We start from the raw sequence: 72,089 nt of genomic DNA, 5'->3' as shown, positions 1-72,089 counted from the left end.
GATTCCCCTAGTGAATGGATCTTGATCCTTGCGAGAGTTGTCCTCAGGGGTGGTCCGGGTAGCCTTTGCTTTGAGATCGGCTTCAAGTTGTAGGAGTTTATCTTCCAATTCTCGACGTCGCCTTACCTCTCTTTGTAGATCCTTGCCAACTTCTTGCTGGTACTGGCTTTCTTTTTCGAGTTGCTTTAGGCGATCTTGAAGTGCTTCTATTACTCCCGGATGTGATGAGTTTTTGTCTCTGTTAGATTCTGGAGTATCCTTTGGTGTGGCATCCGTATTTTTGTGCGGCATTCTGTCCTCTAGGTCTGAGTTGTGGTCGTTGTCATGGTCGTCCGCCATGGTGATGGGATGACTTCCAGGTCCCCGGCAACGGCGCCAATGTTCCGAGGGTTACCTGAAATTGTAGGCCGATCTCGGATGATATCTTCTGTACTGGTCGGAGATGACGTGTCCGGCTGGTTGGTGGCGGCCGGAGCTGTTGTGTCCGACTTGTTGGACTGGCTTCACTTCTGATCCTTGGTCACCAGAGGGTGGGGGGTACCTGCAAGAGACTTCGATGCTTAAGTTAGCACGGGTATTAAGCAGGTTTATTGTAGAATCAGAGCATGAGTTATACCTGGGTACTCCAGTGTATTTATAATGGTTGTAGAGTGACCTTTCTAGATAAGATAAGTTAGTTATCTTATCCTATCATATCTTATCTTTGGGTGAGGTCAGCTTATCTTCAACGGAACCGCCCTTCTCTCTGTAGGCTTGGGCTGCCTTTGGATTGGGCTGTGTTCCTTTGTTTGGGCCTTCTTAGGCCTTCTTGTCGATTTGGCCGACCTCTTTTGCAAAGAGGTCGGATAGTCTGACCTGAAGAGGTCGGTCGCTTTGTCTCCAATCATCCCAGGTCGGATAGCTCGAACCAGGGTATGAACAACCTCTTTTCAAAAATAACGGTTTACAGTAAAAGAGAAATTCTGAAATCCTTTTCGGAAAGAGAAAACTGTTCATTTAAAACAATATTTCGAAAGCCTTTCAAAAGGTTCATCTATGCTAAACCAAAAATAGCCTTTCATACTATTCCAAATCAGAAATACAAAACCAAAACCAACCATCGGTCCATCTCATTTCAACCACGGCCCTAGGCCCAAACAATCCAACAACAACCAATCACCACAATCCAACAGAGTCCCAGTTGCAAACACAGATAGGAGGTTCAAGCACAAACAAACAGTTACAGCAAGTAAAGCAAGTAGCAGATAATCTCAAATAGTCACAAAGGCAAACCAAGTACAATATGCACACCCAAACAATGTCACATAAATGCATATGATGCATGCCTGTTCCTAGTGGCTGATGATATTATGTGTCGGTAATAGAGCCAACCCGACAAGTCCTGGTAGCTAACCATTGGACAGTCCCTCTGTCGTGTCTCCCCAACTCGAGTTATACTCAATATAAACTTGATCATAATCATGATCCATATCCATCACCCTCACTGGTGAATATTTATGGGGGTGAGCTCATCCGGGGCTTTCACAGTGCCCGGCCACCCTGACGACATAGGGTCAAAAGAGCTTCGAGTCTCAACCTGGAGCACATGGTGGCTAGCCACTGCTTTCTCCCAGGGAAACTCTTATCTCCGATAGTGGAAGTGCAACATTCACATTTATCAATGATTCAGCATATACATGCATTCAATCTCATCCATGGATCAACATCCATCTCAGTCATCCGGCTCACGGTTCAGTCAAGAACCAGCCAATATTCATATCATACACAGCCATTCCGGCTCACGGTTCAATCCAGAACCAACCAATATTTATAATCATACACAGCCATTCCGGCTCACAACAAAACAGCACTTCCACATTCAACATCATCAATTCATAAAATCGGCATTTAAGCCATAAATCACTTTTTCCCAAATCATTTCACTTTGAAATCAAGTATCAACTCTTTTCAGCCTTGGCTTTAAAGATCTCATTTCTCAAATTATCTCAGGCTCATAAGCCACTTTTACTCAAGGTAAATTCCCCTTTTAAAACCATGCCACTATCGGCATCCTTTTTTCAAAACTTCCATAACCATGGAAAGTTAAAGATTCATTTTGAAACATTCAAAATCATCCATCCAACAATGGGATTTTATAACAAAGTTTCTCGGCAAGGTCCCAAGTCCTTAGGGGAGAATAGCATAATTCATTTCGCCAAATTCATTTAAAATCATTAAAACCTTGGCTTTCCGATTTGAGTAATAAAATAGGATCTAAGCCAAACCGAGTCACGTAATCATTTAATTCTTTCAAGCCGTTTCCTTTACTTAGGCAAAACCAACTTCAACCCCCATGATAAATTCTAGAACGTTTCAACTGTTCAAAATTGTTTTAGTCTTGCAAGAATTCAGAGTTCAAAGAGTACTTAAAACCTTTCCCAAAACATTTCAAAATGAAACTTGTCAATAGACATTTAGGTTCTTTCAACATCATTGAAACTCCTCTAATTGAAACCCTCAAGTCAATTTCAAAGGCATTGCCCTTGTCACATTTAAAACAGCTTTAAAACATAAGTTTCATCTAAATAACTTTCTCCTGAAAAAGATACAATGCCTTTCTTAAGAAGCAAGACTAAATCACAATTCCCTCTTCAATAATTCATTTCAAAAGCATGAATCATCATTTTCTTGATATTTCAACTAAAATAGTAGAAGCCTTCAGCTCATCATTTTTTCCCAGACAACATTTCAATAAAGACTCAGATTTTATAGAAATTTTGGCAGCATCTCTCCTAAAACTTGGACTTTGCCACCCGGTCTGGGTCCCAACAAAACCATTCTACAATTTTTTCCAACAGCCCAGAATCCAAAATCAATTCAAAGGCAAGCCAAAATCCAACAGTTAATCTCAATACCATATTTCAAGAAAACCGTTTCAAAAATCAAATCATTATCAGCCGAATAAACTCATTTCTAAAGTTTCAAAGAAACGGTTCAGTAACAATCATTCATCAAAAACCAGATCATTTAAAGCAAGCCAGGCTGAATTCAAGAGTGGATTCTATTTTTCACATTCTCAATAAAATTAACTCAATTCAATTCTCAACGGATTAAACTCGATCTCAAAGCTTTAAAAGAATCAACTTGAAAAGCATTTCGTTTCACAAAACCACACAACAATTCAACCAACAGACGTTCATAATCAACCAAGGCAAATCAAGCCATACATAAGGCCGATACAATCACCAAATACACATTCTCTCACATCAGTATCCATATGTAATAATTCCAATATATAAGAATATGGTTTTTGGAAAGCGCCCCTACCTCAAAACGCAAATTTCATAATCCAAACGTCTCAGAGTCCTTTCCGCCTCAACTCGAATTGACGGCAACCAAAACCTCAGCTCCCAACTGCTTTCGCAATAACCATAGCAACACTAGTTGCAACATATATTAATCAGGACTCGACCCCCACGTTACCCAAAACTCATTTATTAACCAAACACAAACGAATACTAACGCGAGGCTTTTTGAAACAATTTCTTACCGAATAACACAATGGGGCAGCTGCGATTTCGAACCGGCCCGGCAACAGCTTCGGCAGCGGCCAGAAGCTTCGATGGATCAACTATAAAAACCGCGCAGCATTAAAACCTTCTCGAAATCTAAAAAGGCAGAAACCTCAATTAAAACCCTTACCGGCAAACTTTTCCAGCGATAACAGCAGGGTCTCAAGTGGCAGAAGCTCAGCCCGGAGCTTCGGCGGTGATTCCGAAAGTCACAGAACCACTCCCGGCAGCCAGAATCACAGAGATGCAGCTCCCTTCTCCGACAGCGACACCTGCGGTGGTGGCTGGTGCAATCAGCAACGGCGGCCTGAACCTCTTCCTTTCCTTCAGACCAGATCGGGCGGATCTCCAGCAGTGGCAGCACAGGGACGGCAGCGGCAGTTTGAGGCAACGGCGACAGCACACGGTGGCCAGCTCCGCGTGGTGGGTCACGCTCCTCCTCGCACGATTCCGACAGCAGCTCGTGGCTAGGCCGAACGGCGGCGAGTTGAACGCGGATTATGGGCCGCGCAGCAGCTTCTCTGGCACTTCTCCTGGACGACCGTGGTGGCGCGATCCTCTCCCTCTTGTTTCTGTTTGCTCGCTCACTCGCCCTCCCTGATGCAACACGAAGGCACGGCGGCAGTGACGCCTGCCGGCGCCGCGCTTCCTCACCTCCCCTCTCCTCCGCTCGGCCAATAATGTTTCATGGGTGTGGGTCGTGTTGTCGATCCCCCCTTCTCTGCCTCTTCTCTCTCAAATTCTGTTTCCTTCATTCTTCATATGGCTGAGTGTTTATGTTTAGGGTAGAGAGGGGCAGCAGCTGCGGCTGCTTGGGTTTGAGGGAGCTAGGGTTTCATTTTGAAACTTAGGGTTAAGGGCATTTTGGTAATTTCCGATAAAATTGTGGACAATATAGTAATTGAAACCCAAATTAAATCCAACACTATTTATATATAGAAAATACTATTTGCTCATCAATTTCACAAATTATTTTCAATAAATTGTCCAAATCAAATAATTAGAAATAATATAATTAAATCCTTTATTTTCTCAAAACAGTAGTATCAATATTCTAAAATATTAATTATTTAGTCCAAAATCATATAAAAATCCTTATTATTTCACAACCACCAACTTTGTGGTTTAAATATAGAAAATAATTCAATAATTATAAAATTGGATAATAATCATAACTTATCTCAAATTAAATAAATCAAAACTTGCCTTAATTATCTTTAATAAAATAATTTCTGAAATTAAGACTATAAATAATTATATGATTTGAGACTTGATCATAAAAAGACTTTTCAAAGGTTATGGGTCTTACACCATCCCCAACCTGTCCCTTTCCCCTTCTCCTTCCACTTCCCTTTCTGCTTCTCCAACCTGACGCCCTTCCCCTTTTCCTTCCCCTTCCCCTTCTCCTTCCCCAACCCGACACTCTCTCCATCCTCAACCATACTCTTACACTCACAACGCTAAACACACGGAGCTCTCCTCAACTCTCGCTGTCGCCGCCTCTCGCCAGCATCTGTTTCAGTGCCACGCTGCTCATCCCCCTCCGCAACCTAGTCTCTCACATTCAAATAGAGGCAGAGGCAGAGCACAAAGTCTCAACTGTAAAATCCAGTTAATTAGGAAATAATTAACCAATAAATTAAAATATATTATAGAAAGTGAGAAATGAGGTTTTTATGGTTTAATGTGGTAGAGAAAATTAAAACGAGAATTTCGACACCAAATTTAAAGAAATCGGCCCAAGATTGCACCGAATGGGCCAAACCGGGCTAACCGAACCCAAGTTGGGCCCTTGGCCCAGCCAAGCTTCATTTAATTGATGAAGCTCAGCTCTCTCCCTCCCTCAAGAACACATTCACGCTGAGCTTGAGAGGGGAAAGGGGGAGGAAAACACAAACCCTTGCTCCAACTTCAATTGATCATATCTTTTAATCCGGAGTTCCGATTGACGCACCATTTGTGGCCACGTGACCGCGGCGTCGAGCTCTCCAAAACACACACAAGCAATCTTGAGGACGTTGAGGTAAGTTATAGTTTCACCTTCGAATTCTCAGCCCTTAATTTTGAGTTTATTGGGCAAAAGTGTTGAAATTTGTGAGCTCCTTGTGTTATAGGATCAAATTAGCTTGAGGGGAAGGCTTGTTCTTGCCCCCTTGATCCTTGGGCTGGTAAGTACCTCAAACCCTAGTGGAAAATTCTGAAATTTATGGTATTGGGTTTGAGTTATTGTGTTTTGGTGTGATATTGTGGCTTAGGCATTATATATGTGTATATTGGAGCTTGATTGGTGATTTTGGAAAGCTTTGGGGTGGAGCACCAAGCTTGGAAATCGGATTGGTGGAGTTGGAAACCTTGGAAGTTGAATTTAAGTGTGTTCCGGGTGGAACGGGAATCAGCCAAGGTATGGTTTCAGTTTTCTGTATCTAAAATGTAATGTGGTGTGAAAACGTAGGCTAGTGACCCTAGGATAGAGTTTTAGAATTGTTGATGTGGTTATTGGTTTATTTGGATTGAATTGAAAATGTATGAATGATAGTGGAAATTATTGTGAGTGGTTGTATGGATTGATAAAGCTTGTACTATTGTATGTTATATGGATTTAATATGTTGGATTGATGATAAAGTTAGGTCTTTGATGATGAGCATGATTTGAAGTTTGATGATGATATGTGTGTATATATATATATATATATATATATATATATATATATATATATATGGTGATTGATGAATTGAATATTTGTTGGGAGATTGAGATATGAAATGTTGATTGTGATATGAGATTTGTTAAATTGAGATTTGGCTAAATATGGTGGAATTGGTGGATTGATGATTGTATGAGTCATTGGCAATGATTGATGTTGGAAGGATGAGTTTTGGTGGGTTTTTGAATGAGTTGGTAAGTGTATGTTTTGAAATTGGGAGTTTATGAGTTTTTGGTAAAAATGAAAATTTGATGAACTTCCACGGATCATATTTTGAGCTATTGTTTTGGAAACTTAATGATTTTTATATCAAATGAAAGATAAATTCATAAGCTTTAAAATGGTTCAAATTTGGTGGAAATCTAAATTTTGTGGAAGGAGATATGATCGTTGGAAGTTTGGGTTAAAAATCTGAATTCTGCAACTTCTGCAGAATTTGTGATTTCTGGTTTGTGTGTGCGCGCACAGCCCTGTGCGCGTGCACACCTTTGTGCGCACGCACACTCCGCGAGAATGTGTCCTGTGCACACACACAGCCCTGTGCGTACGCACACGCGGAGGCAGGGCTACTGGTGGCAGCGCTAGCACGCCCTGTGCGCACACACAACCAACGAAGGATTTTAAGTTGTGCGTACGCACAGGCCTATGCGCACGCACACGTTGGGATGGGCACACTGGTGGTGGCGCTAGCACACATTGTGCACGTGCCCCACCCTGAGGATTTTGTGTTCTTTGCATACGCACAGACCTGTGCGTACGCACACGTTTAAAAATACTTCTGGGCGTGCGCACACACACCGCTGTGTGTACGCACGCGACCCAGTTCTTTTCTAAAGCTTTTGTTTTCAACCTCTTCACATTCCCAACAAGCTCGTAACCTTTCGAGATGTTATTTCACGCTTATAAATCCCCAATTTCATCCTTTAAATCTAGAATTGATATAGAATGCCTAGCGAGCGAGCGTAAGCTAGGGGAGAGGGTAACTTGCGGGTGAAGGAAGCGATGTGGTGATGAATTCTGATGAAAAATGATGATATGAGTTGAGGAGGAGGATGGTGGAGAGCTGTATATGATGATAGCTGAATGGCTGAGTGTGATATGGGCTGAATGGCTGTATGTGATGATGATTAAATCTGATTATGAATTATGAGTTGAAAGCCGGATGGCTGAGATAAATATTACTGTATGGATGTGATTAAATGCATATATGCTTAATTGAATCGTTGATATTATGATTATTTGCACTCCACCTATCTGAGATACGAGTTTCCCTGGGTGAAAGCAGTAGCTAGCCACCACGTGCTCCAGGTGGAGACTCGATACTCTGCTGACCCTATATCGTAAGTGTGGCCGGGCACTGTGAAAGTCCCGAATGAGCTCGTCCCCATAAATATACACCAGTAAGGGTGTTGGATATATATGAAATGATGACTTATGCTGAGTATAACTCGAGTTGGGATGCAGACAGAGGGACAGTTCAATGGTTAGCTACTAGAACTTGTCGGGTTGGCTTTATAACTGACATATGAGACTCATCAGCCACTAGGACAGGCATGCATCATATGCATTCTATGTGATTTGTCTGGATTGCCTAATTGACTGCATCATTAATTGCTACTTACTTAATTGTCGTATCTGCTTCCTACTTGTGCATTTCTTTGCCTGATATACTTGTGCTTGCATTTATATTACTGTTGGCAGTTGGGAGGTTTGCAGGATTTAGAAGGGGAGATTTAGTTAGAATTGAAGATCCTTAAGTTAGTTGCCTACTTTTACATTTCTCATGGTTTAGCGGTATTTATATGCTTTGATTATAATATGGAAGTTCTAGGATTGCCTTCAGCTTTCCCAGGACATTACATGTTAGATATTTGGGCACTGTTACCATGCTGAGAATCGGACCCATGCGGATTTTGTGGTTTTCAGATGCAGGACGAGAGGCTCATCGCTGAGGCATGTTGGAGACTTCCTCTTGGCGGAGATCCTTAGCTTTTGGGGGATTTTATTTTGGTTATTATATACCTGCTTAGATACTATATTCTCCACTGTATATGTATTTTGTATTTACTCCTCTTAGAGGTTATTTTGGAGAAACAAGCTTTGTATTTTGTTTGTTGGGTTCTTTTGGGGCTTCCTTATTATATATGTATGTATATTGTTATGCTGGACTGGTTATCTTCGCAAACCGAGTCTCGGGCCTTGATATATGTATTTTGGAACTCTTTGTATATTTCTTCGCTTTAACTTACTCCTTGTCTATTCGTTAACGTTATCGATCGGAGTGTTGCACTTTTTGATTTAACGATTTTGATTTACCCACTTTTCTTCAAAAGCTCCTAGTTATAAACATTTTTGCAATACTATACGTACTAAATTTTATTTTTAGAGGTTGTAATACCTCACCTCTGTTTTATGACTTAAGCATAAGACTCTGTGTGGTAGGGTGTTATATTATAGTATCAGAGTAATTCGTTCCTGTAGAGCCTAAGGGACGGATTGACTATGCTTCTGTGCATTTTCTGTGTTTGTATTTATGTGCTATTAGGATATCTGATTGATATAACTGGCATAAATGTTCATGAGCATGCATTTGGGACTTTGAGCACTAAACTTCCGATATTGGGACTGATCAACTTGATATCGATTGTTTGGTGTGTATAGGAACCAGATGGCACCTCGTGGACGCGGTTGAGGCCGTGGGAGAGGACGTGCCGGTACTCGAGGGCCGAAAACCAATCAAAATGACCCTGTAAACTTTATGGCTGCATTGCAGAACATGGCTGCTGCTATGCAGGCCACCGTTGAGGCACTCGGGCAGCAGATGAACAACAATAATCATAATGGGGGAAATGGCGGAAACGGGACTCAAGGTCAAATGACATTGGCGACCTTCCTAAAGGTTAATCCACCAAAGTTCAAGGGAACTACCAATCTAACGGAAGCCGACACTTGGTTTCAAGCTATGGAGCGAGCACTGCAAGCGCAGTTGGTACCCGAGGAACAATGCGTCGAGTTTGCTACTTATCTGCTCACCGGGAAAGCGTCACATTGGTGGCAGGAAACCCGACGTCTCATACAGCAGGGCGATGATCCTATCACCTGGGATACCTTCCAGGAGGAATTCTACAAGAAGTACTTCCTGAACTCCGCTAGAACGGCCAAGGAACTTGAACTACTGCAACTGAAGCTGGGAACTATGTCTGTATCCGAGTATACGGATAAGTTTGAGGAGTTGTTCAGATTCTCCCGCATGTGTCAAGGAGCTCCGGGAGACTTCGAGGAGTGGAAATGCATGAAATACGAAGGAGGGCTCCGAAGCGAAATCTACAGCTCAGTAGGGCCTATGGAGATCAGGACCTTCTCTGTGTTGGTAAACAAGAGCAGAGTTGCCGAAGAGTGTGTGAAGAAGGCAGCTGCAAAAAGAAGAAGCCAGAGGGGATCATTCCCACTAAACCGAGGGAAGAGTTTCACTCCTAGAGGTCCACCCTTCAAGCGGGGAGGTTTTGCACCACAGAGGACTCAGGGTCAGAATAACTTTAGAAGGCCCAACAACAACAACAACAACAATGCTTCGGGGAGAAGATTTGGGAAGTAGCCTTAGAATGAGCAGGCGTGTGCTAGATGTGGGAGTTACCATCCCGGTGTTCCGTGCAAGGCTAGTTGGGGTTTATGCTACTCATACGGGAAGCCGGGGCATTGTTCATACCCCAGGTCGAGCTATGCGACCCGGGCTGACTTCAGACAGGAACATCCAACCTCTTAAGGTTGGATCGCCACCGACCTCTCCTTAAAGAGCTCGGCCAAATCACTATAAAGGCCCAAGTAGGCCCAAACAGAGGGACACAGCCCATTTCAAAGGCGGTTGGCCTAAAAGATAAGATGATTTCGCTCAAAGATAAGATAAGATAACTAACTTATCTTATCTAGAAAGGTCAGCCCACAACACTATAAATACACTGGAGCACCTAGGTATAACTCATACTCTGATTCTACACAAAATACCTACTCAAAGCCCATGCTAACTTAAGCATCGGAGTCTCTTGCAGGTACCACCACCCTCCGATGATCAAGGATCAGCAGCACCACCAAAGTCAAACAAGTCGGACACGACAGCTCCGGCCACCATAGCAGATCTCATCCGAGATCGACCTTCAGTTTCAGGTAACCCTCAGAACATTGGTGCCATTGCTGGGGAACCTAGAAGTCATCCTATCATCATGGCGGACAACCTTGACAACGATCACAACTCCAGTTTGAAAGAAAGAATCCCGCTTAAAAATACGGATGCCACATTAAAGGATATGCCTCAAACCAAGGGGGACAAGCAATCTCCAAACATCGAAATTTTAGATGCCCTCCGTGAACATCAGAATCGCCACAAACAGCTAGAACAGGAGGCCAAACATCAGCGGAAAGCCGAAAGAGACCTCCGGAGGGAAACAAGAAGACGCCGAGAGCTAGAGGACAAACTTGCAAAGCTCGAGGCCGATCTCAAAACCAAAACTGCTCATTCCAACCATGAAGATAACTCCCGCAAAGATCAAGATCCATTCACTAAAGAGATCATGAAAACTAAAGTCCCAAAGGACTTCAAAGCTTTTGAGATGACCCCATATGATGGTACCTCTGATCCAAGCCATCATCTCAGCAATTTCAGAAGCAGGATGTACCTCACAGACGCCTTCGATGCAATTCGATGCAAAGCTTTCCCGACTACCCTAACAAAAACAGCAATAAAGTGGTTCGACAGTTTGCTTCCAAGATCAATCACAAGTTTTGACGACCTAGCCAAAAAGTTCCTCGCCAGGTTCTCCATCCAAAAGGACAAGACCAGGCACGCTCCGAGTTTACTGGGAGTTAAACAAGGGGATTGGGAAAGCCTTCGCAGTTACATGAAAAAGTTCAACAAAGCATGTCTCGACATACAAAGTCTCCCGACAGAAGCAGCCATCATGGGGCTCATCAACGGCCTGAGAGGGGACCTTTTAACCACTCAATATCCAAAAAATATCCAACATCTCTGAACGAGATACAAGAACGGGCAGAAAAGTATATCAATATGGAGGAAAATTTTCGATTAAGAGAAACCTCAAAATCTGGATTCTCCTACCCACTTCGAGATTAGGATAAAGAGTCTAGGAAAAAGGAGGATTAGCTTGCTGAGAAAACTCGAAAGTACCACAACTACACTTCGGTCAGAGTGTCACTTGTGGATGTATACAGAAAGATATACAACACTGAAAAGATCCCGCTCCCTCGAACAATCAAACATAAAAGAGGAGGAGGAAATCGGACGGAGTATTGCTAATATCACCGAATCTATGGATATTCTACCAATGTCTGCTTTGATCTAAAGAATGTCATTGAAAAACTTACAAGAGAAGGGAGACTAGATCGGTTTCTAGTTAATAAAACAGATGAGCCAAGAAAAATAAGAAGGGATGAAGAGGTCGGACGAGTCGAACGCCCACCTCACACTCCGAAAAGACATGTTCATATGATAAATGGGGATTCGCAGAAGGTGGGATCTCTAAGTCGTCACGCAAGAGACACCTCAAAGAGGTATACCATGTTGGAGGAGGAGACAGGTCGGTCAACCTCCCCAATATCACCTTCACCCAAGAAGACGATGTGGGCATCATCCCAGGGCATGATGACCCCATGGTCATTACCATAATACTGGCCAACGCCAACCTCCACAGAACACTAATCGACCAGGTAAGTTCCGCAGACATTTTGTTCAAATCTGCCTTTGACAAGCTCGGCCTACAAGAAAAAGAGCTCAGAGCGTATCTGAATAACTTGTTCGGACTGGGAGACACCCCGATTCAACCACTAGGATACATCTCCCTGCATACAACCTTTGGTAAAGGAACTCGGTCTAGGACATTGAGTATAGACTATATTGTAGTCGACGTGAGTTCGGCTTACAATGCATTAATAGGTCGGACAACGTTAAACCAGCTCGCCACTGTGGTCTCCACTCCACACCTATGCATGAAGTTTCCCACTCCGGAAGGGATTGCTACCATAAAGGGAGACCAAAAACTCGCGCGACGTTATTACAACGAAAGTCTGAACCTCAAAGGAGACCCCAGAGGAAAAGAAACCAACACTATAGAACTTGGGAGAATCTGAGCTCGTGAAGAACTCCGCCCTCAGCCAGAAGGTGAGACTCAAAAAGTTCAAATTGGAGACGATTCATGCAAAAAACTAATATTGGAGCAAATCTGAGAGAAGACTTAAAGGAATTGCTAATAAAACTCATACGAGATAATTCTGACCTCTTTGCATGGAAGGCCGTTGACATGTCAGGTATTGATCCCGGACTAATGTGTCAAAAGTTAGCCGCATACCCAGGATCTCGGCCAGTACAGCAAAAGCGTAGGAAACTCGGCCCAGAAAGGTCGCAGGCTGTGGAGGAGCAGGTACAGGCCTTACTAAAGGCAAGGTTCATAAGGGAAGTGAAATACCCACTATGGCTAGCCAATGTGGTATTGGTCAAAAAGTCAAACGGGAAGTGGCGGATGTGCACCGATTACACCGACCTCAACAAAGCCTGCCTAAAAGATCCCTACCTACTTTTGAACATCGACACACTAGTCGACGCTTCGTCAGGCTATCAATACCTCTCCTTCATGGACGCTTACTCAAGATACAACCAAATCCCAATGTATCAACCCGACCAAGAGAAGCCATTGTTCCTAACCGTAAAGCAAACTATTGCTATATAGTTATGCCTTTCGGACTCAAGAACGCAGGGGCTACCTACCAAAGACTTATGAACAAAGTCTTCACCGACCACATCGGAAAGCAAATGGAGATTTATATAGATGACATGCTGGTAAAAACACAAAGGGAGGAATCGTTGTTGTCTGACCTCACTAAAGTGTTCGACACCATCAGAAAGCATGGTATGCGACTTAACCTCACAAAGTGCACCTTCGCGGTAGAAGCTGGCAAATTCCTGGGCTTCATGCTCACCCAAAGAGGAATCGAAGCAAACCCAAATAAGTGTCAGGCCATACTTCACATGAAGAATCCGACCTGTGTAAAAGAGGTCTAGCAGCTCAATGGAAGACTAGCGGCTCTGTCTAGGTTCCTAGCTAGATCAGCCTTAAGATTTCTCCCTTTCTATGCAACATTAAGGAAGGGAAAGAGGTTTGAGTGGACCCCAGAATGCGAACAAGCCTTCCAAGATTTCAAGAAATTTCTGGGCAACCACCTGTCCTTACTCGACCTCGGGAAGGTGAAGAGCTCATACTATACCTCACCGTAGGAAGTTGGGCAATAGCATCAGCATTAGCCAGCACCAAACCAGGGGGCAACAATAGAAGTCTCATCCAAGAAACACTTCGAAGTCCATCAACCTTGGAGGAAGAAAAAATCCTAGCCATATCAGGACAGGATCAAGGATGGATGACTCCCATAATCAACTACCTCAAGTCAGAAACACTTCCCGCAGACAAAAAAGAGGCAAAAAGGCTAATATGAGAAGCACAGTACTACACCATAATACAAGACGTCCTATATAAGAGAGGAATCTCTACACCACTCCTAAAATGCATCCCGACCTCCGCTACAAGGGAAGTTCTTGAAGAGATCCACAGTGGCATGTGCGACAATCACCTTGGGGCACGAGCCCTTGCCAAAAAGGTACTCCGAGCTGGGTTTTACTGGCCGACCTTGCAAAGGGAAGCAACAGAGTTTGTCAAGACATGCCCACCATGCTAGAAGCACGCCAACTTCCACACAGCTCCACCTGAGGAGCTCATCTGTGTTTCTTCACCCTGGCCATTCGCAAAGTGGGGGCTCGACCTCCTTGGACCCTTCCCCCAGGGATCCGTACAAGTCAAGTTTCTCATGGTAGGTGTAGACTACTTCACAAAGGGGATTGAAGCAGAGCCATTAGCTAATGCCACTGCACAAAGAAGTCGAAAATTTCTATAAAGAAACATTGTCACAAGGTTTGGGGTCCCATGCTCCATCACCACAGATAATGATAGCTGATTTAAAAATCAAGCACCAGTTCACCTCTGTAGAGCACCCACAAGCCAATGGACAGGCAGAAGCCACCAACAAAGTCATACTAGCCGGGTTAAAACGAAGATTACAGGATGCCAAGGGAGCTTGGGCTGAAGAGCTCCCGCAAGTCCTATGGGCATATCAGACAACACCACACTCAACTACTAGGGAATCGCCATTCCGACTTGCTTACGGAATGGAGACAATGATCCCCGTAGAAATAGAAGAAGGATCTCCTAGAATGATCGTCTATAATGAAGATACCAACTCCCAGGCTCAAAGGGAAGAGCTCGACCTACTTCCAGAAGTCCGAGAAAGAGTCCGGATTAAAGAGGAAGCCCTAAAGCGTTGAATGGCTCTGAGATATAATCGGAAGGTAGTCCAGTGAAGCTTCACCACCAATGATCTCATCTTAATCTGAAATGATATTGGAGCCGGTCGGTCAGGAGAAGGGAAGCTAGCAGCTGACTGGAAAGGACCATACCGAGTAACAGAAGTATTGGGAAAAGATTACTACAAGGTGTCTGACCTCGAGGGACGAAAGCTACCCAGGTCATGGCATGCCTATAATCTAAAAAGGTACTATAGTTAGAAAAAAATAAAAGATCTTGGGTTAAGGTGCACTCTTTTTCCTGAAAAGGTTTTTTAATGAGGCGCCAGGCCGAGATCTAGAAGGGTAAGCACTCATATGTATACACTCTTGTTCATATTTGTATCTTTTATTATCATTTGAATAAAGTTTTCAGATTCCCTAAAAAGTTTCCTCCCAAGACGCATTAATCTAAGCTCATAAAACGCAAAAATTCATCGTCCGATTACGAAGAGGTCGGCAAGGTGAAAACCAAATTCATAGTCCGATTACGAAGAGGTCGGCAAGGTGAAAACCAAATTCATCGTCCGATTACAAAGAGGTCAGCAAGGTGAAAACCAAATTCATCGTCCGATTACAAAGGGGTCGGCAAGGTGAAAACAAATTCATCGACCAATTACAAAGAAGTCGGCAAGGTGAAAGCGATAGAAGCAGATTAATGCAAGAAGTTATAAAAAGTAACCCATAAAAAGCGACCTGACGAGGTCTGACTAAAAATGGATTACTAAAAATAACTTAATAAGACTCGACAGAGAAGTCAGACCAAAGAAATGATCACTAAAAAGGGACAAAGACACCTCCAAAAGGTCCGAGCTGCTTCGCTATAAAGGTACAAGTCTTGCAAAAAAGACACTACATAGAAAGCAAAAGCACAAATCGAGACGGCGCTAAAAAGTCATCCAAACAAACTATAAAGAAAAGGTTCCTAATCAGAACACTACCTAAAAAGTTGTTGGAATGTGACTAAAAAGCCCGGACAACGAAGTCCTATAGGCCAAACGTCAGCCAAGAAAAGGCGCAAAGCACGATCTCAAAGAACAAGCTAAAAGGTTGAGAAACAACTTAAGGCTCAAAAGGGAAACAGCTCCGCTCAAATAAAGGAATAGGGCTACAAGGAAGTCGATGACTAAAAAGGTTCTATAAAGAACACTAAAAAGTCATCAGACAAGTCAGCCCGGACACCAAAGGACGACCTCGCTCAAGCAGAAAGCAAGGCATAATCCAAAGGGGATAAAAACCCCATAGCAAAAGAGATCGGACAGGAAGAAATCCACAAAAGTTACAAACCTGTGACTAACAAACTAGCAAAAGCATATCTATAATAAAGCATTTAAAGACTCAAAAGGCTACTACTGAAGAGCAGCCTCAGAGTTTAAAGTATTCTGTTTTGCAAAATAAGGTTGCTAAGAAAAGCAACCAAAAGTGTCGGAGAAAGTCAACCAAAGACTTACACAAAAAAGTTCAAAATTCCACAAATCAGACTATAATACAAACACAAGAAAATTATAAAGGATCTAAATTCTCCCTAGTAGTGGCATCCTTGGCTGGAGGAATGGTCGCGATCGAAACGGCATCAACAGTTCCATCCGACCTGTTCAAGAACTGCACGTCAGGATCAGACTCTGGCTGGTCGGCTTCAGAAGGGACGGAAGAGGCTGAGGTAGTTGCGACCTTTTCGGGTGGCACAAGAGGAGGCCCTTCATCCTCATCATCAGGGGCAGGCACTATGTTGCCGTCCTCCACCACATTGTCCAAACTAAAAAGAGTCAGGTCGAGCTCAGGAGCAAGAACTCGGACTTGGGCTTTCAAGTTCTCATATGCATCAGTCACACTACCCACCAGATGACCTTGGAGTTCGGTATAATCAGCCTGGGCAGACTCAAGCTTTTCCTTAAATTCCAGCAGCTCGCCATAAGTGCGAGTATAACTCTCCTTATATTTTTTTGCCGCCTCCTCAGCCAGGTTTGCAGCAGCCTCGGCAGCAGTAGCTCGGGATTTTTCCCTTTCCATATCCATCTCCAGCTTAGTTACCTTAGCATCAAGCTCATCCTTCAAGCCCTTAATCCTGTCAAACTCAGCCTTGGCTTCCTCCATAAAAGCCTTAGTGGCACGAACAGGGGACTCCTTGATAACCCGGGAAAGGGCTGCCCCAACATTAGCCACTCGGATACTACTACTCGCAATAAAATCAAGATGATGAAGAATTGACACATCATCCAAAAGAATACTACCGTAGGGAGCAATCAGTTCTGTAGCAAAACCTACACCATCAAAGTCCTTGGCATTTAGATCATAAGAAACAGCAGTTTTTTGGCATTTTGGGGGAGGACCAGCTACAGTGGGAGCACCAGAAGATGGCCGAACTGGGTCAGAAGGAATCGTCTGGACTTGAGGAGTCGTAATGATCTTCCTCGACCCGAAAGCATTAGAAGTCGGCTGCTGCACCTGAGAAGACCCTTCCCCCGAAGCCTTTGCCGACAAGTTCTGTACAGTCGTCGCCTTCTTAGCCCTACGAAAGGCCTTCATGGAATCTGTGGACTTCACCATTTCTGAAAAAAGGAACCAGGGAAACAGCGTCACAAACCCATAAGAGATAAGTCGACAAATAAACAGAAAAAAGCCATTATACAATGAAGTCGAACACTATCCAGTTCGACACGGAGGAGGGAAGGATCTCCTAGAAACCTCTTCATTTCCAGATGGGGAGGTTCCCCCCCCCCCCCCGCGTTCTCCTCTAAAACACCAACAACAGCTTGTTCTAACTCACTCAAGCTCTCCCAAGAGTACTTAACTACTACTGGATCCTTTGGCCACGATAAAGGGAAGGTGGGTTCATTATTTTCATCTAAAAAGAATGGCCGAGCTCCCTCAACAGCTCAGACCTTAAAGTAATAGTTCTTGAAGTCGCGAAAGGACTCATCATACATAGAAAAAACTTTCTTCCCTTGAGTAGCTCGGAAAGAAATCCAAGAGGCTTTCTTCTTAGTTACCCCAGGCTTTGTCAACACAAAAAGATAAAGAAAGAGAGTTTGGGTAGGTGGACACCCAATTCCTGACACAACAGTTGAAAATTTTTTATGAAACCCCATGAGTTCGGATGGAGCTGAGAAGGGGCTACATTGCCAGACCACAACAGGTCGGTCTCAAAAGTGGTAAAAGAGATGGTGATATTCAACTGATTAAAAAAGTAGTCATAAACATAGAAAAAGGACCGTTCCCCCTAAGCCAAGGAAGGAAAACTAACCCTCTCCTTAGGGTCAGATGACACCAACTCATAATTCTTCTCCTCGTCCCTATCACTACAAATCCTATGGAACCTCTTAAGTCTTACACAGTACTCAGAGTCAGCCACGGTAACACACATTAAGACTATGGAGTCCAGCCAGTCAGACATGCCGTCAAGTATCTTAGTAAACATCTCAACAATATTTTTTTTGGGAAGACATAGGCCAACTATCCCTACAGTAAGAAAAAGAAGAAATGGATTACTACCAAACAACTTGGACAAATAAGGAAACAACTCGGATAATAAAAAATAATAATCAGCAAGTGTCAGATATGGCAGTAAAAGAAAAATCCCAGGACTCACACTAAAGTCCAGGTGCACCCTTTGGAAGCAACAACAAGGCAAGAATTCAGAAAAAGGGAAGTCGACAGTCTATACCCTAACACCTCTCAATAGAAAATACAAAGAGATCAATTCTTCTCTGGTAACGTCACTCCATACAAACAACAAGAAAGCCATCATCATCAACAGACCATGCAAAAATCATCAAAAGCTACAACCTTTTTTTTCTACCAACAGTTCAAACAAAAGCTCTGTACAAGAAGAGGTCATGCAAGGATGAAAAGAGACAGGAACAGTGGCAACCAAAAACCCTATGGAAAGATTACCGGAAGGCACACATTTTTCTCAAACAGGAGTGACGGGGAAAAAGTCACAACAACAATCAGACGCAAAGATACAATCTTTTTGTAGAAAGAATCAGAAGCTTCTCAGAGCAAAACTTAAATACAAAATCAAAACTTTACAATGAAAGCATGCAGAAAAGACGATTATCGAAAGTAAGAAGAAAGACCAACCTGCAGAAGAGAAGACGATAACTGCTCGAAGCCAAGAGAACGACGAAATCCACAACCAAACAATCGCTTTCAGGGAAAGAAAATGGAAGGCTTGGGGCGTGAAAGCGAGGGAACGAAGCACCACAGCAAATAACAAACAAAGAGCGAAGAGAAAGGAGAGAAGAAACGAAAAAATGATTCTTTAAAATTCAAAATGAAATGCAAAAGAGGGAAGAGATAAAACGGCTAAGGAAAATTAATGAGATTTAAACCCTCGCACGTTCCCAAGAAAGTGCAAATGCGCGTGATAAACCCCAATTTGGTGGTTTATCTTGTGCTTAATTTGGAGAATTTTATCACCTTTTCCCGTATTTATTCAATGAAATAGCATGGTTTTGTAATTCTCCCTAAATTTGTGCTTAAGTGTGAAAATATGCTTTTTAGGCCTTAAAATAGCTAAATTTTTAACTCACTTTAATTCCATTCGATGCCTTGATATATTTGTTGAGTGATTTCAGTTCATAAGGCAAGTATTGGATGGAAGAAGTGAGGAGAAAAGCATGCAAAGTGGGAGAACTCATGAAGAAATGAAGGAACCGTAAAGCTGTCAAGCCTGACCTCTTCGCACTCAATTGACCATAACTTGAGCTACAGAGGTCCAAATGATGCAGTTCTAGTTGCATTGGAAATCTAACATCTGGGGCTTCAAAATGATATAAAATTTGCCATAGTTGCTTGACGTCTAGGGATGTGCACGCGCACTGTACGTGTGCGCGCCGATGGAGCAACGTGGGTCCACTTTGGGCAACTCGTTATGGGCGATTTGTAGCTCATTTTGGGCCCAATCCAACTCATTTATGATGCTATTGAACCCAAGGATTGAAGGGAGAATGAACCAAGTAGTCATAGTTGAGTTTTCATCATGTTTTAGGGTAGAATTCTAGAGAGAGAGGCTCTCTCCTCTCTCTAGAATTAGGATAGAAATTACGGTTAAGTTAGGTTAATCACTCTCAAATTTCTCTCTCAATTATTATTTTGATTTCAATTCTCTTTACATTTTAGTGTTCTATTGTCTTAATCTTCTTAGTTTCTCTTGTTAGTTTCTTATTTTACTCTCTTTTATGTTGATGAACAATTGTTGGATCTTGATTTCCTTTAATGCAAATTTATGTTTCCATGTCTCTTCTATGTTTATCTTCATTATTTTTGTTGATTTCTTGCTTATGATAGTTATGGGTTTTGTTAATTCTTGCAATTTGTGATGCTTATTTTCCTTGCACATTAGGTGTTTGATAAAATATTTTCTCTAGTTTTTGAGTAGTTTCCTTTACTCTTGGCCTAGGCTAAGGAAATTGAGTGACCTTGAGTCATTGGGTCTCAATGATTTGGTGATTTGAGAACCCTTGGTGATCAATTTGATACTCATTGACACTAACCCACTACTAATCTAATTAGTAGATAGGTTGGGACTTATGGGTTGATGTGATCAAGCCTATTTGACGTACTTCAAGCTTAGGAGTAGACATTACGTACTTAAAGCTTTTGGAGGTAGACTTAATAGGTTGGCCTCTCATGATTGTTAATATATGGTTTGTAGACAAGGATGGTGATCTCAATTTACCTATGTCTTAGCCAAGAGTTCTTTTATTTCTTTTATTAGTTCTTGTTGTTTACTTTCTTGCTTTTACATTTCCTTGCTAATTACCAAATCAAAACCCCTTAACCCCTTTATAGCCAATAATTAAACACTTCATTGAAATTCCTTGTGAGATGACCCAGAGTCTAAATACTTCGGTTAATTCTTATTGGGGTTTGTACTTGTGACAACCAAATTTTTTATTGGGAGGATTGTTTGTTGGTGTAGAACTATACTTGGAACGAGAATTCATTCATTTGAGGAAATTTTATACCATCGAGCAAAATCTTTCCTATCAGCTCACTACAATTAAAAAGGAAAAGGAAGAAAAATGCTTCGCATTCAAGGAGTCCCAGCAGGAGTTATACAGGAAATCGACTAAACATGCTCGAGCTCGACTTCCTCAAAGGGTCGAAGTCTAAAGACACGACCTTAAGGGTAAGATCGAGCCCAAGTAGGGGCACTGTTCATACCCCGGGTCGAGCTATGCGACCCGGGCTGACTTCAGACAGGAACATCCGACCTCTTAAGGTTGGATCGCTACCGACCTCTCTTTAAAGAGCTCGGCCAAATCACTATAAAGGACCAAGTAGGCCCAAACAGAGGGACACAGCCCACTCCAAAGGCGGTTGGCCTAAAAGATAAGATGACTTCACTCAAAGATAAGATAAGATAACTAACTTATCTTATCTAGAAAGGTCAGCCCACAACATTATAAATACACTGGAGCACCCAGCTATAACTCATACTCTGATTCTACACAAAATACCTGCTCAAAGCCCATGCTAACTTAAGCATCGGAGTCTCTTGCAGGTACCACCACTCTTCGGTGATCAAGGATCAGCAGCACCACTAAAGTCAAATAAGTCGGACACAACAGCTCCGGCCACCAAAGCAGATCTCATCCAAGATCGACCTTCAGTTTCAGGTAACCCTCGGAATATCGGTGCCATTGTTGGGTGATGAGCGGATAATTTATACGCTTTTTGGCATTGTTTTTAGTATGTTTTTAGTAGGATCTAGTTACTTTTAGGGATGTTTTCATTAGTTTTTATGTTAAATTCACATTTCTGGACTTTACTATGAGTTTGTGTGTTTTTCTGTGATTTCAGGTATTTTCTGGCTGAAATTGAGGGACTTGAGCAGAAATCAGATTCAGAGGCTGAAAAAGGACTGCTGATGCTGTTGGATTCTGACCTCCCTGCACTCAAAGTGGATTTTCTGGAGCTACAGAACTCGAAATGGCGCGCTTTCAATTGCGTTGGAAAGTAGACATCCAGGGCTTTCCAGCAATATATAATAGTCCATACTTTGGCCAAGAATAGACGACGTAAACTGGCGTTCAACGCCAGCCTTCTGCCCAAATCTGGCGTCCAGCGCCAGAAAAGGATCCAAAACCAGAGCTGAACGCCCAAACTGGCACAGAAACTGGCGTTCAACTCCACAAATGGCCTCTGCACGTGCAACACTCAGGCTCAGCCCAAACATACACCAAGTGGGCCCAGGAAGTGGATTTATGCATCAATTACTTACTCATGTAAACCCTAGTGACTAGTTTATTATAAATAGGACCTTTTACTAGTCTTTTTAGGGATCTTGGAACGCATTGTTCTTAGACCATAGGGGCTGGCCACACGGCCATGCCTGGACCTTCACTTATGTATTTTCATACGGTAGAGTTTCTACACTCCATAGATTAAGGTGTGGAGCTCTGCTGTTCCTCAAAGATTAATGCAAAGTACTACTGTTTTCTATTCAATTCATCTTATTTCGCTTCTAAGATATCCATTCGCACCCAAGAACGTGATGAAGGTGATGATTATGTGTGACGCTCATCATCCTTCTCCCTTATGAACGCGTGCCTGACAAACACTTCTGTTCTACATGAAATAAGCTAGAATGAATATCTCTTAGATCTCCTAACCGAAATCTTCGTGGCGTAAGCTAGAATGATGGCGGCATTCAAGAGAATCCGGAAAGTCTAAACCTTGTCTGTGGTATTCCGAGTAGGATTCAATGATTGAATGACTGTGACGAGCTTCAAACTCACGAGTGCTGGGCGTTAGTGACAGACGCAAAAGGAGGGTGAATCCTATTCCAGCATGATCGGGAACCGACAGATGAATAGCCGTGCCGTGACAGGGTGCGTGAGCATATTATTCACTGAGAGGAGGGGATGTAGCCACTGACAACGGTGATGCCCTTGCATAAAGCCAGCCATGGAAAGGAGTAAGACTGATTGGATGAAGATAGCAGGAAAGCAGAGGTTCAGAGGAACGAAAAGTATCTCCATTCGCTTATCTGAAATTCCTACCAATGATTTACATAAGTATCTCTATCCCTATTTTATTATATAATATTCGAAAACACCATTATCACTTTATATCTGCCTGACTGAGATTTGCAAGGTGACCATAGCTTGCTTCATACCAACAATCTCCGTGGGATTCGACCCTTACTCACGTAAGGTATTACTTGGACGACCCAGTGCACTTGCTGGTTAGTTGTATCGAAGTTGTGACAATTATGAATTAAGATCAAAGCACCAAGCTTTGGAGCCATTACCAGGATTTGTTCGAGCCTGGAGATCACAATTTCGTGCACCAAGTTTTTGGCGCCGTTGCCGGGGATTGTTTGAGTTTGGACAACTGACGGTTCATCCTGTTGCTCAGATTAGGTAATTTTCTTTTTGTTTTCTTTTCAAAAATATTTCAAAAAAAAATTTCTCTTTTGTTTTCGAAAAAAAAAATAAAAATTTTTCAAAAATTTTATTCAAGATTTTTAAGAATGAATTCTAGTGTTTCATGAAGCATGTGAAGCCTGGCTGGCTGTAAAGCCATGTCTAAATCCTTTTAGACTGAGGCTTCCAAACCATCAGAGGTAAGTTACATACTTGATAAATGATAAGCAACAATTTGTTATCAAGATCAATATACTCTGGTGTTAAATGCTAAAGCTTGGCTGGCCATTGGCCATGTCTAGTGTTTTGGACTGGAGCTTTCTTTGAAAGCTTGGCTGGCTAGTGAGCCATGTCTAATTCCTGGACTGAAGCTTTAGACTAAGAATGCAAGATTCCTGGAATTCATATTAAAAATTTTGGAATCCTTATTTTTCTTTTTCAAGACTATTTTCGAAAAATATAAAATAAAAATCCAAAAAAAATTAGAAAATCATAAAAATCAAAAATATTTTCTGTTTCTTGTTTGAGTCTTGAGTCATATCATAAGTTTGGTGTCACTTGCATATGCATCTAGCATTTTTCGAAAATATCATGCATTCATAGTGTTCTTCATGATCTTCAAGTTGTTCTTGGTAAGTCTTCTTGTATGATCTTGATGATTTTTCGTTTTGTGTCTTTTCATGTTTATCATATGCATTCTTGAATTCTTAGTGCCTAAGCATTAAAGAATTCTAAGTTTGGTGTCTTGCATGTTTTCTTTGTATTAAAAATTTTTCAAAAATATGTTCTTGATGTTCATCATGACATTCAAAGTGTTCTTGGTGTTCATCTTGACATTCATAGCATTCTTGCATGCATCACATGTTTTGATCTAAAAATTTCATGCATTGCATTTTTTTGTGTTTTTCTCTCTCATCATAAAAATTCAAAAATCAAAAAAATATCTTTCCCTTTTTCTCTCATCAAATTCGAAAATTTGGATTGACTTTTTCAAAAAATTTTAAAATCAAATTGTTTCTCATGAGTCAAATCAAATTTTCAATTTGAAAATCTTATCTTTTTCAAAATCTTTTTCAAAAATCAAATCTTTTTCAAAATTCTTAGTTATTTTCGAAAATTCCAAAAATGTTTTTCAAAAATCTTTTTCTTATTTTTATACCAAATTTTCGAAAATAACATAATCAATTAATGTTTTGATTCAAAAATTTGAAGTTTGTTACTTACTTGTTAAGAAAGATTCAAACTTTAAGTTCTAGAATCATATCTTGTGATTTCTTATGAATCAAGTCATTAATTGAGATTTTAAAAAAAATTCAAATCTTTTTCAAAATTAGTTTCTAAAATATCTTCTTATCTTATCTTTTTCAAAAATATCTTTTCAAAAATATCTTTTCTATCTTCCTAACCTCTTATCTTTTCAAATTTGTTTCAACTAACTAACTAACTTTTTGGTTGTTTCTTAACTTTTTCAAAACTACCTAACTAACTCTCTCTCTCTCTAATTTTCGAAAATATCTTCCCTCTTTTTCAAAAATTTCTTTTTTATTAACTAATTATTTTTATTTTTTAAATTTTAAAAATTTTTCGAAAATTTCTAACATTTTTCAAAAACCATTTTTCAAAAATCACTAACTCTTTTTCAAAATAATTTTCGAAAATTATACCTCCCCCATCCTATTCTATTTATTCATTCATATCCTAACATCTCATCTCACATCTCTTCCATCCGTACAGTTGTGTTTCTTCCTTTACATCACATTTTTTGTCTCCCCCTCTTTTCTTCCACTCACAAAGGGATCCCTATACTGTGGTATAAAGGATCTCTATTATTATTATTATTTTTCTGTGCCTTCTTCTTTGTCATATGAGCAGGAGCAAGGATAAGAACATTCTTGTGGAAGCAGATCCAGAACCTGAAAGGACTCTGAAGAGAAAATTAAGAGAAGCTAAAATACAACAATCCAGAGATAACCTTTCAGAAATTTTCGAACAGGAAGAGGAGATGGCAGCCGAAAATAATAATAATGTAAGGAGAATGCTTGGTGACTTCACTGCACCTAATTCCAATTTACATGGAAGAAGCATCTTCATTCCTGCCATTGGAGCAAACAACTTTGAGCTGAAACCTCAATTAGTTTCTCTGATGCAGCAGAACTGCAAGTTTCATGGACTTTCATCTGAAGATCCTTTTCAGTTCTTGACTGAATTCTTGCAGATATGTGATACTGTTAGGACTAATGGAGTAGATCCTGAAGTCTACAGGCTCATGCTTTTCCCTTTTGCTGTAAGAGACAGAGCTAGATTATGGTTGGATTCTCAACCTAAAGACAGCCTGAACTCTTGGGATAAGCTGGTCACGGCTTTCTTAGCCAAGTACTTTCCTCCTCAAAAGCTGAGCAAGCTTAGAGCTGATGTTCAAACCTTCAGACAGAAAGAAGGTGAATCCCTCTATGAAGCTTGGGAAAGATACAAACAGTTGACCAAAAAGTGTCCTTCTGACATGCTTTCAGAATGGACCATCCTGGATATATTCTATGATGGTTTATCTGAGCTATCTAAGATGTCACTGGACACTTCTGCAGGTGGATCCATTCACCTAAAGAAAACGCCTGCAGAAGCTCAAGAACTCATTGACATGGTTGCTAATAACCAGTTCATGTACACTTCTGAAAGGAATCCTGTGAGTAATGGGACGCCTATGAAGAAGGGAGTTCTTGAAGTTGATACTCTGAATGCCATATTGGCTCAGAATAAAATATTGACTCAGCAAGTCAATATGATCTCTCAGAGTCTGCATGGAATGCAAGCTGCATCCAACAGTACTCAAGAGGCTTCTCCTGAAGAAGCTTATGATCCTGAGAACCCTGCAATAGCAGAGGTAAATTACATAGGTGAACCTTATGGAAACACCTATAACTCAACATGGAGAAATCATCCAAATCTCTCATGGAAGGATCAAAAGCCCCAACAAGGCTTTAATAATGGTGGAAGAAACAGGTTTAGCAATAGCAAGCCTTTTCCATCATCCACTCAGCAACAGACAGAGAACTCTGAACAAAATGCTTTTAATTTAGCAAATCTAGTCTCTGATCTATCTAAGGCCACTGTAAGTTTCATGAATGAAACAAGGTCTTCCATTAGAAATTTGGAAGCACAAGTGGGCCAGCTGAGTAAAAGGATCACTAAAATCCCTCCTAGTACTCTCCCAAGCAATACAGAAGAGAACCCAAAAGGAGAGTGCAAGGCCATTGACATAAGCATCATGGCCGAACATGAGAGGAGAGGAGAGGACGTGAATCCCAAGGAGGAAGACCTCCTGGGACGTCCAGTGACCAATAAGGAGCTTCCCTCTGAGGAACCAAAGGACTCTGAGGCTCATCTAGAGACCATAGAGATTCCATTGAACCTCCTTATGCCCTTCATGAGCTCTGATGAGTATTCCTCTTCTGAAGAGAATGAGGATGTCACTGAAGAGCAAACTGCCAAGTTTCTTGGTGCAATCATGAAGCTGAATGCCAAATTGTTTGGCATTGATGCTTGGGAAGTTGAACCTCCCTTGTTCATCAATGAACTAAGTGATCTAGATCAACTGACATTGCCTCAGAAGAGACAGGATCCTGGAAAGTTCATAATACCCTGTACCATAGGCACCATGATCTTTAAAGCTCTGTGTGACCTTGGTTCAGGAATAAACCTCATGCCCCTCTGTGTAATAGAGAAACTGGGAATCTATGGGGTGCAAGCTGCTAAAATCTCACTAGAGATGGTAGACAGCTCAAGAAAACAGGCTTATGGACAAGTAGAAGATGTATTAGTAAAGGTTGAGGGCCTTTACATACCTACTGATTTCATAGTCCTGGATACTGGAAAGGAAGAGGATGAATCCATCATCCTAGGAAGACCTTTCCTGGCCACAGCAAGAGCTGTGATTGATGTTGACAGATGTGAAATAGTCCTTCAATGGAATGAGAACTCCCTTGTATTCAAAACTCAAGGATCTCCCTCTGCAACCATGGAGAGGAAGCTTGAAAAGCTTCTCTCAAAGCAGAGTCAACCAGAGCCCCCACAGTCAAACTCTAAGTTTGGTGTTGGGAGGCCACAACCAAACTCTAAGTTTGGTGTTGGAGAGTTTCAACAAAGCTCTGCACATCTGTGAGGCTCCATGAGAGCCCACTGTCAAGCTATTGACATTAAAGAAGCGCTTGTTGGGAGGCAACCCAATGTTTATCTAATTCTTATTTTTATTGTTTTTCGTGTTTTCTTAGGTTCATGATCATGTGGAGTCACAAAATAAATAGAAAAATTGAAAACGGAATCAAAAACAGCAGAAGAAAAATCACACCCTGGAGGAGCATCTGTCTGGCGTTCAGCGCCAGAACAGAGCATGGTTCTGGCGCTGAACGCCCAAAATGGGCAGCTTCTGGGTGCTGAACGCCAGAACAGGCATGGTTCTGGCGTTCAAACGCCAGAAATGGCACACAAATGGGCGTTGAACGCCCAAAATGGCCACCAATCTGGCGCTGAACGCCCAGAGTTGGATACAAAGGCATTTTTACATGCCTAAGGGGTGCAGGGATGTAAATCCTTGAAAACCTCAGGATCTGTGGACCCTACAGGATCCACTCAGGATCTGTGGACCCCACAGGATCCCCACCTACCTCCACTCACTTCTTCTCACCACTCTCTTTCACACAACCCCATAAACACTCTTCCCTAAAAGCCCTTCACCAATCACCTCAATCTCTCTTCCCCATTAAACCTTCACCACTCACATCCACCCACTCTTCCCCATAAACCTACCTCATAAACTCCACCTACCTTCAAAATTCAAAACCAATTTCCCACCCAAACCCACCCATATGGCCGAAACCTTCCCCCCCCTTCCCTTCCCTATATAAAGCCCTCCACTCTTCTTCAAATTCACACAACACAACCCCTCTATACCCTTCTTGGCCGAACCACATCACCCTCTCCCTCTCCTCCATTTCTTCTTCTTCTTCATCTATTCTTTTGTTTATTGCTCGAGAGCGAGCAATATTCTAAGTTTGGTGTGGTAAAAGCATAGCTTTTTTGTTTTTCCATTACCATTGATGGCACCTAAGACCGGAGAATCCTCTAGAAGAGGGAAAGGGAAGATAAAAGCTTCCACATCCGAGTCATGGGAGATGGAAAGGTTCATCTCCAAAGCCCATCAAGACCACTTCTATGATGTTGTGGCCAAGAAGAAGGTGATCCCTGAGGTCCCTTTTAAACTCAAAAGAAATGAGTATCCGGAGATCCGACATGAAATTCAAAGAAGAGGTTGGGAAGTTCTAACAATACCCATCCAACAAGTCGGCATCCTAATGGTTCAAGAGTTCTATGCCAATGCATGGATCACCAAGAACCATGATCAAAGTAAGAACCCGGATCCAAAGAACTATGTTACAATGGTTCGGGGGAAATACTTAGATTTTAGTCCGGAGAATGTGAGGTTGGCGTTCAACTTACCATACATGGAAGAAAACGCACGCCCCTACACAAGGAGAGTCAACTTTGATCAAAGGTTGGACCAAGTCCTTATGGACATATGTGTAGAAGGAGCTCAATGGAAGATTGACTCCAAAAGCAAGCCGGTTCAACTAAGAAGATTGGACCTCAAGCCTATAGCTAGAGGATGGTTGGAGTTTATTCAATGCTCAATCATTTCCACTAGCAACCGGTCTGAAGTTACTATAGACCGGGCCATCATGATCCATAGCATCATGATTGGAGAAGAGGTGAAAGTTCATGAGATTATACCTCAAGAACTCTACAAGGTGGCTGACAAGTCCTCCACTATGGCAAGGTTAGCCTTTCCTCACCTCATTTGCCACCTATGCAATTCAGCTGGGATTGACATAGAGGGAGATATCCTCATTAAAGAGGAAAATCCCATCACTAAGAAAAAGATGGAGCAAGCAAGAGAGCCCAGTCATGGAGCTCAAGAGGCGCAAGAAGCTCATCACCATGAGATTCCGGAAATGCCTCAAATGCACTTTCCTCCACAAAACTATTGGGAGCACATCAACACCTCCCTAGAAGAATTGAGTTCCAATATGGGACAACTAAGGGTGGAACATCAAGAGCACTCCATCATGCTCCATGAAATAAGAGAAGATCAGAAAGCAATGAGGGAGGAGCAACAAAGACAAGGAAGAGACATAGAAGAGCTCAAGGACATCATTGGTTCCTCAAGAAGGAAACGCCACCATCACTAAGGTGGATTCATTCCTTGTTTTTGCTTTCTCTGTTTTTCGTTTTCTATGTTATGTGCCTATCTATGTTTGTGTCCTCATTACATGATCATTAGTAGTTAGTAACTTTGTCTTAAAGATATGAATGTCCTATGAATCCATCACCTCTCTTAAATGAAAAATGTTTTAATTCAAAAGAACAAGAAGTACATGAGTTTCGAATTTATCCTTGAACTTAGTTTAATTATATTGATGTGGTGACAATGCTTCTTGTTTTCTGAATGTATGCTTGAACAGTGCATATGTCTTTTGAAGTTGTTGTTTAAGAATGTTAAATATGTTGGCTCTTGAAAGAATGATGACTAGGAGACATGTTATTTGATAATCTGAAAAATCATAAAAATGATTCTTGAAGCAAGAAAAAGCAGCAAAGAACAAAGCTTGCAGAAAAAAAAAAAAAAAAGAAGAAGAAAAAAAGAAAAAAATAGGCGAAAAAAAATAGAAAGAAAAAGAAAAAGCAAGCAGAAAAAGCCAATAACCCTTAAAACCAAAAGGCAAGGGCAAATAAAAAGGATCCCAAGGCTTTGAGCATCAGTGGATAGGAGGGCCTAAAGGAATAAAATCCTGGTCTAAGCGGCTAAACCAAGCTGTCCCTAACCATGTGCTTGTGGCGTGTAGGTGTCAAGTGAAAACTTGAGACTGAGCGGTTAAAGTCAAGGTCCAAAGCAAAAACAAAGAGTGTGCTTAAGAACCCTGGACACCTCTAATTGGGGACTTTAGCAAAGCTGAGTCACAATCTGAAAAGGTTCACCCAATTATGTGTCTGTGGCATTTATGTATCCGGTGGTATTACTGGAAAACAAAGTGCTTAGGGCCACGGCCAAGACTCATAAAGAAGCTGTGTTCAAGAATCACCATACAGAACTAGGAGAGTCAATAACACTATTCAAAATCTGAAGTTCCTATAGATACCAATCATTCTGAACCTCAATGGATAGAGTGAGATGCCAAAACTATTCAAGAGGCAAAAAGCTATAAGTCCCGCTCATATGATTGAAGCTCTGTTTCATTGATAGTTTGGAATTTATAGTATATTCTCTTCTTTTTATCCTATTTGATTTTCAGTTGCTTGGGGACAAGCAACAATTTAAGTTTGGTGTTGTGATGAGCGGATAATTTATACGCTTTTTGGCATTGTTTTTAGTATGTTTTTAGTAGGATCTAGTTACTTTTAGGGATGTTTTCATTAGTTTTTATGTTAAATTCACATTTCTGAACTTTACTATGAGTTTGTGTGTTTTTCTGTGATTTCAGGTATTTTCTGGCTGAAATTGAGGGACTTGAGCAGAAATCAGATTCAGAGGCTGAAAAAGGACTGCTGATGCTGTTGGATTCTGACCTCCCTGCACTCAAAGTGGATTTTCTGGAGCTACAGAACTCGAAATGGCGCGCTTTTAATTGCGTTGGAAAGTAGACATCCAGGGCTTTCCAGAAATATATAATAGTTCATACTTTGGCCAAGAATAGACGACGTAAACCGGCATTCAACGCCAGCCTTCTGCCCAAATCTGGCGTCCAGCGCCAGAAAAGGATCCAAAACCAGAGCTGAACGCCCAAACTGGCACAGAAACTGGCGTTCAACTCCACAAATGGCCTCTGCACGTGCAACACTCAGGCTCAGCCCAAACATACACCAAGTGGACCCAGGAAGTGGATTTATGCATCAATTACTTACTCATGTAAACCCTAGTGACTAGTTTATTATAAATAGGACCTTTTACTAGTCTTTTTAGGGATCTTGGAACGCATTGTTCTTAGACCATAGGGGCTGGCCACACGGCCATGCCTGGACCTTCACTTATGTATTTTCATACGGTAGAGTTTCTACACTCCATAGATTAAGGTGTGGAGCTCTGCTGTTCCTCAAAGATTAATGCAAAGTACTACTGTTTTCTATTCAATTCATCTTATTTCGCTTCTAAGATATCCATTCGCACCCAAGAACGTGATGAAGGTGATGATTATGTGTGACGCTCATCATCCTTCTCCCTTATGAACGCGTGCCTGACAAACACTTCTGTTCTACATGAAATAAGCTAGAATGAATATCTCTTAGATCTCCTAACCGAAATCTTCGTGGCGTAAGCTAGAATGATGGCGGCATTCAAGAGAATCCGGAAAGTCTAAACCTTGTCTGTGGTATTCCGAGTAGGATTCAATGATTGAATGACTGTGACGAGCTTCAAACTCGCGAGTGCTGGGCGTTAGTGACAGACGCAAAAGGAGGGTGAATCCTATTCCAGCATGATTGAGAACCGACAGATGAATAGCCGTGCCATGACAGGGTGCGTGAGCATATTATTCACTGAGAGGAGGGGATGTAGCCACTGACAACGGTGATGCCCTTGCATAAAGCCAGCCATGGAAAGGAGTAAGACTGATTGGATGAAGATAGCAGGAAAGCAGAGGTTCAGAGGAACAAAAAGTATCTCCATTCGCTTATCTGAAATTCCTACCAATGATTTACATAAGTATCTCTATCCCTATTTTATTATATAATATTCGAAAACACCATTATCACTTTATATCTGCCTGACTGAGATTTGCAAGGTGACCATAGCTTGCTTCATACCAACAATCTCCGTGGGATTCGACCCTTACTCACGTAAGGTATTACTTGGACGACCCAGTGCACTTGCTGGTTAGTTGTATCGAAGTTGTGACAATTATGAATTAAGATCAGAGCACCAAGCTTTGGAGCCATTACCAGGATTTGTTCGAGCCTGGAGATCACAATTTCGTGCACCATTGGGGAACCTGGAAGTACAGTAGGGTGGTCGGGTATTCACTACCTCCACTGTGGGTGCCGAAGGGTCCGAGACACTTATCCGAGGTAACTGTGAAATGACCGGTCAAATTTTAAATGCCCTGTTTGATTCTGGAGCATCGCATTCATTCATTGCATTTGAGAAGGCTAGTGAGTTAGGACTGAAGATTGTGGTGTTAGGTTACGATCTGAAGGTGTATAATGCCACCCACGAAGCCATGATAACTAAGTTAGGGTGTCCACAAGTTTCTTTTAAGGTTAAACAACGCGATGTTGTTCATGACTTGATCTGTTTGCCGATGACTGGCCTCGATCTTATCTTGGGATTGGACTGGTTGCCTAAGAATTGTGTTTTGTTGAACTGTTTTGAGAAATCATTGCATTTTATGCCTGAAGGGTCAGAAGGGCCGGTTGTGGTGAATGGTTGTTCCTTGAACTATGTGGTAGTAAACTGTTCAGGGCAGGAGTGTCAAGGTGTTATGCTTCTAGCCGCGAGTGTGTCAGGCGAGGAACAAAGCTTAGAGCAAATCCCAATTGTTTGTGAATTTCCTGAGGTGTTTCCTGATGACATTGAGGAATTTCCTCCTAGGTGAGAGGTTGGATTTACAATTGAGTTGGTGCCAGGAACAGGGCCAATCTCAATTGCCCCTTACAGAATGTCGCCTTTGGAAATGGCTGAACTCAAGACTCAGTTGGAAGACTTAATGAGCAAGCACTTTATTCGCCCTAGTGTTTCTCCGTGGGGAGCGCCGGTGTTATTGGTGAAGAAGAAGGACGGGAGTATGCGGCTTTGTGTGGATTACAGACAACTGAAAAAGGTCATGATAAAGAATAAGTACCCACTGCCGAGGATTGACGATCTCATGGATCAATTATAAGGAGCCGGAGTGTTCTCCAATATTGATTTGCGATCTAGATATCACCAGATAAGGGTGAGAGATGAGGACATCCCTAAGACCACTTTCAGGACTCGTTATGGTCACTACGAGTATACTGTAATGTCTTTTGGGTTAACAAATCCTCTTGTAGTGTTTATGGACTATATGAACAGAATCTTCCACCCATTCTTGAATAAGTTTGTTGTCGTCTTCATTGATGACATACTTATTTATTCTAAGACCGAAGAAGAGCATGTCGAGCACTTGTGAACCGTGTTACAAATTCTGAAGGAGAGAAAATTGTACGCCAAGTTACCTAAATGCGAGTTCTGGAAAAGTGAGGTAAAGTTTTTGGGTCACGTGGTGAGTATACAGGGGATAGCAGTAGATCCTGCCAAGGTGGAAGCAATGATGGAGTAGAATCGACCGGCCTCAGTTACGGAGATAAGAAGTTTTCTGGGCTTAGCTAGATACTATAGGAGGTTCATCAAAGGTTTCTCGCAGATAGCTTTGCAATTGAGCAAATTAACCCGTAAGGATGCACCGTTTGTTTGGACTCCTGAGTGTGAAGAGAGCTTCCAAGTGTTAAAGCAAAAGCTGACTACCACACCAGTGTTTGTGTTACCGAGCTGACTGAACCATTTGAAGTGTATTGTGATGCCTCACTAAAGGGTCTGGGGTGCGTGCTGATGCAGCACCAGAATGTGGTGGCGTATGCCTCACGGCAGTTGAGACCTCACGAAGTTAATTATCCGACGCACGATTTGGAGCTCGCTGCGGTTGTGTTTGCACTGAAGGTGTGGAGGCATTACCTCTATGGAGTTAAGTTCCGAGTTTTCTCTGATCACAAGAACTTGAAATACCTCTTTGATCAGAAAGAGTTCAATATGCAACAGAGGAGGTGGATGGAGTTACTGAAGGACAACGACTTTGAGTTGAATTACCATCCGGGAAAAGCGAATGTTGTAGCGGATGCTCTAAGTCGGAAGTTGTTGTATGCTTCTTGGATGATGCTCCGAGAAGAGGAGTTGCTTAGAGCATTCGAGAGTCTGAAGGTTGGTGTTCAGGAAGTGTCTGGAACTCTATGTTTGAGTCGGTTACAAATCTCAAGTGATTTCAAATCCAAACTCTTAAAGGCTCATCAGAACGATGATGTGTTGCCGAAGGTATTACCTGCTATTGAGAAAGGGAAGCAATGGAGAGTGTCATGGGATCTGGATGGATTGTAGAGATTCAAGGGTAGGATCATTGTGCCGGATGTTGGAACCCTGCGGCAGGATATATTAAAGGAAGCGCATAAGAGCAGATTTTCTATTCACCCTGGGAGTACTAAGATGTACCATGACCTAAAGGCTATGTTCTGGTGGCCTAGTATGAAGAATGATGTGGCGGAGTATGTCTCAAAGTGCTTAACTTGTCAAAAGGTGAAGATTGAACATCAAAGACCTTCCGGGATATTACAACCCTTGGAGATTCCACAATGGAAGTGGGAGAACATTGCGATGGATTTCGTGTTAGGATTGCCGAGGACTAGAATTAGTTTTGATGCTGTCTGGGTAATTATGGACTGGCTGACAAAGTTGGCTCACTTTCTACCCATTCCTGAACTATACTCTTGAGGAGTTGGCGCGCTTGTACATAAAGGAGATTGTGAAACTTCATGGTGTGCCTACGACTATAATTTTCGACAGAGATCCCCGCTTCACTTCAAGGTTCTGGAGTGCATTTCAGAAAGCTTTTGGAACCTATTTGAGCTTGAGTACAGCTTACCATCCTCAAACAGATGGTCAATCTGAGAGGACAATCCAAACCCTAGAAGATACGCTGAGGGCTTGTGTTTTAGATCAGCCGGTGAGCTGGGATCGGTATATACCGCTAGTGGAGTTTGCGTACAATAATAGCTATCATGCGAGCATCGGAATGGCTCCGTATGAGGCTCAGTATGGGAGAAAATGTCAATCTCCGCTATGTTGGTATAAATCCAGGGAGAAAAGTTTGTTAGGGCCGGAATTGATAGTTGAGACTACCGAGCAAGTTAAGAAAATCAGAGATAGGATGATCACTGCTCAGAGCCATCAGAAGAGTTACGCCGATCAGAGGCGGAAACCCTTAGAGTTTGAGGAAGGAGACCATGCTTTCCTTAAGGTTACTCCAACAACAGGAGTAGGTAGAGCGATTAAGACAAAGAAACTAAATCCTCGATACATCGGTCCATTTCAGATTCTTGAGAGGGTTGGACCGGTGGCGTATCGGATGGCTCTACCGCCTCACCTTTCGAACATGCACGATGTATTTCATGTGTCACAGCTTCGAAAGTATACTCCTGATGCTAGCTATGTGTTGGAACCGGAATCGGTTCAGTTAAAGGAAGAGTTGACTCTGCCGGTAACTCCGTCAGGATTGATGACACGAGTATTAAGAAATTGCGCAAAAAAGAGGTTTCATTAGTGAAAGTGGCATGGAGTTGAGCCGGTGTTGAGGAGCACACCTGGGAGCTTGAGTCAGAGATGCGAGCAAACTACCCACACCTGTTTTCAGGTAACTAAATCCGAATTTTGTGGGCAAAATTCCCTTTTAAGTGGGTAGAATGTAAAACCCGGTTAATTAGGGGATAATTAACCAATAAAATTAAAATATATTCTAGAAAGTGAGAAATGAGGTTTTTATGGTTTAATGTGGTAGAGAAAATTAAAACGAGAATTTCAACACCAATTTTAAAAAAATCGGCCCAAGATTGGGCTGAACAGGCCAAACCGGGCCAACCAGACCCAAGTTGGGCCCATGGCCCAGCCAAGCTTCATTTAATTGATGAAGCTCAGCTCTCTCCCTCCCTCAAGAACACATTCACGCTGAGATTGAGAGGGAAAAGGGGGAGGAAAACACAAACCTTTGCTCCAACTTTAATTGATCATATCTTTTGATCCGGAGCTCCGATTGGTGCACCGTTTGTGGCCACGCAACCGCGGCGTCGAACTCTACAAAACACACACAAGCAATCTTGAGGTAAGTCACAGTTTCACCTTCGAATTCCCAGCCCTTGATTTTGAGTTTATTGGGCAAAAGTGTTGAAATTTGTGAGCTCCTTGTGTTATAGGATCAAATTAGCTTGAGGGGAAGGCTTGTTCTTGCTCCCTTTATCCTTGGGCTGGTAAGTACTTCAAACCCTAGTGGAAAGTTCTGAAATTTATGGTATTGGGTTTGAGTTATTGTGTTTTGTTGTGATATTGTGGCTTAGGCATTATATATGTGTGTATTGGAGCTTGATTGGTGATTTTCGAAAGCTTTGGGGTGGAGCACCAAGCTTGGAAATCTGATTGGTGGAGTTGGAAACCTTGGAAGTTGAATTTAAGTGTGTTTCGGGTGGAACGGGAATCGGCTAAGGTATGGTTTCGGTTTCCTGTATCTAAAATGTAATGTGGTGTGAAAACGTAGGCTGGTAACCTTAGGATAGGGCTTTGGAATTGTTGATGTGGTTATTGGTTAATTTGGATTGAATTGAAAATGTATGAATGATGGTGGAAATGATTGTGAGTGGTTGTATGGATTGATAAAGCTTATACTATTGTATGTTATACGGATTTAATATGTTGGATTGATAATAAAGTTGGGGCTTTGATGATGAGCATGATTTGAAGTTTGATGATGATGATATATATGGTGATTGATGAATTGAATATTTGCTGGGAGATTGAGATATGAAATGTTGATTGTGATATGAGATTTGTTAAATTGAGATTTGGCTAAATATGGTGAAATTGGTGGGTTGATGATTGAATGAGTCATTGGCAATGATTGATGTTGGAAGGATGAGTTTTGGTGGGTTTTGAATGAGTTTGGTAAGTGTGTGTTTTGAAATTGGGAGTTTATGAGTTTTTGGTAAAAATGAAAATTTGATGAACTTCCACGGATCATATCTTGAGCTATTGTTTTCGAAACTTAATGATTTTTTATATCAAATGAAAGATAATTTCATAAGCTTTAAAATGGTTCAAATTTGGTGGAAATCCGAATTTTGTGGAAGGAGATATGATCGTTGGAAGTTTGGGTTAAAAATCTGAATTCTGCAACTTCTGCAGAATTTGTGATTTCTGGTTTGTGTGCGCGCGCACAGCCCTGTGCGCATGCACACTCCGCGAGAATGTGGTCTTGTGCACACGCACATCCCTGTGCATACACACACGCGGAGGCAAGGCTACTGGTGGCAGCGCTAACACGCCCTGTGCGCACACACAACCAACGAAGGATTTTGAGTTGTGGGTACGCACAGGCCTGTGCGCACGCACACGTTGGGATGGGCACACTGGTGGTGGCGCTAGCACACATTGTGCGCGTGCCCCACCCTGAGGATTTTGTGTTCTTTGCGTACGCACACGTTTAAAAATACTTTTGGGTGTGCGCACGCACACCCCTGTGCGTACGCACGCGACCCAGTTCTTTTCTAAAGCTTTTGTTTTCAACCTCTTCACATTCCCAACAAGCTCGTAACCTTTCGAGATGTTATTTCATGCTTATAAACCCCCAATTTCATCCTTTAAATCTATAATTGATATAGAATGCCTAGCGAGCGAGCGTAAGCTAGGGGAGAGGGTAACTTGCGGGTGAAGGAAGAGGATGTCGTGATGAATTATGATGAAAAATGATGATATGAGTTGAGGAGAAGGATGGTGGATAGGTGTATATGTTGATAGCTGAATGGCTGAGTGTGATATGGGCTGACTGGCTGTATGTGATGATGATTAAATCTGATTATGAATTATGAGTTGAAAGCTGGATGGCTGAGATGAATATTACTGTATGGCTGTGATTAAATGCATATATGCTGAATTGAATCGTTGATATTATGATTGTTTGCACTCCACCTATCTGAGATACGAGTCTTCCTGGGTGAAAGCAGTGGCTAGCCACCACGTGCTCCAGGTGGAGACTCAATACTCTGCTGACCCTATGTCGTAAGTGTGGCCGGGCACTGTGAAAGTCACGGATGAGCTCGCCCCCGTAAATATACACCAGTAAGGGTGTTGGATATATATGAAATGATGACTTATGCTGAGTATAACTCGAGTTGGGGATGCACAACAGAGGGACAGTCCAATGGTTAGCTACCAGGACTTGTCGGGTTGGCTTTATAACCGACAGATGAGACTCATCAGCCACTAGGACAGGCATGCATCATATGCATTCTATGTGATTTGTCTGGATTGCCTAATTGACTGCATCATTACTTGCTACTTGCTTAATTGTCGTATCTGCTTCCTACTTGTGCATTTCTTTGCCTAATATACTTGTGCTTGCATTTATATTACTGTTGGCGGTTGGGAGGTTTGCAGGATTTGGAAGGGGATATTTAGTTAGAATTGAAGATCCTTAAGTTAGTTGCCTACTTTTACATTTCTCATGGTTTAGCGGTATTTATATGCTTTGATTATAATCTGGAAGTTCTAGGATTGCCTTCGGCTTTCCCAGGACATTACATGTTAGATATTTGGGCACTATTACCATGCTGAGAACCTCCGATTCTCACCCATGAGGATTTTGTGGTTTTCAGATGCAGGACGAGAGGCTCCTCGCTGAGGCATGCTGGAGACTTCCTCTTAGCGGAGATCCTTAGCTTTTGGGGATTTTATTTTGGTTATTATATACCTGCTTAGATACTATATTCTCCACTGTATATGTATTTTGTATTTACTCCTCTTAGAGGTTATTTTGGAGAAACAGGCTTTGTATTTTGTTTGTTGGGTTCTTTTGGGGCTTCCTTATTATATATGTATGTATACTATTATGCTCGGACCGGTTATCTTCGGAAACTGAGTCTCGGGCCTTGATATATGTATTTTGGCACTCTTTGTATATTTCTTCGCTTTAACTTACTCCTTGTCTGTTCGTTTACGTTATCGATCGAAGTGTTGCGCTTTTTGATTTAACAGTTTTGATTTACCCACTTTTCTTCAAAGGCTCCTAGTTATAAACATTTTTGCAATACTATATGTACTAAATTTTATTTTTAGAGGTCGTAATACCTTGCCACCTCTATTTTATGACTTAAGCATAAGACTTTGTGTGGTAGGGTGTTACATCAACCTTCTCTGTCATCACCACGCCGCTCGCCAGCCTTCGTCTTGTTGTCACGCCACTTGCCAGCCTCCATCTCGTCGTCGCGCCGCTCGCTAGCCTCCATCTCATCGCCGCGCCGCTCATCAACCCCTCTGCGTCAACACATCGTCTCGTTTCTTGCTGTCATTGCTCGCTTTTGCCTCCCTCTCTAGTCATCGCTGTCACTGCTCACGCATCGGCGATCTTCCCTTGTCTCATATCTGCCTCCCCCTTCTCTCCTCTGGCTCGATTATCTCTCTTAGCCATGGTGAGTTTTTTTTTTAATTTTTTTAGTTATTCAATCATTTTTCTTTAATGTTCTGGGTTATTCTTGCTGTTGATCCTATTTTAATATAACAACAATGGTTGATTTTAGATATTTTTTATTCTGTAATTATTGCTGGTTTTTTTATTGTTGCTATTTTTTGGGCTTGTTGCTGTTTAGGTTGATTGATACTTGCTATTCAGGTTTATTGATCTTTTCTGATTGATGTTGGTTTTTTTGTGATATTTTGTGTTGCTGGATTTTATTTTTGTGATCTGTTGAAGAAAAAAAAGAACAGAGTTGAAGAAGAAGGGATTGGGATTTTAGAAGGGGATTACTGTTTTTTTTAATATAAAATAACGACATTTTAATCGAAATCAGTCCAGCTCAGGTTTCTGATGGACAAAAAATGCCTAAGGGACTGCTATGAGTCCCGGAGTGCAACTTCAAGAATAAATTTGGGTAATGATTAACTTCAGAGATTACTTTGAGACTCGAATGCAACTTTAAGAACTACTTTGAGACTTAACTCTGTATTTTATTGCATTTTTATATTGATGCTATAGTTATGCATTTTAATGAAAACAGGAACACCCTTGCTGGAGCATGGCACACTTGCGGAGCACAGGAACACGATGGACTTGCAGAATGCTGGAATATCATGGGTTCACCTGCACTTGCGATCCAAACAATTTGGTTAGGCCGATTTTCATCAAATTTGACTGATTTTCTCTGGTTAAAAACCTGAAACAATCCTGATTTTGGACTGGATTGGTTTAGGGTCTGAGTCGCCAATTTTTCAGCCAAACCAACTTATCCAATCCAAATTTTACAACTATAATTCTAATAAATATATAATAATTTAATTTTTTGATATATAATTTTATACGGTAAAAAATTTGATATTTTTAACCTTCTATAATAGGAATACAAAATATAAAAGTGTCGCTAATATGTTAGGATTAACCACATAGTTGTAGTATAGAAATTAGAAAGTATTCCATAACCAGCATAAGTTTTTAAATGAATGATATATGACAAGATTAATAAAAAAACTTGGTTATTTTAAAATATATGAAAAAGATAAAATTCTGTTGTCATTTGTTATTACCTGAATCCTGATGCCTGAATCCATCAAAAAAGAAAGAATCTAGATTTGGAAGAAGTTATGGTCTATCATATTAAATATCATAAACAAAATGGTTATGATTTTTTAATTCTTATAACATTCAAAAAGACATAATAATTTTATGATTTACCATATATACTATATTATATTCTATATTAATTTTATGATTGAATGGAAAATCATAGGCTAAGAATTGAGTGATTGAGACGTGTAATGTTGTGAAATCAGATAAAATTATAAGGATTTTTCGGTCTTAATCCTTTTTCAATTGGACCCAAAACAAGTTTATCATCCCATATAAGTTGTCTTCATATAATACAATGCTAAACTACTGTCTCATTAAACAATACACAACCTGATCTATTTTTTATAACTCGGCCACTAACGTCCTATAAATTAGATATATAACAGTGGAACAAAGTATAAAGATTTTCAAAATGGCAATACGCAATACATATACCAAAGTTACACATTTACTCTCCTACGGATAATATCTTCGGCTAATTACCTACCGATCCGGTCAACAAGGTAACGATATTGTAACACGTTCAAATGAAAATCATCTATAAGAGAGAAAATTCTAAAGGACAGAAAGTACATTATTCAATCTAAATACACATTGTACTCACCTCTTACTCTTACTTGAACGTTGGAGTGTCTTTGCAGGTATCCACCGTTGCTAGTTCCTTTGGAGCCGACATATACCTCATCTGTTTCATGTGAAGACGAGTTCAACCCTGGATAGTACGAGTTATACATCTACAGGGCTCACCACACCAGACTATTTGGCATCCACTGTGAGACCGAGTTTAATCTAACCCCACCATCACATCTTTTGCTCGTCTTTACTCCTTTTTTGCAGGTTTTAATCGATGGTGGAAGAGCAGAATTCATCTCTTCCTCCTTCAACTTAGGCTAAATTGTTGGCTATAAACGAGTCATTATGGGCCGAGGTCCAGAGAGTAACCGAGCTATTGTACCAAAAATAGAATGGTTGGAGTGATGAAAAGGACCAGAAGAATGTTGCTAACGGCAACAACCGTGATGAGTGATGACCATACTTTAAAGGCCAATATCATGGTGAAAGTCACTCCAGCGAAAGTGACAAAGAGGACAAATTCTTTTTAAAAGGAAATCATGAACTTCCAGATGCCCAAAAATTTTACTTTGTTGACGACCCTAAATCCCTATGACGAACTCGGCGATCCCGACATCCACGTTACCATATTTTTCTCCATGATGTTATTGTTTTGTGCATCTGATCCAATACTTGTGAATCTCGTTTGACCACTTTTTTTTAGGAATCCAAAATTGGTGAAGTTTGATCTCTGTAGAACAACTCAAGAAACAAACCTCCTTTTTCTCTATAAATAGAATAAGGTTCAGATATTGATAGAATTCATACAATTCTTCTTTGTACTACAATGCTTTTGTGAATTTCGCTTCATTTCTCATATCATATTTGTCATTTAGTTTAGTTTTAATTTCGATTTTTCATTTTTTAATTAAAAAGGGAGTCTTTATGTCACGCTACAGAGGGCCTCGTTTCAAAAAAATACGCCATCTGGGGACTTTACCTGGACTAACTAGTAAAAACCATGTTGAGCTCCAAAGGATGTCTATTGTTGTCTTTCGGTGGAACTAACAGGTTTGGTGAAGTACAAAAAGTAAAAGAAAACTAGGAGAGAAACAAAAAGTTTAAGGACTTGACACACGACCTGATAAATGCACGTGAAAGTCCAAGAATTAGGGTGAAGTTGAATGGGAGTTACTTTGGAGGCAAATATAACATTCATCTCAAACTCGGTAAAAGGGATTTTAATTCCTATCATATTAAAGAAATACTTATAAATGTATATGAAATGGGAATCCAAGTTGTCAAGTAAAGGGTAACACACTCTCTCCTCAAAGTCAGGTGCTACCAAATCATAGTTCTCTTCTTCATTTTTGTTTTTACAAAAGCTCCGAGCAATTTCTCTAAGATTTCTATATCCATAACGGAAATAGCATTTTTAACACAATTGAGTCTATCCACATAACGTTTTCTGGTATAATCAAAGGCAAAATGACAACTATAGAACGAGACATGAGAATACAACCTACAAGAAAAAAGAATGTCTAAACACATGAAAGAAGTCGAGTGTCGACAAACACGTCAGATCACCTTCAAAAGCTTAAAGCCACAACCTTTACCAACATGGTTAGGAGGGCAAAAGTCATCAGTGGCGCTATCTCCACGAATGACGACAACACTACTAGGGAGAGAGAAAAGCCCAGGTATCAAAACAGAAACAACCTCAAACATACAAGAAACTAGAAGAAATAAAAGCATAAATAAAAAAATGTTCAAAAATCAAAACAGGTATATTCGAAAAAATTCAAGAAGAAAGAAAAAAATTAAAAGAAGCTATAGTCTTTTCTACAGTAAAAGCAATGTCAAGCACAAGCAATTCCATGCAAAACCATCAAGAACATTTCAAGCAAAATCACAAATAAAATTAGGAAAGAAAAATGGCAAAGGAAGAGATACTAACCTTAAAAGATAAAGTGGTAGTGCAATAGGAAGAGCGTGGTCTGAGACTTGAAGAGCTCCAAAGGTTGGAGGATGCAAACTTACAAAAAATCAGTAGGTAGAAAAATGACAGGGTGAAAGATGAAAAAGAAAAAAGAGTAGAGGAAGAAGACTATATATACACAATTATAAGTAGGAATAAAGAGGTAATATCCTACTAATTTAAATTATGTGCACGGTTACCTAGGTAACTAAAAAGACGCGTAGACAGTTGAAATAATGCCATTATTAAAATACGTCGAGAATGTAATTCATCCATGTGGCAAATTACATTAAGATTTTGATCTCATTATAAGGGCATCAAAGGCCGAGTTCTCCAAGAATTAATATAAATTTATGAGAGAAACAATCAGTAAAGTAACGTTTGTTTTGAGGTATTGGGACGGAGACTGTGAGACTGGAACTCAGTATTATGTTTGTTGTCTCAGAGACTAGTACTAAAACATCAATCTCTGTCCCTGAAATTTCAGTATTTCAGTACTTCGAAAAAGTGGAGACACAAGGGACTGAAATTTTTGGAGACGGAGACTGAAACTTTAATAACATTTTATACCTAAAATTCCTCCATTTCAATTAGTTAATTCTAACTTTACCTAATGTGCAAATTAAATTAGAGGTTCATTCTTATTTCAGTCTTTGTCTTCCACTTTACACTAAACACAATACTGAAACTTATTTCAGTCTCTGTCTTTCAGTCTCAGTTTCTCAGTCTCTCAGTCTCTGTCTCTCTTCCAAACGCTATCTAAGATTCATCCTACAATTTGCTAAAGCACAACCTCTTTGAGCTTGACTTTCAACAGGAAAGCTGTTCATACCCTAATCCAGATAATTTAGGACTATGGACCTAGAAACTAGAAAAGATTGGACTATTTTAAGTAAGCCCAATAAACTTGCTAATAATCAACATGAGTCCATTTGCTCGACTTTTGGAGCACGAGTCTCATGACTTGCGGCCGACCCAATTTGTGTGGCAAGCAAAGATTTGTCACTCCACTACTTCTGAAAATATCTACAAGCTTAGTAACCACTTTTACATATACTTCTGAAAATATCTACAAGCTTAGTAACCACTTTTACATAGGGATAATCAGGGAAACAACTACCCATTACCCCAAAAAAGAAGATTATACCGTAATAATCAAGTCATCACTTCCTCTATAAATACCTCAACAACCTCAAGTATTCTCAATTCTAATATTTCTTAAACCTGCTAAACTCTTATTAAGTTAAGCATTGGAGTCCCTTATAAATACCCCTACCATCTTTCGGAGTTGACGCAAAACTACATCTAAGTCACCTCACCTCATTTCCGACCTCTTTTTCAAGCCCAATTCCGACACAATCCATTTCAGATATGCCTCTAAACATAAATCGCTCTTGATACTTGTGTAAAAAGAAAAGAAGAGAGAATACATCATCATTAGCCATGTTAACCAAACAAGTACCAAACTATCCCAATTCAATGATAGACCACACGAGTTAACAACGTCCCATATTGCCTTACGAAATTATTACATTACTATTTAACATGACCAATATAGTACTTTTTATTTAGTGTATAAGTTGGCTAGTTTTTTTAAATAAAAAAATCAATTAATCAAAATTTATTAAATATTAATTATTTACCTTTCCTGTCAAATTAAACACCATTTGTAAGGTATCATAGCAATCACCATTTAACATTCATAACATTGGGGCAAGTTCTCAATCCTTGAAGGGTCACACTTGCGCTTTACAGTTGCTAAGAAACTGAAAATCAGTCCTTGAGCTTGTAGAGACCACAACCGTCGCTGATCGGTGATATTATGAAAAAATCGGAAAAGAAGAAACAAAAAGGAATATTTGTCCGTTCTTCAGCCAGCAAAACTCAACATCCTCGTAGGATCAGCCACTTGAGCAAGATGCTATTCGGGTGGCACTATACCATTCAAGCACTAAGGGACACGAACATGGCCTTAAAGACAAGCTTAAGATTCGATACCGACCTTGAATATGACATGGGTGTATTATACATATCACTCAACCTTGGTAATATCACATATTTCTTCTGTCCTCTATGGATGTACTTGGCCAAATGATGGATGTGACAACCCCACATTCAAAGATGACAAAATTCATACACAACGTTCAATTATTTACTAAACTGAATCCCAACAAGCCAAAATAAAATTTTGGCATCAAAAGAAAAATGACGAACCATGAATAATCTATGTTATTGGTGAATCAATTTGCTAATTACACAACTTAATCTTTTATCACCAATATTTACTTACAAATTATTCCTTAAAGCTTGGTTCGTCAAGAATTACTCCTAAAAATAATAAAGAATTGATTTTGACTCATGTTGGACGTACTCATTTGGGACCTTATCAGTTCATCAAAGGAGAGAGTGTGGCTTCACCCTTACACTACATCCTATCATGATATGGTAATGAACTTTCCAATGTGTACACATCACTCCTCAATTAAATATGCTATAGGCTTACACGGTTAAATTCTGCTTCACAAAGGGGGACTAAAGTAAGAGAAAAGATGAAACTGAGAACAAACAAACTTGAAGTCGGCAAAACACAATCCAATGGACTTAAAAGGTGGTTTCAACTTCCAGCAAGTACAGTATCTGCATATATAAGTTTTCAACTCAACCAATTAGACATAAACCAATGTCTGCGTGGCAAGGAAACATGCTTACCTCCCACGTTGCAGCTGATAATGTTTCACCGGATTCACTCTCTTTTAGCGGCCTTGTTTCTATCCAAGGGCAATCAATGCTCCCTTCTCCTAACCATGCCAAATACTACCAGGAAAGCAAGCAAAACCCAGAATTTGAATTTAGCAGCACTAAACCAGACTTAAATTCCACAGTCGACACAATCAAGATCATACCTGCTGATCTTCTTATTTCCAATGGTCAACTTCAACCACAAGCATTTTCAAGTCAGTCTTTGATCAGAAATCAATCTAGTTCTTTAGGCTCATTACTAGCAACTCATAGCAGTAGTAAGAAGTCAAGTGGGAAAACAGGCAGCGTGATGAAACATCAGGAACAACATAGCAAAGCAAGCAGACATAAAACCAACGAAAGCACCGCAAGGAGAAGATTTGGCCAAAAAATGAAGTGCTTTCTTTCACCATGCCGAGACTCGCAAGCCATTAAGCCAACTGTTGCTAAAGCACAAACCATTCCAGAAATTTGATCATACAAGGTTTATTCCCTGTGGAATTCTTTCTTCAAAGAACAGAATGGCATCAAGTATTTGGCCTTACATAGCTATGTAGTTTCTCAGAAGAATAAATGTGACACTATTTGTTTTACTGCAGTAATGTCATCACAATAATTAACATTAAACTACTGATATTTTCTAGTTTCTACCCTTTTTTAATTTTATTTAGCTATTCAAAGCTAATAACATTTTTTTCTTTTGGCAAGATGAGAAACATGATGCACAAAGTTATTAATATTCTATTTGCTTAATCAGCTAATAATTTAGTATTTTTTTGCCGAAGATTTAATAATGACCACGAGAGAACTATACAAAAATACTGAAATAAATATTCAAAGAAAATTACACTTACATGAGTATAGGCTGGATGGAACAACATACTGTCCGTCATTAAGTGAAATGAGAAACAGTACCTTCGTAAAATTCTGAATTTCTCCTTTCATTTACACAGTCCATCATCGAAGAGCAACACAATTATCCATAAAGTTAGGAAACTGAAGACTGCATCTGAAACTATGATAAACACAATACCAAGATTTGACATCATCTTTTATTGTGAATTTGTGATAAATAGAGATTTCAAATTGTGGCTTTTTACATGTTTTACATAGTGAATCAACCATCAACAATAAATATAGCAAAAACCCCAGTTGAGCCATTAAGAAAACCTGCTTAGCATGCTGCATATTCTAAGGTACTTTCCATAAATGTCCAGATGCATGAAATCCTAACAGCATGAACCCTGCTAGAGACAATAGTAATATCATCAAATACCTTGCATCATATTTTGCATATTAAAAATTACTTAGATGACCTCTTAAGATTGAATTTTATAGTTCCTTTTATTTATAGGAAGTTTCTTTAATTAATTAGGGTTTAGGAGTCTAATCTTACTGTAAATAGGAATGCTTCATATTTTGTATTACACCATATACATCAAAATATATCATGTTAATGTATCTTGATATCATTCAGACTTTAAAAGTTTTTGTTCCCTTTGCTCTTCCTTTTGGACCTAAGACTCATGATCTCAACATGGCATTCAGACAGAACCTCCATGCATGTTTTCGAAATGCAACTTCCTACAAGTTTGGGCTCTTTTAATTTTCCTTGGACATTCACACTCCTTGGCTCCATGTTAGCCGAGTTCTTATATGATGTCCATAGTGTATTTTTTCTGTAAAAGGACAATGCTATCTTTAAATTTTGCAACTTCTATGCCAAGGAAGTAATAAAATCTGTCAAGGTCTTTGCTTTTGAAATGGTGATATAGATTGTTAAACACAAGTTATATCATCATTATCCTGCTAATTCAGTAATGACAATATCAACATACACAATCAGATATGTGCATTTTCAAGGAGTATGACAGTAAAACATAGAGTAATCTACTCTAATTCACTCTGGCTCATGCCAAACTATTGAACCACAATGGAGAATCAACCAAACCAAGCTCAAAGGGATGCTTAAGACTACAGAATGATTCGCAAAGCTGATGAAAATCCACATGGCAGCCATGGCAAGACAGAGATGAACAGATGTCATCTTGACCACAAGAGAGAAAGTAGTACAGCCCTGGAAACTGAGTGAGTTCTTGTGGCAATCAATAGTGCCAGTCAGACCAACTTTCACAGTATATATCCGCCGACAACCAACCACAGGTTTTCCCTAGTGGTAGTTCCCATGCACCTCTGTACTGAGGTGCACATATTTCATCAAGGATAGCTTGTCTCCACTAGGGATGAGACAAGACTTCTCCTGGAGATTTAGGAATAAACATAAAAGAGAAACAAGCAAAATGAAAGAGACAGACACTAGCAACTTAATGAGAAAAATCATTACAGATATAATACCTTTATGGAGAGCAATAAAGAAGGGTAGACTCAGGATGCAGAACCAAAGCCACCGAGGGACTAAGCGCTAGAGGGGAGTCCGTAGGTTGCTCCATACTTGGTGGCAGTTTAGGCTCAAACTTAACATGTGGTTGGGTGGCTAGCTTGGGCAGTGGCTAGGACTTAGGACAACGACGATAAAGTGAAGTAAAGGTGGAGGTAGGGTGTTGAGCTGGGAGAAAGTGGGGTAGGGAGCAGGAGATTTAGGCACGGGCTGTGGGGCAAATCTTCAATGATAGGTGTTGGGGGAAAGGGTTAAGAGAACCCAAAGAAAGGAACACTGTCAAAGAATATGATCAACGTAGACAAACACAAAGTAGGAGGACAGCCATAAACCCTTGTGCAACCTATCATACCCAAGGAAGACACATCAGAGGAGCCAAACAGAAAGTTTCTCAAAACATTGCGTAAGGTTAGTTATGGACAAAACATGTGGATCCAAGGACACAACGGAGAGATCGCATGGGTGTATGTGAAAACAACACTGTGTAAGGTGACTGGCTACCTAAAACTGATGAAGACGTGCGATGAATGAGATTATACGCAGAAAGGATAACCCCCCCCCCCCCTCTTCCCGACCACCACCACAACACAACCCAACATAAAAAAACCTAGATAAAACATGGGAGCAAAGAAAAGTCCAAGTTGTTTTAATTAGGTGGTCATTTTTACACTGAGCAAGATTTTGTTGAGGTGTATAAGTGCAGGATGTATGATGGAGGACACTATATGAGGCCATAAAACTTTGAAATTAATAAGACAACTATTCTATTGCATTGTCACTACACAAGGTGAATATATAATTTGTAAAAAATGAAAACAACTCACACTGACTTCTCATTAGAAATGACCAAGTACAACGAGAATAATCATTAATAAAGGTAACAATACTTGAAACCCAAAGTAAAGCAGTATCACTAGAAACCCAAATATCGAAATGAACTAAAGCTGGAGATGACAACGCGCAATGCAGTGAGTGGCAGCCATGTAGAGTGTAATACTTATCTATGGTACGGCGCAAACGGCAGAAATAATCACGTTTTAGTCATTCATGTCCCAAATTACAGTGGAAGAACAACCCCGACCACAACTCTATGAGATGAGCAGAAGTATCAATTTGAGGATTGTGAAATAGCAAACTCAAGAGGATGCTTGATAGAAATCAAAGCAAAAATGACAAAACTGTAGGGGACCACAAAATTAAATGATGGGCGAAAAATACTCAACAAGCAAACCATACAGATCCAGAAGCATAAAGAATGTGCTCCACTACTCCAACTTTTTTATTGGGGTTACAGCAGGAGGTAGTAACTTGTTGAAATCATGGAAAGCACCATGAATCTTACCCAAGTAAGCAGACATAGGAATGAGTTGTTAACGACCAATGATGTTCATCAAGTTCTAAAAAACCTCATGTAAGTGTTGGGTGTGATTGGTGTAAAGAGCCTTAGCTTGTGTCCAAATGGCTTCAGAAGTGACATGCATGGAAAGTTTTGTTTCAAGGGCGTTGATAGAGGTTTTGATCATATTATAGAGCTGAGAATCAACCTTAACCCACTAACGATACCTGATTTCAGCAATGTCATTAAGCATAGTGAGAGCCAAAGTTTAATGTCTAATGCCAAGTTTTGTAATTGTTGTCATCAAGCTTGTCAATGGCAAAAGGACAATGGCTAACTGATGGAGGCAGTAGGATTAGCTTTGGAGTCTGTCTTGGTGGTTGCAACAGACATTTGGGAGGAACAAACAAAGATAAAATAGGGGTAAAAAAGGAAATTCAAGAAATGTGTTTGATAAAAAATGATCTTATGGGGAAAGAGAACGAAATCCAAAATGCTAACACCAAGGTGACACTGACAATCGATGGTGGAAAACACCAGCAAACAAACCCACACATGTTGGCAGAAGGGGAGACGCTTGGCAAACAATGAACTAAATGTGGAGATGAGGCAGTGCATGGTGTCGCAGTCTGTGGGGTAGTGCTATGCTTGACAAGAGTTGATTCAATTGCTGGATACAACCACAAGGTGTCAAACGACAGCAGCAAAACAGTGCAGCAGAAGATGATCTGGCAATCAAACTGTCCATCCTGACTGCACGGACCAAATTCTATTTCTCTCTAGACTCTAGAAGAGGAAAGAAATGTTTTATGAATTCCGTGTGACTCAGCTACACAGCAAGGTCTAATTTATATAGACTAGAAGAAGCAAACATAAAAAATTACAAAATATCACAATTAACTATCATTTCCCAACAGATTTTGTATTATCTGCAGATTCTAACAATAAGTACGAAAATGTTTTAATATATCATCTAATGAAAATGAGGCATCCATATAAACCATGAAATTCTAACATATGAAACAAACAAGTCTACTTCAGAATGCAACAAGCAAGAAAAGCATGATATATATTTCAAACAAACATCTTAAAAAATTCAAAACATTCCAAATCAACCTTTACTATGAAACAGAGAGCCTCAAGCAGAAGTTTTGAATTTAGTATCAGCCAAACTGATAAGAAACTGTACAACAAAGGTGTTTGGGCCTAGCATATCAAGACTTGCCAAATTTGTTGATATATCCCTGCAAATAAAAGATACTTCTATCAAATGGAAGACATCACAAAAAAATGTCAAAGTAATTCCAAAGATGACAAATAAACAATGTCATAGAAAAGGACACTTACATTGACCATCTTTGCAATTTTTCCTCGATACAGAGAAACATATTGCTTAGTAGCATCTATAGAGGTTGGAATTTGCTGAGGCTCTAAGGTGCTGAGTATCTTGTCAACTGATCTTTTAACTATCAAGATATGTGCATCCTTACTAAGACGGCCCTCGTGCCAAGATGGTTTTAACAATTCTTTCACCAAGTCAACAAGAGCTGCACGAAAGTGTCTCATTGCTTTGGAATCCTTCTGCACACTGCAGTCAGTCTGCAAATCGGCATCTGTATCATTAATTTTCTTATCCCTATCTACTCTCTTCTTGTGCGCTGATCCTTCACCATGATGTTTGGCATCATGTTCAGTCCATTCTCTGTCTGATTTTGTAACATCTTTCCCCATGCCGATTTTACCATTGGGGTAGTTCATACAAGTCCCTGATGTTATTTCCATTTCAGTTGCATGACAATCTTTTTCATGAGGAACCAAATTTTTGTTTGGTTGATTCTCACCAAATCTATTATGAGAAGATACGGAACTTTTCTCATCATTAAAATCAGAAATATGTTTCCCAACTACAGCTGAATCGCCATATTTCAGCACCTGTGATGAAGCCTGGATGGATGATCCATGAATTAAGAGGGAAGCTTTCAAAGACCCATCTCCTATATTTGGTATCTCAATGCTATCTCGAAGAGGGTCATACAGGTCTCCCAGAGATGATACATTCATTGACGTAATGAAAAATGATGGTCGAAACGGTACAGAAGGTTCCCAATCATAAGAACATATTTTTGATATATATGCAGCAGAGTGTATTGGAATCCTAGATGAACCAACCACTGGCAACTCCTCCCGCTCTGAGCCAGAGAAAGCAGATCTAGAGGCATTATATTCTTTGTCACTATTCAAAAGTTTCTGAGTAACAAAGCTCAACTTAGGTGAACGACTCAAAACTGCAGAAGTATATTCATTGTACATATGATGGTTTTGAGCTATACTCAATCCCTCTGCATGATTTGAATAGGATGAGAGACTTGTGTTGAAATATTTGCTTGTAAATCTACTCTCTGGAAACAAGTTGTCCCTCAACTGGTACTTATTTTTTTCTTGACAAGGATGCCAGTCTGAGCTTTCTTCTTGCTCATTCTGCATACACATTATACTCAAAGGGATTCAGAAGAATGCAAATATATACCTTACAGCGAAGCAGTAAGTGGTACTGGAGTACTAACCGTCCTGGTTCTTTTGATATTGTCCCTGGTACCTGCAAGAAAATATTTTTTATTAGAAATATGTTTAGAATGTAGAGTTAATGAACAACTTGAATATACAGGTGATATCACATACCTTCTTCTAATTCCAGTTCTCTCTTCTGCTTTGCTTTATCCAAGTCCCCCTGAGTCTCCTGGCCAGTATCCTTTGCAGAATCTTTTATATGAAGAAAGCTACAGGAATCACCTCTGATGCACCACCCTTGAGCAAAAAAGGCACATATAATTCCCTGGCGTTTGTTTCCATCCTTCATCTCAGTATTCGAAGACGGAACTATAGTCCTACCATCAAAAGCAGTTAATTAGAAAAACCTGACGGTTAAAATTCTACTAATTAAAAGGCATTGCTAACAGACCTTGATTTGATTTGTTTTACATCATCCTTTGATTCTACTTCCAATGGTACAATTCTTTTCAAGGAATTCTGACTGCCATTGGCACTCCCAACAAAGGCATCCGTTTGAGGAAGGCCAATAGCGATGTCTTTTCCAATGTTACTAGACAACTTGGTGGCCCCAGAATCCATATCCTTAACACCACCTAAATCAGCTTTGCTATCGTTACTTGGTTCATTGCACCCTCCAACAGTGTATGTTAGTTGAACAATTCCAGTATTTGCACCATCAACATCTAAAACTTGACTTTTGCCATCATCTGCAGGGGCCAAGTTTTTAACTGATTTGGGATGACTAGAATTTGAAATTTTTGGAGTTGGGAAAACTTGTTCCTTTTTCAAAGCTAGCGTGTCAGATGAAGGAGCAGAAACAACACATGCTTTGAGAATGACACAATTCTCTTCTTTGGAACACAGACTAGGAGAAGGCTTTACTACAGGGTTTTCCGCCATGGTGGAAGCTGGCCTCAAGTCCCCCCCTTGCCCCTCAGATTTCATCTGTTGGCTGGAGTCTAAAACTTGACTTTTGCCACCTTCAGCGGAAGCAAAATCATTTACTGATTTGGGATGACTTGAAATTTCGCGTGTTGTGTGAACCTCTTCCTTTTTAAAACTTAGTTCCTCAGATGAAGGACTAGATGCTTTGAGAATGGCATGATCATCTTCATTGGATGGCATACTAGGAGAAGACATTACTATAGGGTTTTCCGCCATAGTAGAAGCTGGCCTCAAGTTCCTCTCTTGTACTTCAGATTCCATTTGTTGGCATGAATCTACAAAAGAAAATAAAAACTTAATCCAAAAATTATTTCTTTCAAAACCGGAGAATCATTCCTCCAAATTAAACTATTTCATCAATAGACCAAATTATGTTATCAGCCTCAACACAAACTATGAAAGTCTGTACTAAGGTATAAAACAGTTTTCAGAGAAAAGCACCAACAATGATATTCGACACGAAGATTTGTGCCAAAGATACGTCATCACAGAATTCTCATAGAGAATAGCAGCACCCTTCACAGAATTATGTTATGTTTAATACTTCCATATATTTATTGAAATATTGCACAAGTCAATAAAAAATATTGGTTTGGATCCAACCCTATCTGCGCACAAATTCGCCTCGAAAAAATGTGCTTCAGCTCAAACAGGCAAGGTATACTTCTCAGCCCTAATTAGCATATATTTCCTCTAGGACCCGTTGTTTCCTTTTCCTCTCCATTATCAAACACAAATTTCCTTATAATGAAATCAATCCGGCCCAATAACTAGCTCAAAAGGATTCGTTCAAACCAATGGAGTAACATAATAAAGCTACACTTACAATTGGAATGCCAGCCACAATCAACCTTGCAGGCCACAGCATTAATGATCAAAACCACCACCACATAAAGGCCCATATAAGATACCCTCCCTGGACTGGGGAGGGCAAATTCAGCTTCAGGCTGTTTGCAGCGGGTTGTGTACAACAAGGTTCAGTGATCATATGCTGGGTTTTCATCACTGGATTTGAAAATTCTTTTTAACCAGACAACTTTTTTAATTTTATTTTTGCAATACAACAGTATGAAGGAGAATGATCATGGTGAATGGAGACTGGACCTTATTCTGAAGGACGAGAATAATAAGACCTTGAGCCTAGCCTAACAAAACAACCACCAAGCCTGAGGAGCACCCACAAGAAATCTTATCCAGAACAACCCCTCCCCCAACACATAAACACACAGAGAAACCAAATAAAACAAGTAAAATCAACATCACACTTGATATAGAAACAGACATAAATCAACAGTAATATTATAGGGCATGATCATGTAAAGCAGCACCATTGCATCAAAAGTATTCAGCATAAAATTGAGAACTAATGTTGAATTGGGAAAACCTATGCCATCGTTGTCGGCATCGGATACAGAATTTGAGGCGTAGCCTTTATCATCACCGTCGGTTTCTTCTTCTTCTTCTTCTTCTTCCTCTTCCTCCTCCTCCTCCTCCTCCTCCTCCTCCTCTTCTTCTTCCCCTACCTCCTCTGGCTCCTCTTCTTCTTCCTCTACCTCCTCCTCTTCTTCTTCTCCTTCTTCTACCTCTTCTTCTACCTCTTCCTCTACCTCTACCTCTTCTTCCTCCTCTTCCTCTTCCTCTACATCTTCTTCTTCTTCCTCTTCTTCTTCTTCTTCTACTTCTTCCTCTTCTTCCTCTACCTCCTCTTCTTCTTCTTCTTCTTCTTCTTCCTCTGGATCGGCGTTACCTTGATCGACGGATGGGGGAGACATTGGAACGGAAAAGATGCGTTAATTATTTGATGAAGTTGGATAAGTAATCAGAATCAGAATCAGAGCAACAATAAGAAACGACAAAAGATATGGCATGCAAATGTTGTGACGAATTAAGATGCACACTACTTCTCAAACGCCATTATATATGCAGTTATGCACACAACTGCTAGATATATAAGTTTTTTTTAGCAAACTAGTCCAAATAAATTGGTCCAAATTCAACAAAAATTAATTCTTAGATTAAAATGCGTGTAAATAATTAAATATGCACTTTCAAGACTATCAAATAACACGACCATCGTTGTCAAACTCGCGAATTAATTTACGAGTTTAATTTAGGTAGTGGAATCGAATTAATTCGGACACAAACTCGTTTTTGGGTAGATTCGGGTAGACTCGAGTAAACTCGGTCAAACTCGTAAGTTTATTCATGACTCAGTAAATTTGCTTTGGTTGGCCTTTTTCACCAAATCGGCATTGTTTTGGGCCAAAAAAAAGGAAGGCAGCAACATAACTTTAATCGGCTAAACCTCTCACTTTGCTCACACTCACTCTCTTCATCTTCGCGTTTCGTCCTCCATCCCTCGCCGTCGTCCATCCTTCACTGCCGTTTGCTGTTCGTCATTCCTGAAACCACCGTTCTCTCACTCTTAGTCTCTCATTCAGCTCGACACTCTCTCACTCTCTCACTCTCTGTTCTGCATCGAAGAATGTGGACTCGTGGAGCCTCTGCCATCCGCCATGCTGCCATCGCTCGTCGTGTCTTCTGCCCCTCATCGCGCTTCCGCCGTTCGTTCTGTCAGGTGTCAGCCCGTCGTGTGTCTGCACAGCACAGCATAGCAACGCGAGTGTTAGCTAAGCCTACTCCATTCAGCCATTCAGATTCAGCCTTCAGGTATGTTTAAAAAAAATTAGTTACTGAATTGATGTATTTGGTAGTTGTTACTTGTTAGTGTGAGTTTAATCTATTCTAAATTGCTGCATTTTGTAATTTGTAGTTGTTACTTCTTACTTGTTAGTGTCAGTTAGTTGTTATTGAATCTGAATGTCTTAAACTGTGAAATCTGAATTTGTTGTTATTGAATCTGAATTTTTTCTATAGCTTTCTTTCCCGTATTCAAGAGCAGATCTTGTTTACTTATTTGTATTTCTTTGTTCTTCTATTTGATGCCAAATAATTAAGCTTTACCTTCTCCAGCCATAGAAAAAAATTGTCAGAGGCTAGTATTTACTGCTTTAATTTTCTAGGAATGCATTATGCATTGTGGTATCTTGTGGTTTTTAGTCTTGGTGTTTAAGTGCTGTCTCCATTATGTCCTTTTATATTACTAAGCACAATGCTATGCAATTAAAGTTTTTATTTTCTTTATATTGTGCACTCTGTCAGCTTTAACTTATAAGTCCATAACTACAGCTCATTTGTAAAGTAGTTTTTATATCCTAAATCTGAATTTGTAGTTGTTATTTCTTACTTGTTAGTGTTAGTTAGTTGTTATTGAATCTGAATGTCTGAAATATGAATTTATTAACTTTGTTAACAAGGATAAGTGGATAATTTTGCTTAATTATTTAGTTTGTACTTTGTTGATTTGTTTATTTGGGGACAAAAATACAAAATGTCTGAGAATGTTGGTTCAGGGACATGTGAATGATGATGATTTTGTTGGCTGGGTCGAACCTGAACTTGAAAGAAATGATGTTTCTGATGAAGATGGTGAAGATGATGATGTTGATGCCATAAAAGATGAAGATAGGATTTCAGTTTTAGACTTTTAGTTTATTAGAACATTTAATTGTTACTTTGTTGTTTTCTTCTTTTTTTTTTTTTTGTGTTATATGAAGCTTTGATTGTGTGACTATGTTTTATGTTGAACTAGATGCATACTTGTGAAGAATTTGAATGTGTGTTCTAGAGTACTTGTTATAATTGTAGTATTATGTTAATTTATTATGTATTTTGATGTTGAAATTGTTAAGTTTAAATGCTTATGTTTGAGTAAATATATATATTATACACGATACATATATTTTTTACGAAAAATTTATAATAGGTAAATTCGTACGAGTTTACGTCGAGTCTACGAGTCGAGTTTAGATCAGTTACACGAGTTTACCTAGACTCACAAGTTTGAGAACCTTGGCACGGACGTCATTATAAAATCGGTTCTTCTCCCTCGATCAAAGTCGCAATGCTCAAAATTCAAACAACGATCAAAATCTCTCAAAATTATCGTGAAAGGTCAAAGAAGTTTCAAAGCTGAAATCGAAATCTTCACCAACAAACACTAAAAAAAAGATGAAAGATTATTGAAGGTAATATTCACTAATCTTGCAATTTTCTTACCTTTCTATTTTTCATTCTTATCGCAAAATGCTACATAGTTATATTGCAGTTTATTTCGTGTTCTTGCGTTACTTTTCTCATTATACGCTTCATTTGGTGATAACTATGTTATGTCGGTATAAAAATGTTACGTAGTGTTTATTGTATAGTTTAACCTATATTTACATGTGTTTGAGGGATTTGAATGTGTTTTTGTACATGTTTGAGTTTTGTATGTTTCGAAATGAGTTTGTTTGTAGTGCTTCTAATATCATTGTTTCATGTTTGTGTTTTGGTGTAGTTGGTTTGTCTTTCAGTGTATTTGGCTTGTCTTTCTGTATATTTCATCAAAATTGAGGTGTACTTAATGCTGTTGTACTCTTTATACTGTAACTAGACAACAAAATATTGTTCTTGTACTTTTGATGTTATTATGTACATATTTGAGTGATTTGTAACTATTTTTGTCCATTATTAGGAATTTTGTTCATCAATTTCTTATAACAAACCATAGAATTTTATTCTAGTACTTCAGGTATCATTTTATGCATGTTTGATTCAATTGCATGTCTTTTTGATCTCATATTGTATGATGTAATCAAAAAATAATAGCGGTATGTCTGGTTTGTGTTTTGATGTATTTAGTTTGTCTTTTGGTGTATTAACCTTTTTTATTCTTACAGAAAAAATGGCACCAAAGGTAGCACTAAAATATAATGTAAGCATATATATGTTTGAACAACTCAATCTATTTTGTATAAATATAATTTATTTACATGATTCTCATTTATTTACAGAAAAATCATGATTTGAGATGTTCCACAAGATCAATTCATGATAAATTCCAAAACATGAGCGGAGACAAGAAAGCAATTGTTCGAGAATATTGGGATTTGATGGTTTGATGCATATTTCTGTCATGAATGTGCCACATAAGCCATTGAACCAGTTGGCATATTCATTTGATCTGTCCCATAACAGATTAGACACACGGTATAGTATAATCAACATCACCCAAGAAAATATAGCAGCTGTCCTTGGTTTGACTATAGCTGGTAAAAATCTATTTCTTAATATATTCTATGAATCAAATTTTGGTGTATTATCAAGTTATTTCTGTGTCATTGAAATATTTTTTGCCACTTTTGCAGGGCCATGCTATCCAGAAAAAATTAACTTTCAAGAATTCAGTGAGGTGAATAAGGAAGTTGTTAGAAACTTTCAAGGCAAGACCTTGTCGCAATTATCAACCTCTATGATGGAGATGACTGTCGATGGAGAGAAAAATTAGATGAAATTCAAGAGGACATTCACATTTAGATGTCCTTCCTGTTACCGACAACAGTAAACAAACTTTTTCCGTTTCACATGCTGCCCATTCTTCACATGGACGCAATACGTCAACGGAATTGAGGTGGTCATGTGCTCAACTTTCTAATAAAGGGCATTAAAGAGCACATATTGAAAAATAAATATGTTGTTAATGACTGCCTCTTTACTCTAATGATTGTGTATTTTCACGAATCAACATACAAATATAGCCCAGTTGATGAAATTCCTGGATCACCGTGGGTCCAACATTGGACCAAAGAATTGCTGGTAGAAAGAATAAAAGCTGAGATCAAGGATGAGATGATAACTCAACAAAATTCTTTCTTTTATTTTCGGTGTATTCCTTATAAATATATTGTGTAAACAAATATTTTTTTGTTTTAGGAAATCGTGAAAACAACACAGCTCAGAAAACAACTAAAAGAAGGAAAAAATAAGGGAAAAAAGAAAGAAGAAAAGAAGGAAAGAAAAAGAATACTATTTCTTTAGAAAGTGAAAGTCTTGCTGAATCCGAATCCGATTCTAAAGATGATTCGGAGGAGACACCAAAAAGAAGAAAACAACCTAAAAGAACGATAAAGTGTCGTGCGTGTGCACACATGCTGAATTTCCTCTTGTGCGTACGCACAGAATGTTGTGCGTACGCACACAGCTTTGTGCTCCTCTTTTGATTTCTTCATGTTTTCTCCCTATTGCATGCTTCTCCTCCACTCTCATCAAGCCATTCCAACCTATTATGCCTGAAATCACTCATCAAAACCATCAAGGCATTAAATGGGATGAAAGTGGAATAAAATTAGTTAAATTAAGCACAAAATAGAATGTTTATATAATTAAGCTCAATTTAGGGAGAGAACACAAAAGCATGCTATTTGGATGAATAAATGTGGGTTTATATGATGAAATCCACTCAAATCAATCCAAAATTTATCATCAAATATGGATTCATCAAGTACTTTTGTCACACAGAGGGCATCTTACGTGGGTACAAGTTTAGTTTCGATCTAATGTAGATACATATGTCAGTATTTTTATCTTTTATGAATACAAATGGTCATTTATTCACCAAAACGATGGAGGAAATAGATTCATCATTGATACATTACAATTAAATACAAACCATCAACCATGCACAGTAAATTTCACAAACAAAAACAAAATGATTCAACTTCAGAATCATAAACTACTAACAAACTATATTAACTAGATTCAAGCCACACCTCACCAATTGATTCGATTTAAAACAATAATACAATTCGCCCTGGTTCAATTGAAAGTCTGAACCTATAAATACACCGAAAAATTTTCAAAATACACCAAAACAGTTCCAAAATACACTAATTTATAATCGAAATACACTGAAACGGGGAGAAAACAGATTCATCAAAATAATAGAATCAGATTTAGAATTGGTACATTATATTCAATTCAAACCATCAACCATGAACAACAATTTTCACAAAGAAAACATCATTATTCACCTACAGAATCATAAACTATACTAACGAATAGCATTAACAATCCATTTCACTCTGATTCAATTAACAGTCTGAACTTGAATCATTTATTATCTTCGACAACAAAATAACTGTTCAAACATGATTTCACAGCTTGATTTTAAAAACTTGAACGAAAAAAATGCAGAAAACGAAGAGAACATAGAGAATGAGAAGAAACGCAGAGAACGCAGAGATAGATCGAAACATAGAGGCGCAGAAAATACTGAGAAAATTCGAAAAAGAAAACGAAATCCGATTGAAAAAAGAAGTTATATATTAGCCCATTGGGTGAAAATTTTGTTAGAGAAAGTAGCGCATGAGTTAAATTAGGTCAAAGCAACTTATTTGTTTAAATCACTTGTATGTAGAGATTAATTGATATATGCATCCCCATATACACAGTGAACAAGTTACGACCTTCAAAACCTCACTTCGTTCATTACAATATCAGAAAGGTTTGGTAACATTGTAACAATTGTTTCTTTTTCCCTTTTTTTTTGGTATTAAATCAAATCCTATGGATGAGGGTAAAATTGTAAAAACGCAATTAGCTGGGAAATCGAAATTTTTTTATTTTCAAAATTAATTTTTGCTTAGCACGTCAAGGATTTTAAAGAAAGTTTTACCTAAACCTTTTCTTTTTTTGTTAAGAAAGTTTAATTATATGGAACGATGATCATTCTATTAGAATTGCATGGTTATTGGCAAACATTTATCTCGAATCTTCCTTATTATACTTTATCTTGTGGCTGTACGCCTATACCAATACCAATAATAATTAATGGGAGAAAGCTTCGGAGGATAAGTTTTTGGCTCTTTTTTTTTTGTATATGGAAGTAAAAGTAGTGATATACATTAACATTGTAATTTTTTGTGTTTTTCAAAAGTGTGGAAGATACACAAATCGGAGGGTCCGATTTCTATACTTCAAATTTTTTTATTTTTTTTTTAACAGAAATTCCTTGATCCGATTTCACAAATCCCTCGGTCCGATTTCTGTACTCTCACAAATCTCTCAGTCCGATTTCTGTACTCTCACAAATCGGACGGTCCGATTTTTGTTTATCTAATTAAACGATCCCACATTTGAGAATAACATCCCATCAACCCACATTTTGAAAAAACACCGTTGTTATTCCAATATCAAAAACAAAATTCTCTAACTTTTTTCATGGGGCTAAGAAGTAATGGAAGAAGATTTTATATTTTCTTGTTTGGTATGTCTATACATTGTATACAAAACTAGATTATGCTTCATGAACACGAGATGGTACATGAACTTGTGTAGAGAATGAGAGTTGTGCTCAATGAGGAGAGTAAAATTTACCTCTACAAAGAGAACGATAGTATGCAAAGTAATATTAATAATGCTACACGACATCGAAATTTAAAATTCTTATAAAATATAAAGACACAATATATATATATAAAATATAAAATATTTTTTAGATAAATTCTAATAATATTTTGGTATTTTACCAATATTAAAATATAAATTAAAATTTTAATTATTTATAATATTTTTTAATTATATAAAATATTTCTTATTTTAATAATTAATAATATATATTATTTCTAAATTCATTTAAAAATATATGTTAAAAATAAGATTCGACATGGTAACACGTAAATAGTATTTAGATGTATCCAAGTATATCCAAAAAATAATTTTTTATTTTTATTAATACACAATTAGACACAGAAGACACGCATATCAGACGAATGTCAATGAACATCATGTCCAAAATACGTGAACACGACAAATAAAAGAAGTATCCATACTTCATAGTTAATATGCATAGTAGGGGCATTATTCTTTTTTCACATATCACCAATCACAGTTTACTTGTATTGTGGGACTTGGGACTATTAATCGAGTCAATGAAGCCCCCAAAACTAATTCTATTCTTATGTACTCAACTTCAGACACAGACCAATACGTTAGAAAATTATATAAATATTATCCCTCGTTCAAATAAGTGTGACTCAATAGTGTACATAAGAAAATTACGGAGGATAAATGCTTTTAGACAGTAGAATCTTTAGACAATACAACACTATGGAGTATGGAGTGTGCAAACATTAAGCTGTCCAACATTTTTCTCCATAAACATAAGCAACCACAACCTGCTTCAAACAGTTTCAATTACACCACCGATGCTTTTAACTGCATTGAACAGAACCAGCAATATACCTTTGAGAAGGGCTCAGTAAGATTGATCATTCGAGGAAGTGATATTCTGAGAAAAACTGAGCAAGGGCATGTGATTTGTGATTTGTGATTTGCAACTGTGCATTATGATTGGATCAGCATCCCTGATGTATCAACAGCACATCTCACCAAATTAATGCTGATGCAATAAGTTTACCACCAAAGCAAGGAACAGCAGCTGGTCCTCGATCGGACCATTTGAACTCAAGATGGAATTGTGGCCCCTTCACCCTGTGGTCAAAGAAGCTTCTCAACATTCTCATGCATCCTCAGGAGAGGAATCATTTGCTACGTGGTTGTCTTCTTCCTCCTCATCGTCATCTTCGTCATCATAATCAGTGGAGGCAGGGTGTCCATTGAGATCCACATTGACACCATTCAACTTTCTGACAAATTGTCCCCTAACACGGGGCCGCCTCTCAGCCAGTCGTTTCCTATTGACATACCTAATTTTCTTATCAAAACAACGTTCTTTCCTTTTCTGTCTAAACTTCATCAACGCCGCTTCTCTTCTATCAACTTTGCTTAATTTCATCTCTGATGAACTCGAACCTCCTAATTGTTGCCATGAATGATTCGCAGGAATCTGACCAGGCTGTAAGCATATACCCATTGGATAATATGGAAAGGACGTCATCCCGTTTGCATGAGGAGGGCAGTGGGGAAGATGATTGTATTGTGCAATCATAGACGAACTCGTATGATTCTGTAGCTCCTGCATATTCTTTTGATACAGTTGTGCTGACGATGGCATCATAACATGATTAACAACTCCTGACATATAATATGGATAAGCATGGTGAGCATTCATGCTAGATGCATCAGGCTCGGAACCATGGCTTCCATTTCTTGGATGCACCACACCCTGACGATGCTCTTCCTTGTAATGCTTTTGCTGTGAAACTTCCACTGATGCAGGAGGAGTGCAAGATCTCTCAATAGAAAAAGAATCAGGTATACTATTGCTGCTGGGCAAGTCCTCTTGTGAATGGCTTTCAAGTGTCTCTCCATTCTCAGGTCTTTGAAGGTTACCCCTCTCTTGAGCACATGCTTGATCCATGTCTTCCATCCTCACTTGTTTAGTAGCATTCTTGTCAAGATGAACAATCTCTTCAATGTCGCTCCTTATTGTTGTGGCTTTGACATAAGTGAAGAAGGCTGATGATTCTCCTATCCTTAGTTCACTCTTCTTTGGAGCAGATGAAAAATAACCTACAAATTTTTGGTAGAGCAGATAGAAAAGAATAAAAAAGAAATCGGGTGTACTCACATAGCCAACATCAGGAACTCAAACATTCCTTTTAGACTGACGTCATTTTCGTAATGGAAAAGAAAATGTGGAGAGCATAACCTACCCTCAGTAATATTGTTGTATGATTGATGCTGCCCCTGAGCACCTGTCCAATAATAAGTAATAATGAAGTATTGCCATTTGTCTTCCTCAATTTTCTTGAAATTGAACAACATAAATAGACCAAAAAAGAAGAGAAAGAAAGATAATATAGACTAATTGTGCCATATTATGGCATTCAAACAAGTTGTCCTATACAAAGTAACCACTTCCTCATTCCATTGAGTAACTTTATTACCTCATTATTGATACTGTGCAAAATTATTTAGGATATATTCAGATACAGTCTAGGGAAATAGCAGTTGACGAAAAAAGAAGCATACCTGTTCGGCGATCACTAATTCCAGGCACATCAGGCGACACCAAAGAATTAGGATGCTCCTCAACAACAATATCCATGGCAACAGTAGCCTGAAAAGTATAAATGATAGACATAAATTATAACCCTCTGACCTGCAGTTACTAGCATAAATATGGTCAACTCATATCTTGATTTTCAAACACCTTTAGCTGGCACAACAGTTAGAGCACACACAGTATAATTGAAAGAAAAAAAAATTGAAACTTCCTCTATATCATCAAATGAAAAATATTTTGGTTAATTTTTACTGATAAAAGTGAACGGAGCATAAGAAAAGAGAGGGGAGTTAAGGGGAAACTTTGTTTTTAACAAGTAGTTTGAAAACATTTGAAGTCGATATGAATAATAAGATGCATTCAAATATCAGATTATATGCTTTGAAGGGTAGAATAGTTTGCAAAGAAAGCAAAATGTTGATTGAACTCCTTCACTATGGTGAACCCCCACTACTTCCTTTACTCATTTATTACTTACGACTGCTTTTCTGACATTTACCTCTTGTTGTTGGATAGATATTCCCGCCTCTGGATTACTGCTTCTTTTGGACTTATCATCTGTGTCATCAGAAAATAAGGTGGTACTGTTTGTATTGGCATCGCTCGGGTCAGACACTACCAGGTCAAAGTCATAATTCAAGATGTTGTTCTCTACAAGTCCAAGCTGCCACCATAGACATAAAAAAATTTATTTCAAGGTGACTTCGACAAGATCTAAGCTGTTAGCTGTGAATTGAAAATTTTGAGAAAAGTGCCATATGCAAGATAGAGATGCTCATGCACATGAACAGCAAAACATCAGGCTAATTTGAAGGGGAGATGTCTAGCTTATCAATATCTATCAATTTATTGTTATTATATGTAAAGTATTTGCATATAATATCTCCTGTTAAATCAAAGGGAGAGGCTACCCCAACATTCATAAATATGAAGTTGGGCGATACATACCATGCGTCTCCTTCTCCACATGTGCGTCCACAAATTTAATAGTTCATTAGTGCGTAAAGGCTTAACTAGATAGTCTGCTGCTCCAAGTTTCAAGCACTTAACAACAATGGATACCTCATCTTGTGCAGACATCACTTAACCAAAAAAGAAATTCCAACACAACGATGAGGAACAGAACAAAATTTTTCTAAAATAAAGAGTTTTACAGGTTCCTTAGGAAAATGGAAAATGAAGAACCAAACTTACTTATAACAGGAATTCGGCGCAATTCTTTGTCGCGTGCTATGTACTTAAGCATCTTCATGCCCTTTTTTATCGGAAGGTCGACTTCAGCTAGTATGATGTCTATATATTGTCGCTCTGCATTCAGTGCGTCAATTACTTGCCTTGCTGACTTTACAGAAACAACTGTGGAGCGCAAAAATTCTTGTGTTAAAATATCTCAAAAAGCATGTCAAGAACTGCCAAAGCTTTAAATCATATAATGAAAACTGTAACCCCACACCAAGAATAAAAAACAAGCAACATGACCATCACACTTATAGAAGTTAACAAGGAAGAAGGGGGGTGAACTTAGGAGCGGAGAGTCTTGCACACTTCAATACATTTGAGATCTGAGTCTTAAAGAGAAATTTGGACCTCAAAAGTCAAAACCAAAATCACCCAAGGAAAATCTACACTGTATGTCATGTTTGTAACAGTTGCAACAAGCAACTCCCTCATAGAGGTTTGATTATGTGCATCTTATGGCAGATGATACTCCTCTTGGCATCAAATGGAACCCAAATATAAGAACAAAAGCATGACAACTTTTGAAGTTGAATAGATATTGTTACTCAGAACCATAGAAGTAACTCAATAACAATGAGATCAGAATCTAAGTTTGCATCTAAAGTAACAACTGTAAATTGTCCCCTCATATTGTTGCCAACCTACAAAACCAGGGTTAATACCCCATAAAACTCAAGTTTGTAAGCATGTAAGGATCCACAAAAACACCTCTCTAGCAAATAAAATAGAATCTAAGAACAATAACATGAGCAAACCAAGTTCTAGTAATCACAAAGCAGATACAAACAATTCACTCCATACATAGAAAAGGGAGAAAAATACATAATTCATACCTTGATAAGAGCATCGAATTAGAAGAGTAAAAACCTCTTCGGAACTCTTGGAATCGTTATCACACAACAAAATCCTAACTTTGCTTCTGTCAATGAAGCCATCACCGCCACTCTTACTGTTATTACCTCCAACACCGTTGTTATTACTATCTTTGTTCAAATTCAGATCCTCCCTCTCCATCTCACGGGAAAAAAGAAACACGAAAAAGAGAAAAACTTAATGCTAAAGTTGAGAAATTTGAACACTAAAGAACCTCCACAAAAACCCTTCTTCCGAAAACCCAAATTATGACAGTCACAATCAATGGATCAAATTCAAAACCAAAATCCATCATATACTACAGCAAAATCTTATCCATTTTTTCCTTTGGGTTTATCGAGGTTAACCACTATTCACCAGATGGGAAATTCTATAATACACCGGACACTGATCGGACGGTGGAGATCGAGCCGACGTGGTACGGAAATTGGATGGACAGAAGAACAGGGCGCACGTTAGCAGAACTATGCAACAAAGGCTTTCAACGTTTTTATTGAAGATTAAAAAGTCGGATTAAAAATGAAATTGGAAAAATGAGAATCCTAAATCGTAAAAGACGCTTTTGTTGTGTTTGTGTGTGATTGCTATCTCAGGTTGAGGAAGAAAAAGGAAAGAAACAACCAAAAACTGCAATGGGGTCAGAGGACGCTGGTGAAGGCTAAAGTGCGCCGGGGGCATATGATAAGTGGGAAAAGGCGGGGTGGGTGACGTGGAAAGAGTGGGAGAGAAAAAGTGAAAGGAAAAATGAGAAAAAGGGAAAGATATGAGTGGGTGTGGATAGTTTGGTAGAGATAGAGAGATGGCCACGTCACCCCTAAAAGATCTTTCTCTCTGAAACCACCAAAATATCCCAATCTCTCTCTCTCTGTCTATCACTCAAAATTGATGCAGGATGCTCTATTTTCAAACCCAAAATACTTTTGGCCATCAAAATCAAGAGTCCTTCCTTGTGCAGTTCCAACCAATTACCAAGCTATGCTTTGACACATGTTATTGCCACTTGACAAATGTCTTTCTTTTTTCTTTTTTCTTTTTTCGATTCATGTATCTCATCACAATTTTTTATAACACAAATTGGGTTTTTCGTTAGTGATTAGTTTTCGTTAACTTGTACATCTGCATTTTGACCAGTATGATACATAAAGTAAAGTTAAAAAGATTAAAGCAATTATTGAATCAATCAAATTTATACGAATTTATTTATCAAAAATAGGTTTCATGAAAAGTTTTTACTCGTCAATGACCATTAAAAGGAATTTAATCAATATATATTTGTATGTATTTATATATATTTATTTTACATTTTTAATAAGATAATTAGTCATAAAAATAATTAAACTTTTTTATAATAATATAATCACAATTTTTTATAAACACTAAATTTATATTCTTATTAGGTAACTAATTATTAATTGATTTTATATACCATATAATATTACTTTACTAAACACTATTAATGTAGTTTATTAATATTAAATGTTACTTTTATTTTGAGTTAATGTTTGGATGTCAAAATATTTATCAGAATATTTTTTTCGATGTTTAGCTCATTGAAAATATGTTCGTTATTCGAAGGTTTTTTTTGTAGAATTTATAGTCGAAGTACAAGTAATGCTCTAAGTTATAACTCAATTTAAAAGTTATTTGTCAAAAGTTTTTCAATTATTTCAACTAGAATCAAACTAAAAATAGGCGATGAGTGAATTTGCAAAAGAATAGATGAGAGTGGATTTGCAAAAGATGTTCTAGCATTTAAGTTAATAAGTGTTTCATATCATTATAATTTGGTTGATCCTTTTATGATCCATGTTTCAAGTGTTTCAGAAAATGAGTTGGATTAGATCTAAAATTGATTTGAAATCGCGAGTCACGTGCCATTTTAAGTGAGACACGAGATTGGAGTCATGCTTACACATTTACCATGCAGGGACGGACCCAGATGGTGGAGAGAGAGGGCACTTGCCCCACAAATATTTTATAAAGTAATTAATAAATATATATAGATGTATATATTTGTCTTATTAGATTATGTTTTTTTAAAAAAATAAATTAATTAATTAATCAACAAATAATTATAATTAACTTCACTATACTGACAAATTAGTTAATAATCATGTTGAAACTTAATTTTATAATTAAATGTAACGTTAGTTATTAGTAATATTTTTTAAATATTAGTTAACACTAAAAACATACTCTTTATATATTAATATTTTTTATTAAAATGGTCTTTTCTATAATAATTATTTTAGTAAAAATTTTTATTTATACTGTAAATATTATAAGAAATAAACATCACAATTAAGTAAGAAATAATAAATAGTTAAATAATTATTTAAAAATACATATATAAAAATAACATTTAGTTTTGTCAAAAATAAAGAGAGAATAATTATAAATAATTTTTTTATCATAATTTAAATTAATATATTGTTTACGAGTTAATTAATTTATATATGTATTGATGTATATTTCTAATTTTTTAATATATATATATAGTTTTTGTTTTAAATTATAAATATATTTCTATCTAAATTTTATCTTTATATATTTTTGCTCCTGCCAATTAATTTTTCTGGGTCTGTCACTGCTACCATGCGTACGCGCGAATTGTGAATGATGTGTATGCATAACCCAGAAATCCTCCAATCTTTATTTCTTCATGAATTCTCCATTTTTGTATGTCTTTTCTCCTTACCTTCTAAACTTTAAATCACTCAAACAAACATCTCAAGACATCGAATGGAAGAAAAGTGAATTAAATTTGGCATAATCGCCAATGGTTGGTGCTTGATCAAGTGACCCCTTTTGGCGTTGCAGGTGTTTAAAGAGATGGTTGAGAGAGGCATCATACCATCGTTGGTGACATATAACATAATCTTTAAAGGGTATTTTATGACTCGTCAATTGAATGAAGTTTAGGAGTTTTTCTTAGAGATGAAGAGGAGGAAGTGCGAGATTGATGTTGTTACATACACTACTATGATTTATGGGTTCGGGGTTGCAGGAGAGGTTAAGAAATCAAAGAGGGTTTTCGATGAAATGGTTGGAGAGGAGGTTGTTCCAAATGTTACTACTTATAATGCTCCGGTGCATGTTTTGTGCAAGAAGGATAATGTGGAGAATGCTGTCTTGGTTTTTGAAGAGATGGTGGTGAAGGGGTGTGTGCCAAATTCAGTTTCTTACAATGTTGTGATAAGAGGGTTCTGTGATGGAGAGGGCATTGCGGTTTATGGCTAGAATGGAGAAAGACGGGTGTCAGCCAAATGTTCAAACATATAATGTGGTGATTCGGTATTTATGTGATGCTGGGGATATTGAAAAGGGTTTGGAGTTGCTTGAGAAGATGGGGGATGGGTCATGCTTGCCGAATCTAGAAACGTACAATGTTTTGATTAGCGCAATATTTGTTAGAAAGAAATATGAGAATTTGATGGTGGCTGGAAAATTATTGTTAGAGATGATCAATAGAGGGTTTTTACCCCGAAAGTTTACTTTTAATAGTGTGCTGAATGGGCTTGTCCTAACTGGCAATCAAGATTTTAAAAGTGAGATTTTAAGTATGCAGAGCAAGTGTGGTCATCTTTCTCATTAGTTGAAATTGTAAGACCCTTAATGTCGGACTTGAGTTTGGAGAAACATTGAATTCAAAATTTGGGCAATATATTTGATGACCATGCCATAGAGAGCCTTCATCCACACGAGGTTCATTGATTCTGTTCTCCCTTCAGCTTCTGTTTATTGCATATAATTCAGGCTAAGGTGATATTGCTTATATTATGTTAGAACTGTGTTAGTCCTGCATATACTGTTTTCTGTTGTTGGCTGTGGTATAGTGCCTAAATGGAGAAAGAAGGCATGATTAATGCTGTAGCAAAATTGGAATCAATCACTTTTTGAAATTGACATTGAAAATTTAACAATGAGTTATTTTTGTCGAACAAAACTTGTCTTGTATGAGTATAACTTTAGTTTCAATTTTTCATAGTCAATTTTGTCAGCGTCTGCATCTTTTATGGTCAAAAATGACTATTTACTCCATAAAATATTAATATACAACTATCTCATTAGATATTGACAAGAACAACTTTTAATTTAATATACTAATAGCAAAGAAAAATTTTTATCAAACAAGTACATGATTCTAATGCCATCACATTCAATTTCTTGCAATCCTACTTAGTTTGATAACAAATAGGACTATGTCTATATTGCAGAAAATCATATAAAATATAATAGGTTAATGCAATAGGTAAAGAACCATCCAAATATAAATCAACTTCTTTCAACCAAACACAATTTCCTTCAATAAATTTGACCAGTAGCACTTCTCAGTAGCACTTCTTTCAAGCAATCATAGATAAATTGTTCAAATAAGTTAGGTAAGCAACCCATACATTGAACATCAGAGCACCCAACACACGATGATGTCAGCATCATCAACAAGAACACCATCTGCTTTGTTCTCACTCTCTGAAATATGCAGCAAACATAGGAGAGTTTGAACAAGTTATATTCAAACAATGACTTAGGAAACAAATAAGAAAAACATAAATGCAAATCATCAAATTGAATATCCAAGACACACATTGAGAAAACGATTCCACAAGTATTAATCAAGATACCATAATCGAAGCTAACATCCATCTCCAACTAATCATCTGAAGATGAACCCAAAAACCCCAAAAAACATACAGAATTGCAGAATCATAAACCCTAGGTAATGAAGTCTGAAATAATCATATAAAGTATAAACAAACACCCAAATTAATGACAAGCAAAACACAGATAAGGGAAGAAGACGGACTAGAACCTACATTGACTGATTTGCGGTCAAAGGAACAATTTCCTGCTGCATACAAACCTTAATCCTCTCCAATCCTAGGCGATAGTCATCGACTGCATCAACCCACGATCAAGGTTGATATGGATTTTTGAGAAAACTCTAAAACATGAGAAAATTCCATATCAGCATGCACCTCACAAGATTTCCAATTATTTATAGACATAAAAAAAATACTATATCAAAAATACCAAAATTGAGTAAATTTAATCATCATAGGAGTACTTTTCAACTCTAAATACACAATATTTTCTGATGCAAAATGTTCCATGACCTGCTTTCATGTATCAACAATAGTATAAGCTAAAAGAGAAAGAATTTGATTGAATAATACTATCTCTTGTTTATAATAGTTTCATTCTTAGTTTTGGTTACATTCCTAAATCATAGTATCTACATATAAGTTGAATCTACATATAAGGGAAAAAGAATAAAAAATTATGGATGAAGGATTATCTGTATTCACAAAACCACTAGCAAGAATTAAGGAGTAAAATATTGACAAATCCGGATCACAAAAAAGATGAGTTTTGAGAATCAATTTCAAAAAGTGATTGATTCCAATTTCGCTATAGCATTAATCATATCTTATTTCTCCATTCAGGCACTATACCGCAACCAAAAATATAAAACTACATATGCAGAACTAACACAGATTTAACATAATATAGACAATATCACTTTAGCCTGAATTATATGCAATAAACATAAGCTGAAGGGACCACAGAATCAATGAACCTCATGTGGACGAGGCTCTCTATGGCATGGTCATCAAATACATTGTCCAAATTTTGAATTCAATGTTTCTCCAAACTCAAGTCCAACATTAAGGGCCTTACAATTTTAATTGACGAGGAAGATGACCACACCTGCTCTGCATACTTAAAATCTCCTTTGCAAAATCTTGATTGCCGGTTAGGACAAGCCCATTCAGCACACAATTAAAAGTAAACTTTCGGGGTAAAAACCCTCTATTGATCATCTCTAACAATAATTTTTCAGCCACCATCAAATCCTCAGATTTCTTTCTAACAAACATTGCACTAATAAAAACATTGTATGTGTCTAGATTCGGCAAGCATGACCCATCCCCCATCTTCTCAAACAACTCCAAACCCTTCGTAATATCCCTAGCATCGATAAAATTCCCAAAATGGTCCCTGAGATTGACGTCGTGCACCAAAATTGTTCCTAAGATTCTAATTGCACCAATTACGTCCCTGAGATTGGAAAAATTGCACCATATTAGTCCCTGACCCATTTTTTGTTAACGACGCACTGACGTGGCTTGATGACGTGAACCTTTGGTGACACATGTCACCTCATGGT

At 38.8% G+C, this 72,089-nt stretch overlaps 4 protein-coding genes, 1 non-coding gene and 1 pseudogene across 7 annotated transcripts; 3 read left to right on the top strand and 3 right to left on the bottom strand.

Annotated features, from left to right (window-relative positions):
* Positions 1-25,427: 25,427 nt before the first annotated feature.
* Positions 25,428-25,535, bottom strand: LOC148578338 (small nucleolar RNA R71). The gene has a single exon (XR_015903326.1). It is a non-coding gene; the product is annotated as a small nucleolar RNA R71 (small nucleolar RNA).
* Positions 25,536-32,148: 6,613 nt separating this feature from the next.
* LOC107611091 (uncharacterized) lies at positions 32,149-32,664 on the top strand. The gene has a single exon (XM_016313055.1). The coding sequence runs from the start codon at positions 32,149-32,151 to the stop codon at positions 32,662-32,664; it is 516 nt and encodes a 171-aa protein (XP_016168541.1).
* A 12,382-nt stretch (positions 32,665-45,046) lies between these two features.
* On the bottom strand, positions 45,047-54,960 carry LOC107633879 (uncharacterized). Of its 3 annotated transcripts, none has more exons than XR_015902436.1 (8): positions 54,341-54,867; positions 52,421-53,231; positions 52,141-52,346; positions 52,026-52,057; positions 50,809-51,939; positions 50,578-50,705; positions 45,892-48,468; positions 45,047-45,802 (listed from the first exon to the last, which is right to left on the bottom strand). XR_015902436.1 is itself a non-coding variant. In XM_088501716.1 (6 exons), exons 1-6 carry the CDS (start codon positions 54,726-54,728, stop codon positions 50,676-50,678), a joined length of 2,598 nt encoding a protein of 865 aa, XP_088357842.1. In that variant the 5' UTR covers positions 54,729-54,960; the 3' UTR covers positions 50,498-50,675. The 3 variants fall into 3 exon arrangements, 1 of the variants encoding a protein (XP_088357842.1); XR_015902437.1 differs by having other exon boundaries at positions 45,892-46,971; XM_088501716.1 differs by lacking the exons at positions 45,047-45,802; positions 45,892-48,468 and having other exon boundaries at positions 50,498-50,705; positions 54,341-54,960.
* LOC148578337 (uncharacterized) lies at positions 45,669-46,202 on the top strand. The gene has a single exon (XM_088501717.1). It carries the CDS (start codon positions 45,669-45,671, stop codon positions 46,200-46,202), a length of 534 nt encoding a protein of 177 aa, XP_088357843.1.
* A 6,855-nt stretch (positions 54,961-61,815) lies between the features above and the next one.
* TOC1 (CCT motif -containing response regulator protein) lies at positions 61,816-66,997 on the bottom strand. The gene is made up of 7 exons (XM_016337485.3): positions 65,878-66,997; positions 65,000-65,161; positions 64,754-64,887; positions 64,305-64,469; positions 63,772-63,859; positions 63,453-63,494; positions 61,816-63,309 (listed from the first exon to the last, which is right to left on the bottom strand). Exons 1-7 carry the CDS (start codon positions 66,056-66,058, stop codon positions 62,357-62,359), a joined length of 1,725 nt encoding a protein of 574 aa, XP_016192971.1. The 5' UTR covers positions 66,059-66,997; the 3' UTR covers positions 61,816-62,356.
* A 1,683-nt stretch (positions 66,998-68,680) lies between these two features.
* LOC107611077 (uncharacterized) lies at positions 68,681-69,512 on the top strand (annotated as a pseudogene).
* Positions 69,513-72,089: the final 2,577 nt, after the last annotated feature.

This window comes from Arachis ipaensis, chromosome B1, assembly GCF_059453495.1.
Source record: "Arachis ipaensis isolate K30076 ecotype BB chromosome B1, ASM5945349v1, whole genome shotgun sequence".
Lineage (NCBI taxonomy): Eukaryota > Viridiplantae > Streptophyta > Magnoliopsida > Fabales > Fabaceae > Arachis > Arachis ipaensis.
This window is presented reverse-complemented; position numbering and strand designations above follow the sequence as displayed.

Bases quoted from the DNA above. Each gene is read 5' to 3' on its own strand.
- LOC107633879 (XM_088501716.1), bottom strand. From the start codon at position 54,728: ATGTCTCCCCCATCCGTCGATCAAGGTAACGCCGATCCAGAGGAAGAA. The intron at 52,347-52,420 runs GTCTGTTAGCAA...TTTTGATGGTAG, and splicing joins GTAAAACAAATCAAATCAAG to GACTATAGTTCCGTCTTCGA. The intron at 51,940-52,025 runs GTTAGTACTCCA...ATGTGTATGCAG, and splicing joins ATATCAAAAGAACCAGGACG to AATGAGCAAGAAGAAAGCTC.
- LOC107611091 (XM_016313055.1), top strand. From the start codon at position 32,149: ATGACCGGTCAAATTTTAAATGCCCTGTTTGATTCTGGAGCATCGCAT.
- TOC1 (XM_016337485.3), bottom strand. From the start codon at position 66,058: ATGGAGAGGGAGGATCTGAATTTGAACAAAGATAGTAATAACAACGGT. The intron at 64,888-64,999 runs GTAAGTTTGGTT...TTTTTGGTTAAG, and splicing joins GCGCCGAATTCCTGTTATAA to TGATGTCTGCACAAGATGAG. The intron at 63,495-63,771 runs GTATGCTTCTTT...ATTATTGGACAG, and splicing joins AATTAGTGATCGCCGAACAG to GTGCTCAGGGGCAGCATCAA.
- LOC148578337 (XM_088501717.1), top strand. From the start codon at position 45,669: ATGTCTGCGTGGCAAGGAAACATGCTTACCTCCCACGTTGCAGCTGAT.